This window comes from Sciurus vulgaris (genome assembly GCF_902686455.1).
Source record: "Sciurus vulgaris genome assembly, chromosome: 6".
NCBI lineage: Eukaryota > Metazoa > Chordata > Mammalia > Rodentia > Sciuridae > Sciurus > Sciurus vulgaris.
In genome coordinates, this window is record NC_136466.1 from 153,995,607 (window position 1) to 154,067,695 (window position 72,089).

The 72,089-nt window shown below is 36.2% G+C and overlaps 1 long non-coding RNA gene across 1 annotated transcript; it reads left to right on the top strand.

The window, feature by feature from the left end:
- The first annotated feature begins 40,652 nt into the window (after positions 1 to 40,652).
- LOC306664046 lies at positions 40,653 to 46,532 on the top strand. The gene is made up of 2 exons (XR_013764619.1): positions 40,653 to 40,723; positions 46,357 to 46,532. It is a non-coding gene; the product is annotated as an uncharacterized lncRNA (long non-coding RNA).
- Positions 46,533 to 72,089: the final 25,557 nt, after the last annotated feature.

Genomic DNA, 72,089 nt, shown 5'->3' on the forward strand with positions numbered 1-72,089 from the left:
GGCATACATAAAGACTGACTTTGGATAATTTAGATTAAATCTTATCCAATCAAAATCATTAATTTTAGATCAGCAGAGTAGATGAAATTCAAGGCACTGATAAATTGCAATACTTGATCATTTTTTCATTGGATTTTCAAAGATATTGCATTCTTTGTGAACACAAATTTTAACATTTAATTTGCAATTTAATTTACATTATGCTGCAGAAAATGCCTATTTATTTGGTTTATGTAGAGGTCTATGAACTAAACATGAAAATGCTAATTATGAAATTTTTTTGTAATAAGGTCTTTGTTTTAATCAGGTTTCTTTTCTTTTTTTCTTTTTTCCTTTTCCTTTTCTTTTTCTTTCTTTTTTTTTTTTTTTTTTTTTTTTTTTTTTTTTTTTTTTTTTTTTTGCTACTGTGACCAAAAGACCTGACAAGAAAAATTTAGAGAAGGAAAATCTTACTTGGGGGCGCATAGTTTCAGAGACCACCATACATTGATAGCTGACTCCATTGCTCTGGGTGCAATGTTCATGGGAGAAGAGTGTGCCAGAAGAAAGTGCCTCAGGCTATGGCCACCAGGAAGCAGAAAGAAGGCTCTGCTGGCCAAGAACAAAATATATACCACAAAGTCACACCCCCCATGACCTGCCTTCTTCAGCTACACCCTACCTGCCCATAGTACCACACCCCATTTATTCCTATTAAGAGACTATTATACCGATTAAGTTAAAACTCTTATAACACATCAGGTCACCTCTAAAACTCCTTGCATTTTCTCACACATGAACTTTTGGGGAGTACCTAATCTATAAACCATAACAGTCCTGTGGAGTTAATACAAGATATTTGTAAAGGTTAAATTGAATTGAGGATGAATGCATTTATTACATGTTTCAATGTAATAAAACACTGTTCCACTTATTTGGCATTTCAGTAAGTACTTTGATTTTCAAAGAAACTTCTGTCTTAAAAGTCCAAACCAAGGTGGGTAAAATTTCAAATACAGTAATCTACATAAGGGCAAGATACCATGGAAGCCAGAAAAGTACTGTCTAAGCCTACTGGGGTCAACGTAAAGGGTTAGGACCGCGATCCTAACAGAGGATACATGTGAAGTTAGATTAAGTAGTATATTAGAATCAACCCAGGAAGAGATACAGAAATGTTGTAACGAAAATAACACTGCAATGAGACAACAAAAAATCTCAATTTGGGGGGATTAATTATCAGTTGAAAGAAAATCATTGAAGGATGACTCCATCTATGAAAGGTAACACTGTTCTTTAAAATTGGTAGAGGGGTATGTGAGTGTATGTATGTGCTTGTGTGTGTGAAAAGAGAAAGAGAAACAGAGAGAGAGAGAGAATAGAAGTGTAGATACGTGTTAATAATACGTCATAGTATTGTTATTTCTTGAATGTAAGGTATTTCCAAAAACTTTGTGCATTAGAATTATCCCCAATACAGACAGATTTAGAGGTAGAGCTTTTAGGCATGATTAGGGTTATGAAATTGTCAGTGAACTAATGCAGTTGTTGGATTGATCCATTGATTGCTGAACTGACTGCTAGGAAGTAACCATAGGCAGATGGGGCTTGGATAGATAAAGTATGTCACTGGAAATATGGCCTTGGACTATATATTTTTCCTGGCCCCATCCTATCTTTCTCTCTGCTTTCTGTTTGTTATGAGCTGAGCAGCTTTCTTCTGCTATGTCCTTCCATCTGATTCTCCTTAACTTTAGGCCCAGATATTGGATGACCATGGAATGAAAAACACGAGCCCCAAATAAACTTTTCCTCCTCAAACTTGTTGTTGTGAGGTAATTTGATCATATTAATGAAAAACAGACTTGCAAAGTCATTGTAAAGACATAATTTGATATCATTAGGTGTTTAGAGTATATGAGATGAGCTAGAAAATGGACACAAGTAGCTTCAAACATGAAACTTTAACAAATTCAGAATTAAAGAAAAATTAGCATATTTTAAATTTGTAGAAATATATGATATGCCATTATAACATAATTAAAGTAACTGAATTTTATTGACCATAATAAAAATTGGAAAAAACTCTCAGAACATTAATAAGTTCTTAAAACTATTTTAGACAGAATTAACACTTAATATCTGAAGTTGAATAGAAGCACTACATTTGAAAAGAGATGAGGGTCTGTTAATATTATTCAATGAGTCAAATTTTAATTAAATTAATTAGAATGAATGTAAATTTCCAATAGATATATCTAATATGGGATATATCTAATATATACATAAGGTGAAGTAGCTTATATATAACATCATGGGATCTTCAGGGGGCAGATCAAAAGTTTTTTAAAAAGACCTGTTAAAGCTGGGTGAGGCGGCACACACCTATAATCCCAGTGGCTCAGGAGGCTGAGGCAGAAGGATAGCAAGTTCAAAGCCAGCCTCAGCAAAAGTTAGGCACTAAGTAATCCAGTGAGATCCTGCCTCTAAATAAAAATACAAAATGGGGCTGGGGATGTGGCTCAGTGGTAGAATGCCCCTGAGTTTAATACTCCGTACCAAAACAAAACAAAACAAAAGACCTGTTAAGTTTGACTGAACTGCATTAATAGAATGATGCATTTTTCTATCAAACTTTGTTCAACATCCAAAGAATAAGATAAATTCTAAATACTTGATAAACATTCCAAGTTAGAGATGCTTCATTCTTTCAGCAGTATAAAAGAGAGGGGAGATTTTTTTGCAGTTGGCAATTTTATATTTTCACACCCAATTCAGGTGAAAAAGGAAGTTTGAAATGCTTAAATCTCTACTAAGTCAGATTCAGCACAGTTTGTAAAATGTTTTAACTTACAGTTATAAAACTTCTGTGTTGATCTAGAAAACTACAGTTTTAACTTTAAAATGCTGAGGAATTTTTGTAACTCCTTTTCCCTATAGACTATCTTCTTAATTAAAAGATCATAATTTTAACTCAATATAGTTTTTATTTTGCAAGTTCTTATATACAAATCTTAAAAATTTTGTTTGTGTCTAAGCACCACTTTTAAACAATATAGTTCATATGATTTAATATGCTCTACTAATTGCTGCTGCAAACCACTCAGCATTGACCCTGCACTGATGATACTCACTAGAGCCATCCTGGTCTGTTGAAATCACTGCTCAAATTAATAATATTGAGACAGTTAATATTTGCAATGAATACAGAAGAAGTGGAAGTTTTAAATAAAATCATTAATGCATTGGAATGGGAGATTAACCTCAGGAAATGATCATATTGAAGTTAGACACCCAAAGCAGTATCTCATTTTAATGACTCCAGAAGGTAGCTATTTTATCAAATCCCCTTCCATCTAGGTTAAGTAGTTTAATTTTATTGCTCTAATATTGGTACATGGATTCTCTACAAAGCAAACCCTGAGGCAGAGGACTTTTGAACTAATAATGTATTAGAGAGGACAATTTCAGTTTGCAAGATTGAGAAATAAGAGCAGTGAATCAAAAGAATGGTAAAGGCAATGTGATGATATATTATTTAAATTAAGCATTACTAGATCTTAGAGATTGTATTTCATGATCACTTATAATGAAAAGAAAGTAAAAAGTTTTCTTTAGTTCACGTTTCCCTAAGGTCTGAAATACTTCTGTATGTGGCATTAACTGCTCACTTGAGAAAGTGAAATACTGCATTTATGGAGTCAGTGGAGATTCAATATGTTGGAACCCCGGCCTTGACAGAAGGAAGATGCTATCAAGTTTTGGCTTCCTCAAGTTGCTCATGCCGTAAGGAGACACAGCAAGCCATGAAATACATGATGAATAATGAGATTTTGATTCAGAGAAACAACGTAATTATGAATCATTAAGACATTAAGAGATTGTGACATATTTACTTTTTTATTTTAAATAGTGCATAAAGAATAAACATACCATGGCTAAATACAATTGAAGGGAAACTATGATCATTTCTCTACCTCAAAATAGTGATCTCATGAGTGCTAATGATCAGGAAAATGTATCAGTGAATCACTCAGAGTCCATAAACAAAAGAATATCCAAGGCAGTTTATGGAGAACTCACAGGGAGCCTTAATCAAACCTGGGGTTGTGTAGGGAAAACTGAAGAAAATCACATTGAGATCACAAGACACTTCCAGGCATGGGTTTTCAGACTGCTTCCTCTATCACAAAGGAGGGACTTCATCTTTGGATTCAGAACAATCAAGACCCTGTGGGAGGAACCTGACTTTCAAGGTAACTGGTCAAAACTTTCTAGTGATACTTTTATATCTTATGTGAAAGTAATTTCATATAACTGGCTAACTAAGAAATAAACTGTCAATTAAAACGTATAGGAAATCCGTATGACTTGACATAAAACCTAAAACAATACATTATGTGGATCAGCTAGTCCATTTTGGCCTTTTCTTATGTAAGTGTTCATATAAGTTATCAAAATTTGACCAAAGAAAACTCATTATCTATCTATCTATCATCTATCATCTATCTATCTTTTGTATACACACATATGCATACTAAAGCACCCAATGACTTCTTGAGATACATAGTCTTTTAGAGGATTAAACAGTACTATTTTGCCACATAATATAAAAATAGATACATCTGAGTAAAATAAAATAAGGGGCAAAGGAACCTCTCCTATAGATGAAAATAAAATACTTGGGGAGACATGAGAAGTGTAGAATTTTATGCATATGTAAAGTTGCCTGAAGTGTACTTTATTCATCTGGCATTTTCTCCAAGGAATTTATACTGATTTTATTAGAACATACTCTTTGCCAAATAAATATTTATTAAATGACTAAATAGGTGTCTTTTGTTGAAGTTTGTTATTGAAAAATAGTGATAGAATTTCTCTTTTTAGAACCCCCAAGGTAACAACCAAGGAAAAGTAAAAATGAGGAAAAGGTTACATCACAGAAAAATAATGAAGAATGCCATTAATGTGCCATACAATTTAAATATTTTGTAACAGAGATAATTAAAACTGAACTAAAATAAAATAGAACAGTTTTATTCTCTATGGAAAGAAGGTTTGAGGAGAACATTTTTCTTATTTACAATAGTGTGATATATCTCATTTACAGAGCTGCATATGTTCAACCACCTTTGCATCCCGAGGATAAATTCCACTCATTGTTGTGTATGGTTCTTTTAAACAACTGTTGAATGTGAATTGCTAGTATTTTATTGGGGATTTTTATATCTACCATCCTTACGAATACTGGTCTCTGGTTTCCTTTACATGTAATGTCCTCGTCTGGATTGGGTATGAGGGTAATGCTGCCTCATTAGGAGATTGAAAGTATTCTTTCATTTTGGTTTTTAAAAGGAATTTGAGAAGGATATAAACTTGTGTTTCTTTATAACTTTGGTAGAATTCAGCAGTGAATTCATCAGGTCTTACTTTTTTTTTTTTTTTTGGTGGGAGATTTTTTTGTTACTGATTCAAACTCTTTATTCATTATTGGTCTGTTAAGAATTTTCATTTTTTCAAGGTTCAGTCTTTTTAGGTTAATGTGTCTGGGAATTTAGTCACTTTTATAATAAATAAATGAAGGAATTTATTATAATATAATTTCTTATAACAACTTTTGTGATTCTTTGTATTCCTGTGGAATCAGTTATAATGTCTCTTCTATTTCTTATTTTACATATGAATCTTCTCCCTGTTTTCTAAGTTACTCTAAAGGTTTGTCAGTTTCTTTTAATCATCAAAAAATCCATCCCCTGGCTCTGTTGATGATTTCTATTATTTTTTCAAGTCTTTATTTCATTTACTTCTGCTGCATACTTTATTTCCTCTCTTCTAAATTAAGCCTAGGTTAATTTTGTTTTCCAGTTATTTTAAGTGTAATGTTTGGTTATTTATTTGGGATCTTTCTCTTTCTGATATAAACATTTATTGCTCTACACATTCCTCAGAGTACTTTCAGTACTTTGCATTTAACATTTGTTGCATCCCATAGGTTTTGCTATGTTGTCTTTACTTTTGTTCATCTCAAGATTTTTTTTAAATTTTCATTTTAAATTTTTCTTTGACCCTCTCTTTTGTAAGAAAATGTTGTCACATTCCCTCATATTTGTGATTTTTTTTCCCAAAAAGTTTCAAATTACTAATATCTAGTTTCAAACCATCATTTTTTTGAAAGTATACTTGATATGATTTTAATCATCTTAAATTGTTTTCTGACCTAAGGTATAATTTATACTTGAGAAAGTTGTGTGTATTTAAGAAGAATGTGTATTCTGTTGCTGTTGGATGGAATTTCTGTATACATTAGGTCCATTTGATCTACAGTATAGTTCAAGTTTTTCTAAAGAAGGGTTACAAATAACCAGGAGGTGTATAAAAAAATTGTCAATGTCACTTTATCATTAAGGGAACGTGAATTAAAATCAAAATGAGATATCACCTCTCCACTTAGAGTGACTATGGTTGAAATGGTGAAAGAATAGCTGAAAAATGTGGAGGAAGGGGAAAATTTGTTGGTGGAAACAAATTAATATGGTTACTATGGATAATCATTTGAAATTCCTCAAAAAATTAAGAATGAAATCATAATGTGATCTAGGAATGTCACTTTTGTATACATAGACACACACACATATATATGTATGTATATATATATATATATATATATTCACATACACACATTGAAAATGAAATCAGCATGCTGAAGAAATATTCACATGCTTATGTTTCTTGCAGCATTATTTATAATAGCCAAGTCATGGAATTAGTTTAAGTTTTCATCAACGAATGAATGAATAAGGAAAAGTAATACATGTATATGTAATTCTGTCACTTGGGACAATATGGATAAACCTGGAGGGCATTATGCTAAGTGAAATTAGTCAAACACAGGAAGAAAAACACCTCATGTTCTTATCTACATGTGCAGACTAAAACAATCAAGCTCATAGGTGTAGGGAGTAGACTCATAGTTACCATAGTCTGGAGGTGAGGAATTAGGGAAAAGTTGATGGATATATACCAAGTTTTAATTAGAATGAAGGAATAAATTATACTATTTGAAAATAAAATATACTATGTGGGTAAACTATTATGTAAAATATGTTGAAAGGAACAAAGATATATATAAAGAAAATCATCAACTAATGCATCTATATTGCAAAGGTTAATGCTAACATAGAGATAAAATGTATTTTCTATCCCTGCCTTTGCTACTTCATTTTATACAAGCTGCCATGTTACTAAGTTGTTATTAAAAATTCATATATAGTCTAATATTTGAAGTGCTCTAGATAAAGTATGAATTTCTCCGAAGATGATCTCCATGCTCTTTTTTAAAAAAATTCTAGTCCCAGTCAGACTCCATGCTGAAATTTTGATGAAAAGTTTTTAAAATGTGAAACTTACAAAAGGGAAGGGGGTATTTGAGAAAGAAATGGAGACTTCTGTGGTCTGGATGTTGGTGATTGAGTTCTTAATGTGCCATTGTTAGGGTGGTAGAATGTTGAGAGGGTGGAGTCCATGGAATGTACTTGGTCATTGGAATCAAGAGTAATTCAAATAGTTCTTGAGAGACCAGAGAGTTCTTCTATTCAGAGGGATTTGCAAACAAAAAATAAGCTTGGCTATTCCCCAGTTTCTTTAGCATCTGTCTAATGATATGGACTCCCAATGTGGTGATTCCTTCTAAATCAAAATTCTACTCAAATCCCAAGTCAAAACTGCAACTGTGATGGTGAACAACCAGAACTATAAGCAAAATAAACCCCTTTTCTTTATAAGTACCCAGACTCACACATTTTATTATTGTAACAGAAAACAGAAAAATAGAGATGTTTTTGAAAGAAGATGTTCTAGAGTTAACAAATTCATATTTAAGAGTTGATGCAAATACTCATAAAATTTTAGAAATCAATTATTGACTGGAGGAGTAAAAGAATGTGTTCCTGGATCAATGAAATAGCATAAAAGGGCAACTATGTAAGATGAAACTATACTTCTAAGTGATTCAAAACAAGGTAGTGAAATTTTTGAAAAGCCTCCAAAGTAATTGCTTGAAAATTAAATTAGAAAAGTAAATTATTTTGAAAGTGATTGAATGGTACGCCTGAGGGCTGAAGAGGGGATACCTAATATTGCTTAAGGAATCAAAATAGTTGGGACAAACATATTTATAAAAATGCAACAGAATATTGTTGGAGCTGAAGATAAAATGTGAATGTACTGAATTTCTGTCTAGCCTCAAATAATTACATCATTTTAGAGAGAGTTCAATTCTTACAAATACCTAGGACCCAAATACTGATAGGAAAACCACAACCTTTCAACTTCAAAGAATACAAAGCACAAAAGATTTTGATTATTTGTGATACATATATAGTAAACATATAGATAAGTGCATAATAAATAAATGTTTGCCAGAAAAAAACAAAAAGCATTTTCAAAACTACATGTATGAAATCAACACCCAGGTCTTGAGATAAACATTTTCAGAACCCAGTAGCCCCATACATCCCTTCATGATTACATTTCCTGCTTACATTAAATGTTATCCCTGTATTGTTATGCTGTCTTGATATATGTAATAGTGAACATGAAAACTTATTTTGCTTATCTTTGATATATATTGAAGTTAATATGTCTCTCTTAACCAAGGATATCATGTACTAGTCATTGCTCTCTTGGATTTAGTGATTTTTTTATCTCAATCTGTTACACAATATTCAACATTTGAAAATAACCATGATTTATAATGTCCACTCCTTAATAACATTTACAACTTTACCAGGGTCAGGGAGTGTAGCAAAAGACAGAAACATGCAGTGAATATTTGTGTAAGTTGAAATTTTTTATGTAGGGCATGTGCCTAAGAGTTCCAATCCTGGGAACTATGGCATATGTATAACAAAATTTGTCACTTAGGGCTACCCTGTTTCCCAGATGGGTTTTACAAATTTACACTACTACAACAGTGTTTGAAAGTTCCAGTAGCTGTTCACCTGCACCCACTGTTGAGCGTTTTTTGTTTGTTTTCTTTTTGGTATTGGGGATTGAACGTAGTGACGTTTTCCACTGAGCCACATCCCTAACTCCCCACCTTTATTTTTTCAATTTTGAAACAGGATCTTGCTGAGTTGATTAGGGACTTGCCAAGCTTCTGAGATTGTCTTTGAACTGGGAATCCTCCTGCCTCAGCCTACTGAGTTGCTGGGGTTTTGGACATGTGAGATGTGTGCTGCTTCACCCAGCCCAACACTTACTTTTGTGGAATTTTTGCATCTTTGCTATTGTAGTGGTGGCATAGTGAAGTGGCAAAAAATAAGCAGAGCACCATTAAAGTGGGACTTCATTCAAAGTGCTTTCATATGCCTGGTCCAGGGATCCACACCTGTAATTCCAACTACTCAGAAGGCTGAGGAAGGAGGATGGAAAGTTCCAGGCTAATCTGGAAAACTCAGAGATAGAGTGTCTCATAAATAAACCAAATAAATAATGAATAACTACTGACTGAGGTTGTACCCTGTCATAGAACATTGCCTCGGGTGAGCTCTTTTCCTTGTGAATTCAAAGAATAAGACCTGTTGGGAGCTGTGAATGAATCTTGAGCCTGTCTGAGCCATCTCTAAGTGGAGATGTGCCCCTGAGAGAACTCTCCATGTCATCTCACTGATCTGAGACCACTTCGTTGCCTTGGCAATGTCCTGTTCAAACAGAATTCTTTGATACTGCAGAATTTATTGATTCAGACAGCCCCAAGTTCAAATGCAACTCCTGGGAGGTGGAAAGAGATACCAGTGAGCCCAGGTAGCCTTGAGGCGTTAGCGGTCTGGAGGAGGAAGAATGACTGTGCAAGTGATAAGTCTCCAATCAGACCAATTTCCTGCAGCCTCTCACTTGTTTATCTTGAAAAACTTTTTCTCACAGTAAATGCCCCTTTGATTTATTTCACTATAAATAGAGAATTTGTGGGCTTTTTCCCTTTGTTAGGGTCAGAACCATCAGGTCTTTTCCACCCATAAAACCCCTGCTTAAACTCTCTCCTTTGTGTCCTTTGTCTTTATTTCTTAATACTATTTCTTTCAGACTTTTATTTCCAGCCAGCCCATACCTCTGTATGATTTGCTGACTCCCTCCCTGCATAGGTAGCAGTGGGAGAGATCCACACTTAAGAGAAAGGTAGAGCAGCAAGATTTATTTGAAGAAGAAAAATGTTCCCACAGTGCAGGTGGGTCCCAAGGAAGGGTATCACTAGCTCTTCTTTATCTGGGGAGTTTGAAGATAATTCTGATGGCCCAGTGCAGACAATCAGTGGAGACTTTGTAAAAGCAGATGCTACCAGGGACCCTTCAAGTTCTGAGTTTACAAGGCCAATTAGAGGTGCACAAGTTTAATCCCTTATTTGCATAATTGAGAGTCTGGTCCAAGCCTTGGGACTGCACATTTGTTGCTGAGAGGAAGTTCTTGGGTAGAGACAGATTTTGTGGTTGGTGATTGCTAACAGTAGCTAAGGAAGAATTCTTGTGGTTCAAACTATCTGGGGCAGCAAGAGGATGTTTCCAAGGCCTGGTGACTCCTTTTAGGATGGAGTGGTCTCCTTTCCTTTTGTTCTTTGAGGCCCTTACTCCCATCTGCCTGTAGATGGTTTATCTTTCTGTCTTAGTAACTTGTCAGTAGCATCCTAGGCTAACCTCCAGTACCACCATAAGCAAAACCAAAGTGCACATAAGGTGCTGACACATGAGAAAGAGTTTGAAATAGAGTTTTGCCTTGGAGGAGAGGGTGAGGTTAAAATAGAGCCTTAATAAGTGGGGTACCCCTAAATCCTTCTAGTTTAGGAATAATTGGATATAAACTGTACTTCTTGGAGAAATTATATAGCCACTTAGCATCCACTATGTAGAGACTACACAATGTTGGGTAGGGAGGAAAAACTAAGATTAATAAAGTCAGTGGAAAATTGTTTGTTCTTTAAAGTCACTATTTAAATAGGTTTCTTTGAGACACATCTATTTAAGTCTTTGTCCTTGATGCAGATTTGGCAGGCATTTCTTTCATTATACGTGTTTAAATACTTGCTAAAAATTCTCAATATATGTTGTATGGTGGCATTTGGAACCATCCAGAGACATTGCTTTATGCCTTAGGAACAGCTTAGTTGTATTTACTATACAACCTAATACATCCTTTTCTATGTAATTAGTTTTTTATAATTTATGAAGAAATATTTCCCTTACCAAAATCCCATGAATATTTTTGCATATTAGTATTATTTTAAAAAACTTATTCTGCCTTTCAGTATACTTGAAGCAATTTGTGTATTTATTTGTATAAATTAGGTAAGGTAAATGTAAGTTTCTTTTAATTGCATAAAAATAGAAAGTTATCAAAAATGACATATGTAAGCAAAACATAATTTTGTTCTAGTGTGAAATGCCATCTTCATTATTTGTTCAGACGTGGCAGCATTATGGGTGCATCCTTTTCTAGACTATATCATTGCATTGGTGTGTGTATCTTCCCTTGAGACAGTACTATGTTGTTTTCAGTTCCATAATGTTAAAATAAACTAAAGATCTGGTAAAAAAGAAAAGACTTTCTTATTTTCTATTTCTGTTCTTTTTTTATTGATTTCTTCTTTTTCATTTTCATGTCACTACACATAATTACAATTGGCAATTATTCATGTATTTAGTTTTTTATATATTTCTTCATGATTAAAGTTTATGATATGTTTGTAAAACAAAAGGAAATGAAATTAGACCAAAAAACGTTATTTTCAGCAGAAATGATATAACTTTAAGAGAAAAAAAAAACAGAAACATTACTGATGTTAAGTCAATCAATACTACATCACATGATGAATAACAGGAGAGTAATCAACATTTCCTATAATGCATGTGTAAGTATGCATAAACATACTCTTAACAGAATAGGGAAGAAATATTCATGGGAATTACAATCTTAATTTCTCCAACTTGTCACGTGGCCATAGTTGGTGTTTAGGACTACCTTCTTCTCTTACCCATTCTGTATTCCCTCTACCTACAGCAAGCACCTCAGCAGGTCTTGGTTCTTCACCAGGAGGTGTGACCCACACCTTCCTTTGTGAAGGGTCTGAGACATTTGTTGTTGTGCTGAATTTTGTTGTTGTAGTTTTCCATTGACCTTTATAACAGGACAGGGTAATAGCAAGAGATGCCCCAAGGGATCTTCTCCTGCACTCTAGGAGTACACTTTCTTACCTCCATTGTGGAGTAACAGTCCAGTGTCCCCTTGGTAATCTGGGTCAATCACCCCTACAAGCACCATAACTCCCTTCGTAGCCTGTTGACTCAGAGGCACGGAACCCAAAATGGCCAGAGGGAAGTCTTAACATCCAGTTTAATGAAATCATGGTTGTATCTCCTGACTGAAGCATTCCTACTTCTGGAACTAAGACTTCTTGGCCTGCAGAGTGTAAGGTTGCAGGGACAGGAAGCGAAAACTTTCCTAGTGGGTTACTAGGGGTAGGGTGAGTGGCACCATTCCTTTTTCCACCACTTGATTTCTGGACTCATGAATTCTAGCAATAGGAGAGACAGTACCATATAGTGGATTGCTGATTCGGAATACAGTCAGCCTTCTGAAGAACCTTACCCCAGCCCTGCAAGGTATTGCCACCTAGCTGGCACTGTAACTGCATCTTCAAGAGTCCTTTCCATCATTCTATCAAACCAGTTGCTTCATGATGGTGGGTAGCATGGTAAGACCAGTGAATCCCATGATCATGACACCATTGTCTTGCTTCTTTCAGTACGAAGTGAGTTCCTTGGTCCAAAGCTATAGGGAACATTCCTCAAGCTTATTTGACAGCAATCTCTGACACCTTAGTCTAAATAAATCAATCAGGTTGGACGGAGAAACTGAGGAAATTGTAAAGACTTGCCATAGATCGTAGGCCATTGCAGTTAATGAGGCTTGTCAGGGTCTTAAGCCCCCTTGCTTTTCTCGACCAGAGACAAGGGAAGGGGACACTCCCCAACAAGGTCAGACTGGGATAAGTAGGGCTGGCTGATGGCGGCTCCCAGCCCTCGGGCGGAGGACAATCAGACACATCAGGAGACCAGTCATAGCAGGAACTCATTTATTGAGGAAGTCACACAGCTTTTATGTAGTGTGGAGGCTAGGCGGGAACCAATCAGCTTAAAGGTCAGCAAGGCATGGGTGTTCATACAGGCAAGAGTCCCATAGGACTATATGGCAAGCACGAGCTGATCACGTTCGTGGAACTGCTGTTAACCAATCCCTGAAGGTGGTCAGATTTATCGTCATTAACTATTGAAACCGCCTTTGAGGCCTTGATCTTGCTCACTCGCCAGGGAGTAAGGAGTCAACCTGAGTTAGTTAACCTGTCATTAGTCCCAACAAGGCTGAGCTAGAGCTGAGGGAAAGCCTCGCTCAACAGGCATCACAGCAGGCTGTGATGTGAGTTCTTTGATGTGAGTGCTGCTTCGCCTCATGCTGGGTGCTGGAGTTTGCCCTTCCCCCAGTCCTTTGTCTCAGACTTGTTGTTGGACAGAATCACTCAGGGATTCTTGGTTTGTTTACATTAGTATGAGGTATAGCTTACCTATAGGTTGGTTCTGCAATGTTTTAACAAGTGTCTTAACCTGATTGGATAATGTGCCTATATATGTCTTTTGTACAATCCTAAGTAAAATTAGATCTGTGTCTTCTGAGCCTGGTCTCCAATGTCTGTTTACTGGGAGGCATCGTTCGTCACTCATTCTCAGCGGGACCCCCGCTCCCGGTCTCCAATAACAACACAAAGCAATGCTGTGCAGAGTACCATGACAATAGACAAGGCATTCTGTAAGTCCACAGATGGTCATTTTGACTGAAGCACTACTTGCAGGGAAGGCAAATCCATACCCAGCAAAAGTGTATATACCAGTGAAGACAAACCACTAGCCTTTCCATAATGGAAGTGGTCCAATATAATCAACCTGCCACCAGGTTGCTGACTGATCTCCCCAGGAATGATGCCACATTGGGGGCTTAGTGTTGGTCTCTGTTGCTGGCAAATTGGTCACTCATCAGTGGCTGTAGCCAAATCAGCCTTGGTGAGTGGAAGTCCATGCTACTAAGTGCTACATAACTGCCATCCCTGCCACCAAGACTGCTTTGTTCTGAGCCCATTGGGGTGACAGGGGTGGCTGGGGAAAGAGGCTGACTGCTATCCACAGATTGGGTCATCCTACCTGTTTATTAAAATCCTCCTCTGCTGAGGTCATCCTTGGTGGACTTTTACATGAGACACAATATCTTCACATTCTTTGCTCAGTCAGAGAGGTCTATCCACATACACATCTTCCTCAAATGTCCTTGTCACCAATTTTCAAATGATGTTCTTTCCAGTTCCCTGACCAGCTAGCCAGACCATTGACTATGGTCCATGAGTGGTGTACAGTAGTACATCTGGCCATTTTTCCTTGCAGGCAAAATGCAAAACCAGATGCACTACCTGAAGTTCTGCCCATTGTGAAGATTTCCCTTTACCACTGTCCTTCAGGGTTGTTCCAGGATGGGACAGCAGTGCTGTAGCTGTCCAATTCCACGCTGTACCTGGGTATCAATGAAGAATCATCTGAGAACCAGGTCCTAGTCTTCTCTTACTGTGTTAATTGATCACAAGGTACATCCCATTAAGCCATAAGTTCATGCTGAAGGACAGAAGATATTGCAGCTGGAGTAGGAACCATGGGCATTTGGGCAACTTCTTCATGCAACCTACTTGTACCTTTGGGTCCTATCCATGCCTGATCACATGTGTGACACTTTTGCTTGATGATGGAGCAGTGCTGTGCATATCCAACTTTATGGCTTGGTGGGTCAGATAACACTCAGTTCCTGATGGGTAGCTCAGGTTGCCTAGCAGACTGGTGGCACATGGTCAAGTGTTCAGTTTCTACTAAGACATAGCAGCAGACCAAGAGCAGTTTTTCAAAGGGAGAGTAGTTGTCTGAAGATCATGGCAGGGCCTTGCTCCAAAATCCAAATGGCCTCCTCTGTGATCACCTGTGGGGGCCTGCCGAAGGCTCCAGACAGCATCTCCATCTGGAACTGATACTTGGGTCTGCCAGGTCATATGACCCAATTGGCAGAGCAGCCTGCACAGCAGCCTAGACCTGTTGCAGAGCCTTCTCCTATTCTAGACCCCACTCAAAACAAGAAGCTTTTCTAGTTACTGGGTAGATGGGCTGAAGTAATACACCTAAGTGAGGAATGTGTTGCCTCCAAAATCCAAATAGGCCCATCAGGTGTTGTGCTTCTTTCTTATTTGTAGGAGGGGCCAGTTGCAACAACTTATTCTTCACCTTAGAAAGAATATTTTGGCAGGCATCACACCACTAAACTCCTAGAAACTTATCTGAAGTCGAAATCTCCTGAATTTTAGTGGGATTTATTTCTCATCCTCTGATATGTAAATGCTCCACCAGCAAGTTCAAAGTGGTTGCTACCTCCTGCTTGGTTCATCAAATCAACAGAATGTCATCAGTATAATGGACCAGTGTAATACCTTGTAGGAGAGAAAGATGATCAAGATCTCTGCACACTAAGCTGTGACACAGTGCTAGAGAGTTGACATAGCCCTGAGTAAGGACAGTGAAGGTATATTTCTGGCCTTGCCAGCTGAAAGCAAATTGTTTCTGGTGATCCTTATGCACTAGGATGGAGAAAAAAAGCATTTGCCAAATCAATAACTGCATATCAGGTACCAGGAGATGTATTAATCTGTTCAAGCAAAGGGACCACATTTGGTGCAGCAGCTGTGATTAGAGTCACCACCTGATTAAGCTTATGATAATCAACTATCATTCTCCAAGACCCATCTGTCTTCTGCACAGGCCAAATAGGAGAGTTGAATGGGGATGTCATGGGAATCACCAACCCTGCATCCTTCAAGTCCTTGATGATGGCACTGATCTCTGCAATCCCTCCGGGAATGCAGGATTCCTTTTGATTCACTCTTTTCCCAGGTATAGGCAACTCCAGAGGCTTCCATTTGGCCTTTCCCACCATAATAGCCCTCATCCATAAGTTAGGGAACTGATGTGGAAGTTTTGCCAAGTGTTCAGTATATCTATACCAATTATACATTCTGTAACTGAGGAAATCACCACAAGATGAGTTCGGGGGCCCACCGGACCCACTGTAAGTTAGACCTTGGCCAGAGCTCTATTGATCACCTGACCTCCATAAGCCCCTACTTTTAGCAAAGGGCCACAATGACGTTTTGGGTTTCCTGGAATCAATGTCAATTCAGAGCCTGTAGTCCCTGAAATGTCTGATCATTGCTCTTCCCTAGTGTACAGTTACCCTGGTGAAAGGCCACAGGTTCCTTTGGGGAATGGGAGAAAGATTAAAAGTGAAGACTTTACCAGGTCCTTCCTCAAGGGGACCTGGCCTCCCCTCCAATCAAGGTGTTCTGGATCAAATACAGAAAATGGTTGAGGGGCCATGATTTTCTGCTCTTATGATCTAGGACAGACTTTTGTACATTTGCCCTGGAATTTTTCTGCTTATGTAAGTCAAGTAAGAATTTGATGGGTTTACCATCTTTTTGACTTCCAGAAACACCACAATTAATTAGCCAACACCAGAGATCTACAAGAATCAGAACATTTCTTCCCCTTTGCTGTGCATTATAGCAACTATGACCACCCTGTTTTTGGCAGTTGAGGACTGCCACTTGGCCCCTTCCTTCCCAAAATCCAATCATTCCCATTGCTTTAAGTCTTCCAGTTGATTGACTACAGCTCCCACAGTAAGGTCTGGCATACAAAGAAGAACAGCGACAGAGCTCTTCAAGGATGCTGGTACTCCCCTCACAAATTTATTTCTTACAGTGTTGGTGAAGCTCACATCTTCTGGACCCCCCCAAGTATGGAGGAGAAGGTCGTACATGACAGATCCAATCTCTCTGAGTCTCTAAATTCCCTCATCAACAGTAAAACAAGGGATGTCAGGTATTTCCAAATCATTTATGGTAGGCAATCTTTGTACCCATACTTCAGCTAACCAGTCAAACAATTAGCACTTTTTTTTTTTTTTTTTTTTTTTTTTAACACTGGGAACTATTACAGTAAATCTAGAATCTCTGCTTATGGGCCAATATAAATAAATTCAGCCTGATCTCAGTTTATGTTTCTTCTACCATTATCCCACACCCTTAAAATTCATTCCCGCACATGTTCCCCAGACCTCTGCTTGTATGAATTAGAAAACTCAAGAAGTTCCTTTGGAGTGTAGCACACCACCTCTTGGGTCACACTGTGTACCTCACCTATAGGAACCTGCCTAGATTTGGATCTAGGTATAGGCCAGGAGGCAAAAGTGGGTGGTGAGAATGGATTCTGAGTAGTATCAACATCTTCATGCTGAGTAAGTGAATCACAGAAGGTTTTCACTGTTTCCATAAACAAAGGAGGATTAGTTGCCTCCAGGAAGGCAATGCCACAGAGGGTGGGGGTAGGGATGCCTCAGTTGTGGCTAAGGGTGTGGACTCAACAACTTCTGGCAAAACTCACTCATCGGAATATGGGAGTTCAACATCCCTATCTCCTGGCTCTTCCCATACATTGCCATCCCAATTTGCAGGATCCCATTCTTTTCAAATCAGTGCTCTCACTTGAACTATAGACACTTTCTGAGACTGAGAGTTAAACTTTCATCTTAATTCAGCCAATTGAAAGATGAGGGTTTTAGTTTGGTTGTCAGAAACCTCAGGCTTATGACTATAAGAGAGAAGAGTCTCCCTCAGAACACACTTAGCACCTTTCAGATAAGTTATGTGCATCTGCAGCTGAGAAACTGCATTCTCCTTTGTTACTTTGTCTAGTGAAGCTAGAAGCAACCAACTAACATCACATATTTCTTAGTTTTCCAGAACTGTTCACATGTATCATATATACAGTCACTAAACGCCTTTTTTTTTTTTTTTTTTTTTTTTTTTTTTTTTATAAGCTGCAATTTGGGAGAGTCAGATGCATTTACTTTAAGGATCTCTTTAAACAGTTCACACCACGGATTATCAGGGCTCTCCATAGTACTGGTAGGAGAGACTTTAGTACCTTTGGGTCTAATGAATTTAGATAGCCAACCACAAAACCCACAAAACCAACTAAGGAAATTCATCCTTACAATCCTGTTTCTCCAGAGCCACTCCTGGTACCAATTTCTGTATTAGTCATGGGTCACTAGAGGAACAGAATCAACAGGAAGTATGATTATATAAAAGGGATTGATTAGATGGGCTTACATGACCAGAAACTAAATAGTCCACAATGGCCATCTGTAGCTGGAGAGCTGGAAAAGCCAGCAGCTGTGCAGTCCAAGAAGTGAAATCCCAAGAACAAGAAAGATCAACAGTGTTACCCTAGTCCAAGACTAAGGCTTCTGGAAACTACCTGGATAATCACTGGCAGAGTCCGCTTTGGAAAAGTGAAGAAGCAGGAGTTCAATATCCTCAGAGGATTGAAGCATCAATTAAGAACCCATTTAAGAAGAGCTGAGCTTGCATCTGCATCTGCTTCCTTGTTCTTTCAACTTTTATTCCATCCAAGTCACCATCCTACTGGGCAGTGCTACCCACTCTTAGGGAGGGACTCCACTTCAGTTCACTATCTCATATTGCAAGCATTCTTAGACATGCCCTCATTGACACATCCAGAAGTCTCTTAATCATTGGCATCTCTTCATCCAATCAAGTTGACAATTCAGATTAACTATTACATGGTACAAGTCTGTGATCCCAGTGTCTGGAAAGGCCAACTGCAAGTGAAAATCAGCTTCAGCAATTTAGAGAGACTCAGTCTCAAAATAAAACAAATAAAATTCTTTTTAAGAATTCAGAAATGTAGTTGAGTAGTAAAGTGCCTGTAGATTCCATTACTAGTACCACAAAAATAGAAAATAGGAGGGAAAGAAAAAACAGAGAAACAAAGAAGAAAGAAAGAAAGAAAGAAAAAAAAAGAAAGAAAGAAAGAAAGAAAGAAAGAATTTTCATTAGGACCCAAGATCTTGAGAGTTCAGATGTACAATTTTTACATTGTAAATAAATATATATATGTGTGTATATATAAATTTATAATTACATTCTATATAAATTTATTTAATTTATTTATCACATATTACAGAAAAAGTGAAATGCTTTTCATTTCATTTAATAAACTTAAATAACTACATGTAAAAATTCCGTGAAATTAATTGCAAATGGATACTCACTCTAGCTTAACTTTCATTAAGGGATATAGATGCAATGATTCAAAATAAAAATTGTTTTTTTAAATATTCCCATTAATTTAAAGAATGCAAATAATTAATTTATCTATTTTAAGAAATGTAGAATCTCTTCTATTTCATCATGACGTTATAACTTTGTGATTAAAATTTAGGACAGTATTAGGTTTGGATAGAAGTTATTGCCCAAAAGCTCCTGTGTTAATTCAGGAATATTCATAAGTGGAATAAATAGACTTTAAGAGCTGTAACCTAATTTATTCATCCTAGTTTGCATGGCCTAACTGGATGACAACTGTGGGCAAGGGGGATGGGGTTGGCGGAGGTGGATCACTGGGAGTATGCCAAGGAAGTGTTCATCTACCCTTTTCTCTTTCTGCACACTGGATCCCTAGAGCAGAGCAAAGTTCCTCCACCATTCCCTTTAGCCATGATGCTCTGCTCACTTTAGGACCAGAGCAATGGAGTTGGCAAACCATGCACTGAAACTCCGAAATTGTGAGCAAAAATAAACTTTTCCTCCTCTAAGTTTTTCTTCTCAGGAATATTCATCAAAGCAATAAGAAGCTGATTAACCCAGAAAAAAATGGAAATTACCAAAACCATTAAAGAAGGGTAGAGTCCATCAACTATCCTGCATGTCCTCTTCACGTACTAATAATAGCAAGGATTAAATAAGATTTCAGTTTGTGCATGCATCTTAAGTGAATAAATGAATGAGTGAAATAATAAGACAATCGATGATGTCACTGGCATGAGAGAAAAATGTTTCTTTGAAATTAAATTGTTCTTCAAACAAAAGTATATTAAGTATTACTTATCTCAATTAAATTTTACAATCAGTTTTACTTCATCCTACAGTAGTTTTTCCCATACACAGGTATAGCCATTATCTTGGTTAAATATCTTTGTTAAACATTGGATATCAAGATATACAATCTTTATTATAATGCCCTTTATTCCATCTCCATCTGCAAAGTAACTATTTGTAGTTTTAATGTGAATATCAATTTTTATAAATGCATTTGTATTTCTATGCAATCAACCTTAAAATATATAGCATTGTCGCTCCATACTTTTTTAAATAAAAGTAGCATCTTCTTTTCAATACAATTCTAAGGAAATAGATATATTTTTAAGCATAAATTCAGCCACTGGTATTAATTTCATTCAATTGTTTTTCTCAGGATGTTCCTTCTCAGAAGAATGAGATACTTCATTCTTTGTGGTAACTCTTACTTTTAAAAGAACCCTCTGTACTACTCCATCAAGTTTTCCAATGTTTTCTGCTGCTATGGATGCATAGATTTTATCAAATAGAAACAATTTATGTGGTTTTACTATATTATGAATCCAAAATCATACTTATAGTGCTTGTTTTTAAAGAAAACAACATTTAGTTTTGAGTAATTTATTTTTGTTTTCAAATGATCATTATCGATTGACATCTTGCTACACACATTATGAAATGTATGTGGTATGAAGGATTTCATTGGTTAATTTACAGTGAGCCTGAGAAATAAAAAGACACTTCTCCCTCAGTATTACAAAGGAGGAAGCTGAAGCTTAGAGATGTTTCTGGTCTTGCCCATCCTCAATGATCTCTGCTGCAGAGGAGGGCTTTAAGTTCAACCTTCCTGACCTCAAGATTCCTTTGCTTAAATATTGCATGATATTGCCTCAACTTTTGCAAAACTCACTTTTTTCCTGAACAACATGGTAAAAGTTTTATTTTTATATCACCATTTTATCTCAATAAAAGCATCAACCTTTCTTGACTCATGTGCTTGTGCAATTCTGAGCTTCCAGAACATCATTACTCAACATTCCCTTAGTCCTAAGTGGAACATCATTTCAGTAGATTTTATGTATTATCTGTTATTGAAATCTCAAGCCATCCCCCAGACATTTGATTTATATCTTCTGATATATTATACTAACTAGAATTCATTGAAAGCTTACAGCGATATTTTTGTAGTAGTAACTGAATTATACTGTCACAGAGAGGGAAATCAGAAGAGCAAAATGCAAGGCAGCATATGGTCATCACTAACGTTTAGTAAGCACTTAATGCTCAAAGGAAGAAGTTTTATATTTAATCATCATTTGAACTGACTAATATGTATGATATTAGGATAAGAGGTAGTTTTCAACTTGGAGAATTTTGAAATAAATGGCTCACTTATGCCAAAAGGCATTCCACTTATCTATGATGAGTAGAACTGGTTTGCACTACAAAGAGCAAAGATTCAGAGTTTTACTAAATTCTTAAAATATGACAATTTCTAGCAACATAGCAATATACTGAGAGCACTTTGAGGATTAACTCAATTTATTTATTTTTCCAAGAATAATTGACAACTGTGAAATATATCTTGAAACAGATTATTACCACATACACATTGATAGTATTTCCAGCATTTTGTTATGAAAGCTTAAAAAGTAGAAAAAAATTTGACAGAATTAACAGTTAAAATTCATATGTCATATGAATACTAGCATTAGCTTTGTACAACATTTGCTGTATCTGTCCATCTTTGCACCTCTTTATGAATCATCATCTTTTAATTTTGATGATATAAGTAAATTGTTGGTGCCTCGATGTACTTCCTCCTAAATAGTACAGCAATAGTACAGACTTCTATACCAAAATTTAGAAAATGCTATTTTGTATATTTCTTTATCTTTGGAGATTTAGAACTTAAAAAAATAAAAAGTTTGGCTACTTATTTCAGTCAACTTTTTTCTGCTGTGACCAAAGAACTGACAAGAATATTTGGAGGAGGAAAAGTGTATCTGCGGGCTTACAGTTTTAGAGGTCTCATTCCATAGAAGGCCGGTTCCATTCCTTGGGGTTTGAAGTAAGGCAGAACATCGTGGAAGAAGAGTGTGGCCGAGGAAAACAGTTGAGGACATCAGAAATCAGAGGAGAGCTCCACTCAACAAGGACAAAATATTCACCCCAGAGGCCAGCCCACAGTGACCTACCTCCTCCAGCCACATCCTACAGTTAGCATATAGTTAATCCCAACCAGTGCGATTTAGGTTCTCATAATCTAATCATTTTACTTCTAGGCCTCCATTATTGTCTCACACATAAGCTTTTGGGGGGCTTCTCACATCTAAATGATAAGAGTACTGTTATCTATTCATCCCTTCAAATTAATGCTGCTGTAGTGCTGTCATGATTTATAAGTAATAAGCCATGTAAAAAGGAAATGGCTGTTGTTGTTTCTGGCCATGCATAACATGTCTAAATTAAAAGCATGGTTGTAAACTGGAGATTCTGTCACCTTTGCTGCAGCTCAGCAGGCAAATTTAATTCATAAATCCTTCAGCAGCGCCGTCTCAGACCTCTGCTCTAAGCACGGCATGCTCATCATAGACTCCTTTTAATTACCTTCAACTGCGAGTGAGATGTTTATGGCAACAGACAGAACTATATGGTTGAGGTCTGCAAGGTCACTGTGTGACCTGTGAGGCAGCAGCACAGCAGATAAAACTGCTGAGGATCTCAAACACTTCAGGTTTTGATCAAATGAACTCTACTGGAGGTAGTTAAATAAAACATTACTGAACATGTTAAATTGAAATTATTTCTGCCTAAAAGAGTCTTCAGTTGAATTAATAAGTTCATGCTTTCTTGGGGAATTCCTGAGGTTTCATTCATTTGAGGAAAACTGATTTTGGTTGTTTGGGTTTCTCATTGTCCCATGTAATCAGGATTCCAAGATTATGAATATAGTTTCAATTTAAACTGGCATTTAGCATTTTCATTCAGCAATTTTTACTGATGCATAAGAAAATGCTGTGACCAACTTATTCAATTGTCAAAATATTACCAGCCTCTTATTTGTATAAATCAACTATAATAGTCTCTGTGGAGACAAAATTCTGCCCTTTTGGAGTTTATAGTTTTAAAAATAAACACATAATCATTAGTGTATAAAATCTTCAGTTGAAATGTACTTTGCAGTGAGTTGCCATTAGGAGGTATAAGTGTAGTGCCTGCCTATAGATAAGGATGAGATTTTCATAAAATTCCAGTATATGTATTTTAACATGCTAGTGCTTAATAACTGAGCTACATTCCCATCCCTTTTTATTTTTTATTTTGAGATTGGGTTTCACTAGTTTGCTTACAACCTCACTAAGTTGCTGATGCTGCTTCAAACCCACAATTTTTCTGCCTCAGGCTCTCGAGATGCTGAGAATACAAGCATATGCCACCATGCCTGGCTGTAATGAATTTTTTTAACCTGTTTTTTGTAGTGACAATGAAAATTGTATCCATGATTTCGGTATGATATCATACCTTTGATTAAGGAGGACGATGTATGTACTAGAGATCCTGAACATTAATTTGACTGGATTTTCTGATTGTTTGTGAAAAATGCAAAAAGGTTAGGGACCTGATTCCCAACATTCATAATACAAAAACCTGCTTTGGCATCAGATAACATGTAATTGCTTCAATTGCATTAAAAAAAAAAAAAGAAACAATTTCTCATGAAAATAAAATGATAAAATTAGTAAATAATAGGTCAACAACATGAGATATGTAAATGTAGGCATCATAAAACTTAAAAATCCCTCAAAGTCAGCACATGACTAAACTAATTCTATTTTAATAAAAACAATTTGATGATGTACTAATTACTGTTTGAGGTTGATAATTTTCCGATTATCTCAATTAACCAAAGTACATATTTTTAACTACTATTAAAATAAAAAATGATATTTTAAAGAAATTCCATGTAATTTAAATTCAGTCTTAGGATACATTTAGCTCCTTATCACTGTGAAGTTACATTCATAAAATTGTCAGCCTATAAATCAAAGGAGAATAAAATATTATTTAAATATCTTGATGAAAATTGAAACAAATACAATTGGTAACACTTACTCTTACTTTTTAAAATCTCCTTTCCTTCCAGGTACATAGTGTACTAAATTATTTTAGAAATGCATTGTATCTATTCCTCCCAATTTTGTCACCTGCCTTACCTCCCTCCTACATATCATAGAACATCAGCAGCCATATCAACTGCAAGAATTTCTGATTTCTTGACCCACCTGACTTGGGGTTAAAGTACAAATGATTGATTCATTTCTGCAACAAACTGTAACTATGATAATGCTCTCTATCACAGACATTCTCTTACCTACACAGTTTACTTGTACCTGAAAATCTGTATAATTGAAAGCTCCATAGGAAGATTTATTTCCAAGAAAATCTAGTCTTACTTTAATGCACAGACCAGTCTTGGCGTATTTCCAACATCTGAGGGAACGGCTGCCATTTGCTGAATAACATTTTTCTCCTCTTGGATAATAAAGTACCATATTCCTCTGAATTATTCTTCCCAGGGTTAGGTCCCAGTTATCTAAGAAAATAGTTAATGTTTGCTGGTTTCTGGAAAGGAGAGCTGCTGTGGTCACTGAAGGAAGTGACCACGCATGACCTGCACTCTATCCACATAGCTACCTTGCAGGACTTATACTAATGAATGCAGACATGGGAACCTAGTTGAAAAGAAACAATCAAAATGAAAACTCTTGTTAATAGGAAAGGTCAATGAAAATGTAGTTCAATATACATTTCCAATTTGAGAAGTTGTTAGAGACCAGACTTCCTAATTTATTGAGCTCATCTAAAACCACAAAGTTCTGATTCTTCATTTAAAACATAGCTATAAAGTGCACGGTATTTCCCCAAATGCAGTTTATTCAATGTATCATGATAATATCACACTGACTTTATCTTTGATTGTAAAATTCCAATAGCCCAGGTGTAATTGTCCCTCACTTTTTTTAGAATTTGAATACACTAATTAGGCTAATAGGGTGAAAATCTACTCCCCTCTCATCTCAATGATGATTGTTTTTATCATAGATATAATGGGACATTTATAAGGTGCACATTAGAATCACAATCTTAGAGGGTAGAAACAAAATAATTTCTTCCTTAGTTTATTTTATTTTGGATCATTGAAATTATACATAATAGCAGGAATCTTTATGCCTCATTCATACATGCACATAGTATAATTTTTTTATTTTCATTTCTCATTACTTCCCTTTTCCTCCCTTTTTCCCTGTCCTTGATCACTTGCTTTACTCTACTAATTCTTCTTTTATTTTAAATATTATTATTTTAATTAGTGCATTATAATTATACATAAAAACTGTATTCCTTGTACTATATTTGTAATGCATGTAGTATAATTTGGTGGATTTTGTTCCTCAGTACTTCTGATCTACTTCTTTTACTCTCTTGGTTTCCCTTTCATTTATTATTTAGATTTCTGGCCTTGGGAACCATCAGTAAATAAACTTCTGCCGTTTCAACCACTCTGGGTGTTCTATTAGGGCATCTCAAGCAAACTAATACAACTCTTGATCTATGTAGTATTTGCATCCCTTCAAAGACCTTAACATTGGACTATACAAATTTTAATATGATATTTGCAAAGAAATATCAGTCTTTCTATCAAAAACATTAAAATATAAGCCTTAAACAATGGCATTAAAATCTCAAAAATTTTTTTTTTCTTCCTTTACTATAATATTGTAATAGAATTTGTCCATCTTCCACCATAATTTAGTACTTTGATTCTCAGGTGAACCACAAGAGACAAGTAATTTGTGTGAGTTGGTCACATGGCCCCATTCAGCCACAAGGTATAAGAAAGCGTTCTTCCTTTGTATGGTCAGGAGAGGAGAATAAGAGCTAAGGAAGCAACTGAAGCCCTTTTCTAATTCAATTGATCAAATGTGCATTTCCTTTTCCACATGAATGAGCACAGTGAAACTCTGCAGATTAAACAACAGTTACTTGAAACTGGATGTGTCCAATGATTGCCCTCTAAGCACTTTTCATCTGGACTACAAAAAATGTGTGGGAAGTCATCCTTATCTATCAGAATTAGGTGAGGTCAAGTCTCATGACACAGAGGCCTAACTCCACCCTATCCTGTTCATCACAGAAGAAGCCCCTCCTGTTTTGGATCCCTTTACCTATGTGACTATAAATGAGATTGGGCTACTCCATGTTCTTAGAGGCCAGAGTTGGTAGATCCAGACCCATCATGCCTCCTCCTCTCATTTAAAAGGAGTATTGGCTCTTGTGTTTATTGATTAGATAAGTTTATGGGTAATTGATTGATTTACAGCCAACATCATGCTCTGGGAGTTAACCCTTTTCTCATCCATGTTGGACATGGCTGAGAGACCCCCACAAAAATTGATAGTGTAAAGACATCTGGATTCATATTAAAGACTGTATGTAAATCTATATTTTTAAGTTTGGACACAACTTATTCTACTGTACCCTGTTACTGTTAAATAATGTCATGAATCCATAAACAATCAGAGGGAAGTGTTTCTACCTGTGCCAATAGAGAGATTACCTAGAGAATAATTGGGTTGGAAACAGGTAACTATTTTTACATGCCTTTTTCTCAATTAGAAACAGGCACTCATTTGCTGACTGCCACTGCATAGTGTGGCAGGGAATTTCTGATCGCTACAATGCCTTTTCTCCATAAGAACATTGTTTTTGAGAATTTTACTAACTGAATCCACTACTTCTACGTTCTCCTGTGCAAAATTCAAATCAATATCAGCATTTTTGGTAGATGTAATTAGTTCTGTGTATTTGATAGACTAGTATGGTAGAGTTGTCTAGGTTGACCTACACCTTGTATGTGATTACACTAAATGTATGGTAAGCACAGGTATTTTTTTTTTCCTCAGTACTGAAGATTGAACCCAGAAGCCCTCTACCACTGAATCACACACCTAGCCCTTTTTATTTAATTTTCAGACAGGGTCCCACTAAGTTGCCCAAGCTCACCTTGAGCTTGCCATCCTCCTGCCTCAGCCCCTACAATAGCTGGAAATACAGTCATGTGCCACCATGTCAAATTAAGATAGATGTTCTTAAAACAATTGATTGAAGTGATTTTCTTGAACAGATCTATTCTAAATATACAATAGAAAAGTGGAGTTTGAACTTGTTAGCAAATGCATAATAAGCAAGTCTTCAAAACATTGTCTTTATATGCATAGTCTTTTGCTTGTGGAAAATAATCATGTAACTTGTTAGCAAATGCATAATAAGCAAGTCTTCAAAACATTGTCTTTATATGCATAGTCTTTATATGCATTGTCTTTATATGCATAATCATGTTTCTTTCTGAACATAGAACACACAAAAATTAGGTAAGGGTGCATGTACCTATAAATTTAACCCTCATGTAGTGCCCAAGCTAAATATTTGAATAAACTGCTACCTTTTGACATTCTCTGGTGTTCACTTGTCTCCCACTGGTCTCTTAGCTCTTCCCTCTGTCTGGAATGTGGAATTTCAACTTGTCAAGTTCTTTTACCTCCATGAAGTCTTTGTTCTAACCTTACCTTGTAAATATAACCAGACTTCTATGTATTCAGTATTGCCATCTTATTCTCACACTCCTTATCTCCTTACTCCACTCCCTATTTTCTCTTCTTTTTCAAAGCACATATGATTTCTTAGTGTTCTTAAACATGTAACCTTGATGAGAATTTAGATCCTTGTCTATTTTCTGTTGCTGATTTATTTTCTGTTTCTGGTATAAACCTAGAAGAGAGGTTTTGTAGAATAAATGCTAACATCCACTGAACATTCTCATTCTGAAACATTGACTCTCAATGTGATTTTATTGGGAGGCAGGGGTATTCAGGATGTAATTAGGATTAGATAAGGACATAAGGGTAGATCCCTCATGGATGAGATTATTATTCTTATAAAAATTCTAAGACAGCTTCCTTTTCTTTTCCACCATCTAAGTTCATAAAGAGAAGGTACCACCTATTAACTGGAATGAAGCTCTTCACCAGAGTCCATACCTACCGGCACCTTCACCTTGGATGTTCTTGTCTCCCAAGTTACATGATGTACGTGTGTGCTATTTAAGCCACCTAAATTTTGCTCATATGTTATAGCAGTGTAAGCCAAGACAAGCATGTATTGGCTATTCCATAGTTATCCACTGAAGAGATGGTGGAAAACTGCACTTGCTGAACAGTTATACTCCATAAGGGATCATAAGAAACCTTCATGATGTGGGATTTTTGCAGTTCCACAGAGGCATATGCCTCCAAGCTCCCATGGCAATTCAGTGCTCCATCCATCCACAGCAAATTCAATTCACAAAATGCTTTCCTGATTCTTCTCTAGTCAGACTGATAATGAGTTGAACATTATCTTTTTTTTTTTTTTTTTTTTACCAGAATTTGGGCTTCAAAGTGAGCTGTCACTTAGACCTGATACCCATGAATCAATAAATAAGATTATACTTATCTTTAAGTATTATATTGTCTGTGTAATGATTTTTATTATTTATACATAAGTGCTATATTATCTGTATTTTTTCACCTTAATTGAAAGAATTTTCAAATTCCTCCCTATGCTTTGTGCTTCTTCTATTATTGCAGTTTTATGTCATACTATTATTTACTTACTTTAGATTCCAAAGCTAGAATCAGTGTTCTTTGAAGTTTTGTCTTTTAATATTTTGGTATTCCCTACACCAAGTGGGAAGACTTACACAAGTAAAATATTCTTTAACTATTTATAAAAAGTGCAAATGCTGCATTCATATGAACTCTTTAGACCTCTGCTATGTTAATATCTAACAATCTTAAAATACAACTTGCAGATAATCAGTGTAACCCATTCCAGTTCAGGATCTTTATCAGTCTATTTAGCTGACTTGTGTAACTCAAAATGTCATGCCAAGTAAGGACTGCACTGTTTTTTATTTCCTGTAAATAAAATTATAATCCTTATGAAACTTTTTTAAGAAGGTAGAAATGTACTATTATTTCAGCAATGAATCATGAATTGTGGCAGAATAGGAATGATCTTCTTAAGGAGGATAGTCAAGAATCAGAAGGACTGAACAAAGAGGAGAGATTTTAGAAGTTACACTTTTAAAATGATTATTTGCAAATTACCTACACATTCAACATAATGAGAGTTTGTGAAAATCTTTGATAATCCCTAAGTTTTTAATCAAAATTTAGATCACAGTGGTATAGACAATCATCACGTATAGTTTATAATGCATTCAATATAAAATAGATTTTCCTTAATGCCTATTTGATGAAAATATTTAAAACTAAAACTATAAAATATAATAGATTAATTGGCAAAATATTAACAACCTGATCATGTATTTAATAAAATTTTTATTTATGTGGTTAACTAAAGTTCTACTTCTTAAGATTTTAAGATTTGTATTAAGAACATACATTCAAAAATGTTTTTAACTAAATTAAAACCAAGTGGAATTGTAGATTAGCATTTAATGGATATCTTTATATGACTATCTTAGAAGGCATTTCACTTCTACTTTTTCCTTTTAATAATATGATAAATGTTATTGCAGAAAATTTATAAACAAAATATGTATTTATATGTGAACTTGACAAAATGATTTTGAATGAATACATGAATTTTATAAGATATTGTTTACAACAGATTCCAGTGTTAGCCTAACATAGTAGTATTAGCACTCAGAGAACCAATCAATTTATAGTAATCAGTTTGATCCATGTTCTTTAATTTATATGCTAAATAGATGAACTGAATGGATTGTTATTACCAAACAAATGGCTCCTTGTTATTAAAGTTCTCCTGGATTTCAGATGGTTGTTCATGACACCTAATCCATTGTTCTTAACTAGGCAAATTGTACTTTTAAATATGCAGTATAAAAATCTAATGAAAAACATACCATATATCACTAATATTTGTGAAATGATCACATCAGAATATTATTATATTAGATTTAGTTCTTTTTAATATTTACTGTAGAAAGTGGTTATGAACTCTAAAATAAATAGCATGCATTATGTAAGAACATAAACTAGAAGGATAACTTAGTGTTGATTTTTATAGTATAATTTTTAGAGTATAATAACATTATTTCAAGTGGAGTTTTTGGTGTAGTTTACTCCGTTTATTTGAACCTATGCTAAGAGAGAAATATCAGTTAGAAATATCTATTGATGCAAAAGAAAACAAGGAACCAACATACACACAGCAGTTTCTTGTGTCTGGCTTTCAAAGTTCCTTGAATGATTAAGTGTGGTTATGAAGATTGCCAGTAAAATAATGTTTAGATACAGTAAATGTAGTTTTAAATATAGGTAGTAATTGCACGTGAAAGTAACACATGGAATTGCTGATAGAGGTCATTGATAGCTTTCCATTTCTTGGCGTCTTTTCCATTGCCATTATTGTGAAGGTGAGGATGTGAAAGAGCAACAAACCCCTAGCAGTTGTGCTAGATTGATGAATTTAAGTGTTATCTGCATTGTGTTACAGCAATAAGTATTTAGCAGAAGCTTCAATTATTTTGAAATAGAAAGTTACACTTACCATTTAGATGCTAAATTATAATTAGTGATCATTATTCTACATAATTGAAGTAGTTTGAGATCCTGAAGTCTGCCAGACAGTATGGTTCCATAATGATGCAGTTCTGAACAGTGATATTGATTATGTAAAAATGGGATAGTTATGCATCTTGTCCCTTCTTAGCAGGATTTCTTCAGACACTACTTGGAAAATACATTCTTTCTAAATACAAAAATAAAGGCCCCTGGTATGCAGAAGTAACCATGATTTTTGGTGGATATTGATTTACATACTGGATGAGTAATCAAAGATTTAATTAAATTCTTATTGAGTTGTAGCCTTGTGATTTTTATAAAAAATCACCAGCGATATGTCTGTTTAGTTCTATGTGCAATTTTCTTCCATCGATTTTCCACTTTCATTTTATTCAATATGGAAAATAAACATTTAATTTGACTAAGTGGGCTACTGAATAACACAGAATTTGGAGCCATATACTAAATATTTGAGAAGCTTTGATTCTCTGATATGCACTATCTGCAGGGAATACATCCCATGATCCCAGTGGAAGTCTGAAACTGCAGATATTACTGACACCTTAACATAATACATTTTTTTCACAACACATGCTTACCTTTAAATAAAGTTTAATTCATATATTTAGCAATGACAGGCATTGTGACATGGAGTTAGGAAAAATTCACCTCTTGAGTGGGATGGCATAAGATTATACCATACTAAGAATGATGCAGAATTAAAACTTGTGAATGGTTTCTGAAAATTTAATGCAATGTTTTTAGATTCCTGTTGATCAGAGATAAATGAAACCAGGGAAATCAAAATTGATTTTGTGTGGCAAAATCAGCTGAATCATCCCTAAACATAGGCTTTCCTGTTCATACACTATCATTATTGCCTACTTTGTTCATCTAGACTCCACAAGCACTCATATAAGCTCCCTAACCCCATTGGTGGCAAAATGTGTGTTTTTTCCCCCCATAAACCATTGTGAGCTGCTTTTGTCTTACATTGAATATAGATGATAAAAAGTAGGCTAAGAGGTTATATGGCATGGAAACAAGGAATAATCTTCTCTTTTGTGCTAGATTTATCAAAGAAAATAAAAATGTAACCTGAAATCATCCCAAGAACTGAGTTTAATGTGAAATTGTTATTTTGTGATCAATGAGTTAATAAATAAATCATTCTGACATACACTCCTTTTTATACACCCAACTGCATATTGATATTTCCATTTATCCACTTTTGTCTTAAACTTATTCCATGATCTCTTTTTTTCTTCTTATATCAGTGAATGGATGCAACATTATTTCAGTTACTGTATCCAAAATATTAATCTTTAATTCATTTTCTTTCATACCCTGTTCCTGGTACACACAGAAGAACTTATATTACATACTGAATGTTGTTATAAATGGATGAATAAATATAACATTAATTTAGTTTTAAAATAAAGAACAGAATGAAAAGAATTTTTTAGAAATTATATTTATTTTTTAAAACATGTAATTGTTCATATATTTACTGTAATTTCTGTGATTTATCATAAAAATGCATGATGTGAATTTATTTATGATTTATAAACTGATGAGAGTTGATTATTTTCCCCGTTTGATACTTGTCTCATAATAAATTTTACAAATAGAGTCAAACATTTAAGAAATTGTTGGAAACATTTAAAAAATTTTAAATAATCACATCAAGATTGTTTATAATTATAAATTGGAGATAAAATGAAAAGTTTTCCAGGCATTTTATCATTTAGTATTGGAAATATGACATGCATTTCTGATATTTGAATTGCAGAAGCCAACATACAAATTAAATGGTCATATAAACTACTGCAGAATAAATGTTTATCTACTTTTGTATCAATAATCACAGATTTCAATAGAAAAAGTGCTTGATAATTACTATCAGGTGTATAGTTGATGATAAGGCTATAATTATAAGGTATGTTTGTGTGAATTTTGATTTTTTGCCATGCACAAAAATGAACAAGGCTATAGATAATATCATTTTTTTATGTATGGGAAAGCCCATCTGGTCCAGACAAAAGTTAAAAACAAGAATGTTTCACTGAGTTGTACTCCATCAATGAAAGGCAGCCATGAATCATAAGGCTGATTTTAGGGACACCCAGGTGTATTTTGTGGCCACAGACCCGTTATGCAGAGTGTATGTTACCTTTCTTCACCTCCAAAATGCACTGAGAACATGGAATCTAGTCAAGGAGATATATGGGCATTCTAAAAGAGATGAATAAGTGGATTTAGAAATGAAAGCATAGGATATATGTGACATGATTACAGATGGAGTTAGTACTCTGAATGACAAGAAAAGGAATGAGCTAGCTATCAAAGAATAAAACCATGTTCATTAGAAATATAAACTTTGCTTGATGTCAAATTGCATTAATGACTCCTTGCAATCTAGACTGTTTATCCAACTAGGAGTATAACATTTGCTTAGATATTAAACCTTATGTTTAATACATGATAATCATGGGTAATAAATTTTTCACAAATTATGTTTCACTTGACAGCGAGGATGATTTAGTAGGTTTTTGAATCCATTTAAAATTCAATACCTTTGGGTGCTGCATCACTGAACTTAATAAGCCAGATTCTCCCACAGTGTAAGCTGCTTTTCAGGTTACCAGGGTCCTATTAAATTAAGTTCTTCAGTATATTAAATGCTCCCCTAGAGTTTTAAAGAGTCAATACATCCTGCATGGGGAAGTACCATATGAGCAATAACAATAAAAATAAAAAAATTAACAATGTGCCATTCTTTTATTCAAATAGTCCTTTTATTTGCGTGTAGTCTCCTTTCCTAAGGTTTATGGTCTTCTGTGACAGTAGACATAGTGATATTTTCAGGCAAGTAAAATGGAGGACTTGATTTTTTTCCTATCATTCATAGAAAAACATTTTGACAAACTTTATTCCCTTTTTCTAAATCTATCCTTGCTATTGTCAGGGTAACTTTGCCTTTAGCAGTTGTAGATTCATGCGAATGCAAAACTAGGTTCTACTGCATTTGTTTCCTGGGAATTTATGGTAAGTTGTGTCATAATGCCCATTTTCTGTTTGTTTACTACTTTATCAATTGCTGGGGGCTGATGGATACTTGCAAATAATCTTATTTTTTGTTTGTTTTCATGTGATTTTGCACATTTAGAAAATGGAAGCAATAGAAATTAGCATTTCTGTGTCTTAAATTTTATAATGTTTAACTGTGTTATACAAATAAAGAAAAAAATGGCATATTAGGTCCAGCTAATATATTTTAGGTAAGAAATAATTGACACCGTCGTTAACCATAGATAAATAATTTAGAAAATAAACAGTGAAGAAATAAACAAGTTTTCCAATTTATAACATATTCACACAAGCAGGAATATACACACACAAATATCTGTTTGAATAGTTAAATGCATATTGTGCCATACTTATGGCCACTAGGGAGGAAATAGAAACATAACATGAAATAATTTACTGTAAGAATAGAACTGGGGCTGGGGATATAGCTCAGTTGGTAGAGTGCAAAAAAAAAAAAAATAGAACTGTTATACTATCTTGCAAAGGTATTATATTATTGGATATTAGTGATATAAGATTAATGAATTTATTCTAAATAAATTCTGAATTATGAGTAATATATATTTTAGATCATACTCTTCTGAACCTCTGTTTTAATTGGATTTGTTTCTCACATATATTTGTTTATGGAAAGGATATTTTCTAGTTTTGGTATCCATTTTTAATAGAAAATGTAAAGTATCATTTTTATTTCCACCAAGCTCCTTATCTCCTTAGCCTGGATCTTCATAGTTTATAATTGAGTTTAAAGTTTATTTTCCTAAGGAGGTCTTTCTATGCTCCTAATGTAATTAGGTGTTTCTTCTATGATCCCCTGAAGCCAGGCAACTTTAACACTCATCATATTTCATAGCAATTGTGTTTAGTAATATTTTTCTGCTCCATGACCCACATGAAAAGCAGATGTTAACCAATAATTACTATTTCTTATTAATATGTAAAGGGATAATATAAATTTTATGAAATGCCATATCTTAGAAATAACAGAATTTTACAATATCAAACAGCATGATTAGTGAATTGTCCAGTATTTAAAAGGTTAATTCAAAAGATAACAAATTGATTTTATTCAAATTCCTTTTGACTCCTTATCCATATCAGAATTTGACAAGCACTGTAGTTCTCTGGCTAATGTTCAGTAAATAATTATAAACCTCCTTATAAGTCACTTTACTATATGTAGAAGATAAGTTTTCCCATTAGATAAGTGGGAAAAAAAGTCAAATTTTAATCCTTTTAATGTAACTTTTTTGTCTGCAAACTAGGAAATATGTATTTATGTGTTACCATGTACACACGTGTCATTGTTTAGTTACTGGGGATGGTTTCCAATTTAAAGTGGTTCTATATGGATTTTTAAACTTTATAATGGTGTAAAAGTTCTAGGCATTTAGTAGAAATCTTATTTTAAATTTTGAAAATTAATGTTTTCCCAGGATAGAGACATATGGTGTGCTAAGATTGCATCTCTTGTGATATGGGCAATGGCAGGAGCTACGACTCCTAGTCAACCACACAATCATGAGAGCAAATAACCCATAATCTATAACACACCATGTGGCTGAGCTGTAATGCTCAGTAGGTCTATTAAATTTAATTTTAACTCAGTGTGTTTTCAATTTCTGTTAGGTTAACCAGTACCTAACCCCACTTAAAATAAAAAATCACCAGCATTGTACAACCTGCGTTTGTCATTATTTGTCATTTTCCATGCCTCTGTTCCCCCCACATTATTGTTTCATTTATACTTTTAATATCTGAGTGAATTTCATTATTAGTAGGTATTTAAGAAATACTTTCATTAAGCAGTTCTATATGAATTTTTAACTTGAAATAGTACAGCAATTACGGACTTTAAAGTGACTGCTAATGTGCCCCATATTTCTTTAAGTACAATTGGATAGAGCCAGAGATCAGTCTTCTATTGCACATCTTCTGTATTCTAGATTTAACCTTTTATAATTCTATTTAAATATAATCCTTTTTAACCTTTGAAATACAGAATTTGCCTTTTCAGAGGAAGTTGACATTCCATTATAAAAGAAGACAAAATGGCCTTGACATAATTATTATCTACAGTAGCAGGATTTCATTTGTGCATTATGTGTTGCATATAATAAAGATGTAGATTCAGCCTAATATGTTTTATCCATAAAAGATGCAAGACTTAAGGGGGAAGCATGCTTTGCTTCCAGTTTAATAAGCAAAACACACAGTATGAAAAATGCTTCATCCATTCCTACAAATAATGTTACATAATGAAAATTTACAAAAGTGATAGCACAGATCTTCCTAGTCAAAAGAAAGTTAATGGTTAAAATATGTTGTATGAAAAGTTAAATAGAACAATATTCACATTATGCTTCAATTATTTATTTGAAGGTCAATTTCCTAATAGACTGACAGTCGTTGCCTAGAATTTTACATTCATAGGCAATGAATAGAGATGGTGTGTGATGTGCAGGAGTACTTAATTAAAAATTGGAAAAATAATGGAATGAGTAGAAAATGGAAAGAGAGTGGACAGAGGGAAGGAGGAAGACAATGGCAAAACTTATAGAAGAAACTGAAGAAGTTTGCATTGTTGTTATAATCTCTATTTTGTTTTAAACTCTGAATCAACATAGAAAGTTTTCCAGATGGCTTTCAATAGAAGTTCATATTTTATACTTTTGAATTAAAATCTTAAGCTTCATTACTTGTCCATTTTAATTGTATTGCATTGTGGAGAAAATTTTTACTCTGATAACAATGGAAGGTTAAAATTTTATTTTTACAATATTAACAGTTTTATAAAAATAATAGAATGATTCCTTTATATTAGTTTACATGGTGCTGGGAGATGTAAATGAAGATTGTAATTACTAACCTGAGTTTAAATTTTTTTAAATAAACTGTCAAGTGAAAGAATGGAAAAAGAAAATAGTTCTATTGTATAACCTAAAATACTGCAAATTTTAAAAAAATGTGAAAACTTGTTTGGTGCTTGATGAATTGTCTATTTTTAAAAAATAACATTTTCTTGCATACTTTGCTTAGTAATTAAAAACAACTGAACCAGTCAACTTTTTATTTGATGTTTCCCTTAATTCTACCTATAAAATAATATTAAATATTAAATTTAAACATGAATTTCTCTGAAAATATTGAAAGCTTTGATGCCACATCAAGGTTTAGAAAAGGATTAACCTTAGGTTTAAATTTCTTTTATCACCAAATATATTCTCCCTAAATTTACATATTATGACTTACAGTAGAAGAAACTTGAAACACAGACCCTGAAATAGGTGAGGGTTTCAGTTAAGTGTTGCTGTTCAGTGAAAGACCAGAAATTCATGATCAGGAAAAAAGAGTTTAGGGATAAAATGAAATTAAGATTGATTTATTCATAAATATAATTATATTATATTATAAATATAATTCTCCATGTCCTGTACCTATCTAACTCACTTTATCACATCATACTTTTTTTATGCCTTTCTGTGCCACACAAGTATGATTTATATTATACAGTCAAAAATTTAGTGTTAAACTTTTGACCATTTTGAGCAATGTCAACATTTTATAAACAAGGTTTTACATATTTTCGACTTTGACGCTCTCTTTCTAATCCTCCTTGTATAGTTTTTCTTTAGATACTATCATTATTTTCAGGAAGATAGTATTTTTGGCAGTCTTTTTCTAGATCAGCTATGTGACCTAATAAATTTTTTTCCCATAAAAATTTCTGTGATATGAGAAATTCCCTTATTTTGATTTTTCACTCATGAGCAGTCTTGGTTCCCATTAGGGGTAAAGCTATTTGAGTTTCACTGTGCAGAATTGTTTGCAGCATTGAAGCCTCCTCCTTTAGGCAACACTCTCAGAACCACAGGTAGTTTCCAGCTTCTAGTTGACACTAAAATAAATATGGACTCAGAAATAGGGGATTGAGTGGGAAAAAAATTCTAAGGTATCTCTGTCAATTAATGTCCTGCTAACTTTATTTACTTGTAACTAAATGTTTAAAGTTTGGTCCATGGGCTGGGAAGGTAGCTCAGTTGGTAGAGTGCTTGCCTTGCACTCCCTCACCTCAAATAGATAGATAGATAGATAGATAGATAGATAGATAAGATAGATAGATAGATAGATAGATAGATAGATACATAGATAGATAGATAGATAGATAGATAAAATAATGTTTGGTCCAGGTTTGAGATGTCAAATATACCTAAATTTGGCAGACCTCAAATAAACATAAAAGGATTAATTCTATCAAGATGTTTGAGTGCAATCAGATTAAGAACTTCTGATCGAAATACAGAGTAACTTCAAGAAACAGTAAAATCAGGAAAATCACAATTACATAGAAAAAAAATTAAGAATTAGGAACCTCTTTGAAACACACACACACACACACACACACACACACACACACACACACACACACGGGATTTGGGAGGACTTCCATCCCCAGTTCAGCTGTGGCATTCATTATCTTAGGGTATCTTGTATAATGGAGCAAGGCCATCAGTCACATTTTTCAATCAAGGTCTTTACTTAGAATTAAAGTTTGGCATTGAGTTCCTCCTAGTAAAAGGAGCAGTGAGTGGAAGATAATTGCTAAGGGAACAAAAAAGTGAATTAAGAACCATAGTCAATAAGTTTCTTATGTATACATAAAGAATTGAGTTGTACCACCAAGTACTGATTCAGTAAATTTATTTCTAACAATACCAAGGGGGAAGAACTTTGAAATATGTGCTCTGATGTTATAATCTACTCAGCTTGGGACATTTTATCATGGGTAAACTTCAAATAATTGAAAAAATAATGATAAAAATAGACTGAAAAGAAAACACACACACACACACACACACACACACACTGTCCCACTCCAAATGAGCCTGCACTGCAAATTCTTCCACGTGAAAATATGCTCTTCAAAATGATAACTACCAAAATCAACAAGAGGATTGTGGTTTTATACAAGTTGAACTTATTTTAAGAAATGGTATGATATTTAGCATCATGCATATTTGAAATGTTAAAGGAAAAGATATACACTCATTACTGTTAAGACAAAAATATGAAATGTAAGCCCCTATGACATAAGAAAGCATAAAAATTTAAATTTAACTATAGAGAGAAATTTAAGGACTATAATTCTTTAGTACATTAGACATATTCTTTCTTTTATGCAATAAATACCAAATGAATTAGTGAAAAGACAGAAATACAAAGAACAAAATATCTCCAAAAGCAAACAGAATTAAAAGATACAGATTTAAGAATGAGGAAATTCTGATACATCTGTTATTCAACTTTTCATTCAACAGCTGACGAAAACAACTTAGAAGAGGAAAAGTTTATTTTGGTTCACAGCTTCAGAGGTCTCAGTCCCTGGTCAGCAAGCTCTATTGCTCTGAGCATGAAGTGAGGCAAGATACAAGTGCAGAAAGGCATGTGGAGGAAATCTTTTCAGTTCATGGCAGCCAGGAAGAAGCGGGAGGATGAGAGGGAGAAACAGAGAACGGCAGAAAGAAAATGAGAGAGAAAAAGAGAGAAAAGGGGCAGGGAGAAGATAACTATTCTATGACACACCCCCAATGACATACTTCCTCCATCAAGTTCCCAGAATGCACTAGTTTATCCAGCTATCAATGGAGCCCCATGATCCAATCACTGCCAACAAGCCCTACCTCTGAACCTTGCTGCATTGGGGACCATGCTTTCAGCACATGAGTTTTGGGTGGACATCCCAGATCCAAGCCATAACAATATGTCCGACAGAAACTTCAGAAGAAAAGAATAAAGAATTTCATTCCTGGGAGACAATTCTCTTTGGCATTTTCTGGTGTTTTGAATCAGTAGTTGTTCCAGAAAACCTTCTGAAGAATGTATAGAAAATTCAGTCTCTTTCTTGGGAGGTGGACACATTTCCTTTCTGATAGGATAGTAAAGATAATGATGGTTCTGGGACAAAAATTGGCCAGATTCGCCAAGCACAGCACTGCTCAGCCGTGATACAAACCCATTGTGTTCACAGTATCAACCGGGCTGTCTGCTTTGCCACCATGAGGTTTGGTGGGGGCGGGGGGAGCAAGGAGAACAAATCATGATACTAAGATTACCTGTTATTGGGCAAGTAATAAAGTTTCTTAGATACTGTCACAAAGATTTTATGTTTCTGCCAGCATCTATAAAACTATTGCAGGTTAACTTTTTAATCTTGAAAGTTGGTTAACCTCAGACTTTGCTGTTCTTTTGTTAGTGTAAAAAACAATATTTGAGTAAAAGATGGTCCCGAATATGAGTATATTAGGGTTCTCCAGAGAAACGGGACCAGTAGGCTACTGGAGGTATCTGAAGAGATTTGTTGTGGGGATCAGCTCACACTGGGACCCAGAGCTGTAGAGAAAACACAGTGTCAGATGATGTAAGGTATAAAGCCACCTTTCTCTCCGTTACAGGAATTTCCCACCTCTCAACCACCTGTCAGTCTGCGTTCTTCCCACTTCTCCCGTTACAGGAATTTCCGGCTTACACCGCCGTAATCTTCCTGCCTCCCACGTTACGTTCTAATATGTCATTGGTCCATCAGTCAGTCTGTAAGAATTCTCCTCTGCGATTGGTTCCTCTCAGCCCGCGAAATTCCTATGTTTGAGAGAAACCTTGCGCCCTGCTCTTTTCTTTTTCCCTTTCCCCCCAGACGTGAATCCTCTGCATAAAATAAAAGTTCCTTGTGTGAGACCTGTGTCTGCGGAGCGTTTTCTGGGAGCTAACCACAAACCATAACTTCTCCTAACATCTGGTGCCAAAGACTCGGAGATGGGTTTTTCTGCTGACTAAGCAAGTGGAATCCCATCCAATAGCGGGCGGATCCAGGCTCACCTTCCATTTACCTGGATGCCCAGTTTTCTGCATACAACAACGGACTCCAGAATTGGTGAGTTCCCCTTAGGCAGGCCCCTGACCACTTAAACACATCTCAGCCACCCCCGGCTCCCGCTGTGGTGCCCCCCCATCTGAGAAGCGGCCATTCCGGTGGTTCCCTCCGCAGAGGCTCGTGGCTCTCGCCCGCCCGCCTGCCCGCAGCTTCCTCCTGCTGCCCCGTGGCTTCCCGCTCACGGTTTTTGCTGCCCGCCTGTGGCTTCCTACCGCCACCCCGCAGCTTCCTGCTCACGGCTTCCGCCGCCTAACTGCCGAGGTGTGGGGGTACCTCCTTGGTCCCCACAGCTGGTCCTAGTTGCTGGGTGGACTCCTGATTTTTATGGTGCTGAGATTCTTTCTCAGGGTTTGAAGTTCTTTTATTTCCCGCTGCATCTCGCAGGAAATCCTGATCAGGTCTTCAAACTCTGGACTAATGCCTGGTTAAACACTGTTTTTATTGGTGATGACCAAACCTCTGTTCTAACCTCTCGTTGCCTGGCACCGTGGTTCTTGGGACGCCAAAAATCACTAGCCAGATGGGTCTCAGTTTACCATGGGATTCAGGACATCCAGCCCAGCAAACTCGCCCCTGAGATGCTTATTAAATCATCTCAAACCCCTTCACCTATTCCCTGAATCAGAGCTAAATTGTCCTTTAGATAGTAAGTCAGAATGGCCTATTTATGACACCCTAAATTCTAGCTTTGTACTAGGTATAATTATATGCCTAATTGTACTAGTTATAAATAAGTACATATGTGGGCAACCTGGTGAATGGAAAGGAACTTTTCCTTTTCGTGTTTTTCCTTTCTTTCAGGCTAAACCTAATCTCTGCTCTCCTCAAAAACCTGAACCCATTCTCTTGTCTTCTCCCCCACCTTTTAACCCTTCTTTCCTTCCGAGTTCGATCCAGCTGATGAGTCATCTCCTTACAAGCCTCCACTGCAGAAGCCCCTGTCCATTCCTCTTCTTTGCCTCATTCTGTTTCTCCTTCGCTCCTCCATTCAGTCCCCCCACCACGCGGTCCCATGCACATGTCTTAGCCCCTTTAAGGGAGGTGGCTGGCACAGAGGGAGTAATCAGAGTTCATGTCCCCTTTTCACTGTCTGATCTGTCTCAAATAGAGAAATGGCTAGGTTCCGTCACCTCCAACCCTGCAACCTTCATTAAGGAATTTCAGTACCTTACTCAGTCTTATAACCTTACCTGGCATGACATTTACATAATCATGTCCAACACCCTAACCCCTGAGGAACGCAGGAGAGTCTGGGAACAGGCGTGCAATTATGCAGATGAGATTCATCAATCGATGCTCAACCCATCCCATTGGGGCTGAAGCGCTACCAAATAGGGAGCCCCTATGGAACTATAATACTGAGGCTGGGTGTCTACAGCGAGATAGGTTTCCAACCTGCATCCTTGCAGGTTTACGAAAGGCTACTATTAAACCCATTAACTATGATACACTTCAGGAAGTAATACAGGACAGAGATGAAAACCCATCAGCATTTCTAAGCTGCCTTACAGAGGCCATGCTCAGGTACACTAACCAAGATCCCGAAACCCCAGAGGGATGGCAGCTACTTATGACATTACTTTTCCCAAAGTTACCCTGACATGAAGGTCAAATTGAGGCAGTTGGATAGGGGGCCCCTTACCCCACAGCCACAGGTTCTAGCAGTGGCATTCAAGGTTTATAACGGAAGGGAAGGAAAAAAACAAAAATTAAAATACCAAATGCTGGCCAAAGCCTTTCAGCCAGCTAGACTTGCCCAACTGTCCACTGCTAGGGGACCTCCAAGCTCATGCCTGAAGTGCAGGCAAGAGGGCCACTGGGCATGAACCTGCCCCAACCCCCAGCAGCCCCCAAGTCCTTGTCCAAGATGCCACCAACTGGGACATTGGGCAGTGGATTGCCCTGGTGCTCAGAGAAGTGCCAGGTCATCCTTGGCCCCTCCCTCCAGCAATTTGCTGGCATTGGCAATGGATGAATGAAGGGGCCCGGGACTTCTGCACCTGACAACTATCATGACTCAGGAGCCCTGGGTAATCCTTACGGTGGCAGGCAGGCAGGTCTCTTTCCTTATAGACACTGGAGCCACCTTCTCAGTGCTGCAGGAGTTTTGGGGACCCACTTCCCCTGCCAAATTCTCTATTGTTGGGGTAGAGGGAAAACCATATAACCCCTTACAAACCCCTCCAATAAGCTGACATATAGGACAAATTGGCTTTACTCATTCCTTTTTAATAATTCCTTCATGTCCCATTCCCCTCTGGGAAAGGACATCCTAACCAAATTGGGTGCCTCTATTTCCTTCTCACCCACCATGCGCCTTAGCCAGGACTCCTCTGCTATTCCTCTCCTTATGACTCTACAGGAATATACAGCTCAAACAGAGTCCTCATATCCCCTTCCTCCCTCCCTGGTTGACCCCAAGGTCTGGGACACTCATACACCCTCTGTAGCTAAATGCTCACCTGTACTCATTCATCTAAAGGACCCAACATCCTACCCAGCCCAGGCCCAATATCCCCTTCCCCAAAGGAGCCTTATAGGACTTCAACCAGTCATCCAGGATTTAAGGCAGAAAGGCTTTCTGCGCCTTGCCAGTTCACCTTATAACACTCCCATCCTGGCTGTTAGGAAACCTAATGGACCTTACCGTCTAGTGCAAGACCTCCGCATCATTAATTCAGCAGTGGTCCCCATCTTTCCCATTGTATCCAATCCTTACTCCCTGCTTTCTTCTATCCCTTCTTCCACCACATACTTTTCAGTGCTAGATTTGAAGGATGCATTTTTTACTGTACCACTTCACCCAGATTCACAGGATCTTTTTGCTTTTACTTGGACTGACCCTTTCACTCGAGTTTCTTCTCAGCTGACCTGGACAGTTCTCCCACAGGGTTTCTGAGACAGTCCCCATCTCTTTGGCCAAACGTTATCTCAGAATCTTGCCTCTCTCACATTCATTTCCTCCTTTCTCTTACAGTATGTTGATGATCTTCTTCTATGTAGTCCCTGTCTTGAGGACTCCCAAGGGGACACAATTAAGCTTTTAAACTTTCTGGCTGACAGGGGTTATAGGGTTTCTCCAGCAAAAGTGCAACTTTCCCAGCCTCAGGTTGTTTACTTAGGTGTCAGCCTCTCACCTGGATTTAAAGCCATCACTGTAGAGAGAAAAGCATTAATACAGGACATGCCCACTCCATCCACCAAGGAAGAATCCTTTCCTTTTTGGGATTATCAGGATATTTACGATCCTGGGTCCCCAATTTTTCCATCCTGGCAGCTCCCCTATATGAGGCTTCAAAGGTTACTTCCACTGAACCTCTCCTTGACACAGCGAAAGCCCCTTTCCAGATCTTAAAGAAAGCCCTTCTTCAAGCCCCAGCCCTACACCTCCCTGACTTAACCAAACTATTCTACCTGTTTGTCTCCGAAAAAAGTGGGTTTACCCTGGGGGGTCTTAGGACACATGTTTGTTCCCACTTTTGGACCAATAGCATACCTGTCAAAGAGGTTAGACCCCACTATAAGGGGCTGGGTACCATGTCTTAGAGTATTAGCAGCAGCATTTGTCTTAATTCAGGAATCAAAAAAAACTCTCTTTTGGGGCTCCCACTGAAGTGCTCTCACCTCATCATCTGTCCAAGCTTCTTACTTATAAAGGTCTGCAAATGCTACCACACTGTCGGGTGTTAGCCTTACAAACCGCTCTTATCGAGGACTCTTCCATTTCCTTTAAAACATGCTCTCCTTTAAATCCAGCCACCCTCTTACCCCTACCTTCCAATATACATGCTTCTGCAACCCACAGCTGCCTTGAGACCCTGGAGGAGTTACTTCCCTACCCCTCTAACGTCCAGGAAAGAGCTCTACCCAACCCTACTTTAATATGGTTCACTGATGGAAGCTCATTTCTCCATAAAGGGATCTGTCGAGCTGGATATGCCATTGTCTCTCTTAAAAAGGTAATAGAGTCAGAACCACTACCCAACAACACTACCAACCAACAGGCAGAACTAATTGCCCTTACCTGCACATTCACCCTCGCAAAGGAGCAATCCCTCACAGTCTACACCGACTCCAAATATGCTTTTCACATTATCCTCTCTCATGCTGCTATCTGGAAAGAAAGAGGCCTTCTTACTACTAAAGGAAACTCCATCACCAACTCTAGTTACATTCTAAACCTCCTTGAGGCTCTTCACCTCCCAGCAACTACAGGCCTTGTACATGGCAGAGCCCATCAAACACATCAATCATTCATCTCTTCAGGTAATAACAAGGCAGATGAGGAGGCTAAAAGGGCTGCCCTCTCGTCCCTGCCAGCCCCTATTATGGCTCTCCATGATCCTTTGCCTCCACCACCCCCAACAGAGAAATACTTTCCTATCTTCATGGTCTGTTTCACCCCAACTTTTCTTCACTCTTACAATTTGCTAAAACTCATCTGCAACTGTCCTCCTCTGATATCTCATTTCTGAAGGAACTCTCTTCCTCATGTGAAGTCTGCCTGCAAACAAATCCTACAGCTGTCAGGGCCCCCATTTTTCCGACTCACCAAGCCCGGGGCACCATTCCAGGGGTAGACTGGCAACTTGATTTCACCCCATGCCCACAGTAAGAAAATCTAAATACCTATTGATTATGATAGACACCTTCTCCGGATGGATTGAAGCCATCCCCACCTCCAACAAAAGGGCAATAACTGTCTCTACCTTCATCCTTCATGAAATCATTCCTTGCTTTGGAGTACCTACTTCCTTCCAGTCAGATAATGGACCTGAATTCATTTTCCAAGTCACCCAACAACTTGCCAAGGCTCTCGAGGTCCCTTGGCATTTCCACATTCCTTTTCACCCAAAGTCATCAAGCAAAGTAGAAAGAGCAAACCGAACTCTTAAAAATGTTTTAACCAAGCTCTCTTTAGAACTTCACCTCGACTGGGTTAAACTCCTGCCCCTTGCTCTTCTGCATCTTCGCTCACTCCCAAAGAAACCAACTAATATTTCCCCTTTTGAGTTAATGTATGGTCGTCCCATCCTGCCCCCTGGGATAGTGCCTTTCTTCCCTTCTTCCTTCTCAAATATCCATTCCTCTCCTAAATCACATTCGAGCATTTCTATGGGGTTATGTTGACTCCACCCTACCCAAACCTTTATCTGGCCTCCTTACCCAACCTCTTCAAATAGGAGACCAAGTTCTTATTTCTCCTCCTCAGGAAGCTACAATCCCTCTATCTCCCAAGTGGCAGGGACCCCATACAGTGATCCTGACCACACCAACAGCTGTCAAAGTACAAAATCTACCAGGATGGCTGCACATTTCTCGGGTGAAGCTCTATTCTTGATCCACTAACCCTTCTCCAGCTCCTAATCCACAGGCTTCTTCCAACCAATACTCAGCCACTCCTATGGGACCCCTTCATCTCAGACTGAAGATCATGAAGCCCTCCACCCTTCCTCCCATTCCAGAAATCGGGAGCCAGATGATTGAAATACCAGACAACCATGCCCAGCCATGAGGACCGGATTTCTGTTTGTAATTTTCCTAACCACTGAATTTTTTCCAATAGAATGCCAGCCGAAAAGGGGAGCCCCCTGTCTTTTACTTCCATATCAACTAATCAACTTGTATTGCAGAAATATCAGGATCTCACAAAAAATCGGAGCCTGGCTGCAGATGTGCCTCCAGAGAAACTATCAAGTCTCCAGCTCTTCCTGCCACAATGGTACCAGCTCTACGTCCACACCCAGCAGGAAGTAATTACAGAAGACTGACCTTCATCCATGTACCCCCCCAAAAAAAAATATATATATATATTTATAAAAAAGGAAATGGGGGAATGTAAGGTATAAAGCCACCTTTCTCTCCCGTTACAGGAATTTCCCACCTCCCAACCACCTGTCAATCTGCGTTCCGCCCGCCTCTCCTGTTACAGGAATTTCCTTACACTGCCGTAATCTTCCTGCCTCCCACGTTACGTTCTAATATGTCATTGGTCCATCAGTCAGTCTGTAAGAATTCTCCTCTGCGATTGGTTCCTCTCAGCCCGTGAAATTCCTATGTCTGAGAGAAACCTTGCCCATGCTCTTTCTCTTTTCCCTTTCCCCCAAGTGGACGTGAATCGTCTGCATAAAATAAAAGTTCCTTGTGTGAGACCTGTGTCTGCGGAGCCGTTTTCTGGGAGCTAATGACGAACCATAACTGCTCCTAACAGATGACTTAGCTGCAGGGCTTACAGGATAGGCCTGTGAAACAGCTACTTTGATGTGTCACCTGGCCTGGGCTGGGGGGAGCTGCAGGTGCTGGGGAAACAGTATTTCACAGTATGCAAAGTAAGTGACCTCCTGCTGTGTGGGTGGGCCATGCCTAACCCTCTGAGGTCTGACCAGAACAGAAAGGGAAAGGGTGAATTTCCCCTCCCTTCACTGGGGCTGAGCCCTGTCTCCTCCTCCCTTCAGTTCCTGCTCCTGGCTTTCAGTCTTTTGGACACAGATTGGGTTTGTACGGTCACCCGACCCCAGCCCCAAGCCTTCTGACTCAGATGGAATTAACTTGATGGTCACTGGTTCTCCAGGCTCCGGACAGCCTGTGCAGATGGATCTGTTCAGCCTTCACAACCATGGGAGTCTGTCCCCCAGAGTTCTGGAGGAGACCTGGGCGTCAAGTATTGTATTGTGTTCTCTTGCGATTCTAGCTTTTCATGGCTCAAGAGTGTTAGTAGTATAAACATGATGGGTTTGTTTCTGAAATTGATTATCACAAAGTGACCCAGAGCTTTCTCTTGGGAAATATCAATAAGAAATCTAAGAGTAGACCATTCAACATTCACTCAATGAAAACTAAAGCCCATTTGGTCTTCAATTATTCCCACAAGTATCAATTTTTTTTTTTTTTTTGGTACCAGGGATCGAACCCAACGGCACTTAACCGCTGAGCCACATCCCCAGTCCTTTTTTTGTATTTTATTTAGAGACAGGGTCTTGCTGAGCTGTTTAGGGCCTCACTAAGTTGCTGAGGTTAGCTTTGAACTCGAGATCCTCCTGCCTCAGCCTCCTGAGCGGCTGGGATTACAGGCATGTGCCACTGCACCTGGCTATACAATTCATTTGAATATCAGAAATATAAAGAACATTAAAATTAATTCATAACAGGAAAATTTTTAAATAATGGCTTACGTTGTTAAGCAAAAGACGAATTATCAGAACGTTAGGTGCAAGACATTATTTGTAATAACCGAAACAATGAAAACAACAACAGAAAAGAGAAAATCACGTTTCCCTTCCACTTGAAGTTCTTGATGGGGTTCATGGGACAGTAGCGCTGGGAATAGTAGATGTGACTTTGTTTCTTTATCTGTTTTGAATTCTAAAGATCAGCAACCTATGAGGAAGTCCTGATCTTCAAATGCCAATCTAGCATATTTCACTGAAGAATTTTTTCATGAAGGGAAAGGTGTAAGCTATGTGTATTCCTAGGTTGCTGTAAAGAGCACTTGGATATCGTACTCTTTTGATCAAAATTGATTTTTGTGTGCAAAATAAAATGCAATAAATCCCTTTCAATTCTCTGCGACTGAACGAATTTGGATACTGCATTTATAATCAGAGTTTTCAAGAGAAACAAAAGCAACAGAATGTGTATATATGTACATATATGGGAAGATTTATTATAAGAAATTAGTCTAACACAATTATGGAGCCTGGCAAGTCCAAAATCTATAGGATAGGCCAACAGTCTGGAGACTCCGGGAAGATTTAATGTGGCAAGCCAACTCCAGAGGGAATATGCTGGGAAAATTCCTTCTTGTCTGGGATAGGTCAGTCTTTTTCCTTAAGACCTTCAACTGATTGGATGAGGCCCACCCACATGGTAGAGAATAAACTGCTTTTCTCAGTCTACTGATTCCAATGTTAATCTCACCTAAGAAATACCTTCACAGTAACCTCCAGATATATTTGACCAACCATCTGGATACTGTGACCTTGCCAAACTGGCACCTAAAATTAACTATCACAGGTATTCTGAATGGGTTTCAAAATATAATTGAAACTGTAGTAAAGTCTTCCAGGAAACACTTCCAGCAAGAAAAAAAAAAAAAAAAAAAAAAAAAACTGACATGAAACCTAATAGGATTAATTCTATAGTATACCAAAAAAAATCAGTTTGGGTTTTTCTGTGTTTTTGTGCGTTTTTTGTCTTTTTTTTGCAAATAAAACCTTTTTGAATACTGTAAATCAAATAAAGCATGCTAAAGTTATGAAATTTTGTATTAAAAAATAATATTTGGGTGGAATGAAATTTGTATTTTTTCAGCAAAAGAAAAATGATAATATCTGAATATAAAGAAATATATAGGAAATATTGTGCAGTGAGATGGTGGCAAAAATACTATAAGCAGGTCTCAGGCATTGTCTTTAATTGGAGAAAGAATGTCTTTCCTCACCCATTTTCCTTTTCTTGTTCTAAGGATGGTTTTAAGCAAATAATGTAGCCAATTTGAAGTATCAATTTATATTATCAAATAGAAGTGATATTTTTAGATGTTTTGTCTAATTTACAAGTCTTATATAATTTTAAAAAATTATACAACAGGAACAACCTCATTCTCTGATGATGGGGACTCTCATTAAAGTACTTATTACTTTCAGATTTTCTTTGTATATTGGTTTCTCTCTTGGTTAAGCTAGTGTTATTAGTTTTTATGTTTTATCTGTAACAGACTATAAGGAATAGTGATGTATTTCTTAAACACTACCAGAATAGAGATATAGATTACCAAAATTGAATGACATTAAGAATATCAATAAATATCAGGAAAAAAACACAAAAAAATGGAGTAATGATTTCCAAAGAGATTGTGATGATTCAATAAATAAAGCTAAAACAGCCAAACTATAATTGAAGAGAATAATGAAGATATTCTGTCAGAAAATTAAGACATAAAAGTCTTCTCCATATGAATTTATTAGGTAATTCAAACATAGAAAAAATAAGAAAATCATGTGAAAAAAGAAGCAACAAGGATTGGAAAATAGCAATGAAATATTTTGGTGATTCTCAAAATCACCCTAAAAGTAAGATATTCTACGTGTTATAATTTTTAGATTATGTATAAGGGAAATTCTAGACAATTTGAACAGATTGGGTGCTGTAAGAGATCTTGTTGAGAAGAATAACTTAGATTTTTAAAGAAAATTACATAATATCATATGAAAATTTAAAAAGTGAATGAAAAGATGAATATGAATTTTTAGAGATTATACAACTGGAAAAAAATTTCAGGTAAATTAAATGTGGACATGTGAAAAGTTGAACTTTATAAGCATTTTAATGAGAGCAGAATGTCTTTCCAATTGATTAGAATATATTTCTTTAAAACTACTCAAGAAAGAACTAACAAGAAGGTTTAGATAATTTAACATTATCATGAAAATCTTTCACCCACAAACCATTTCAAATTGCTAAAAAATAAAAGATTGATCCCAGTACCAAAAAATACATGAATAAATGAATAAATAAATAAGTCATAGCAAGTGACAGGGGGGAAACATTTTTAATTGGTTGTTACATTTTCTTTTTCTGTTCTATTTAGTAAAAACTTCCATTTTTCCTGCCAGACACATAATAGGTTGGACTTTCTTTTTCTATCTTAAAATTGTAAGATGCTCAACGTGCTTTGATCAATGAATTGTGAATCAAAATGACATATGCCAGAATGTCATTTCTGGGTCAGAGTTTTAAAAGCCACTCCTCTGCATACTCCCTCCTGTCCCTTCCCCTGCAGACTTCCTGTGTCCTAAAGCAGAGAGCAGTTTCTGGAGCACTTGGGTCTCTAAGTGCAGAGACTGGAAAGCATAGGTCCAGCTGCCTCACAGTGAATGTGCATCACAAATCAGACAGGAACCTGTTAATTTATTTCTCTCTTTTTTTTCATCACAGCATGATTAATCAATTCTGAGACTAACTAGAATCTATACTATTATATAACAATCATCTGAAACCCTAGAAAAATCACTGAAAGATGAGAACTAGTATAAACAAGCAATTTTTTTTAGATGAGGAATCTCAAGGGTTTTATAAATATTTGAAACTGAGAGCAATCTTTCATGTTTTCCTGGTAGATATTTCCTGGTTTTAAGCCCCAGTATCAAAATTCCTATATGTGTCTTAACAAGATATTTCAGGCAATTTGTGTTTTAAATACTTATATCATCCATAAACAATAAAATTTACAAATTATAACTCTTATTTACAATTTACTGAGAATATTTCATGTAAGTTTCTGTGAGCAAATTAAATGCACCTGTATAAAATAATTTGCATTGGGGAACACAATTTGATAGAACACTATTATAATCTAAATTTATAATTATCATTATTAATTTCTGAACATTTTATCAACCTTGAACTGAAGCAGTATGCCTCCTTTTTCTTTTCGTTTCCAGTAGTCTCTATTTTATGGAAGTTGTTGTTTTACTCTCAGGTGCACAAATAAAATAGTTATTACATTTTCACTCTTGTTTTTATGTGGTACTGGGGATGAACCTAGGGCCTTGCAATGCTACACACATATTTTACCACAGAGCTACGTCCTCTGTCCTTACATTACCATAGTTTGTAGATTTTACATTGCACATTTTCTTACATATCTAGCTTACTGATTTTTGTTTCAAATTTATTTTATGAGATATTAAGCAGTAGACAGCTGATCCCAACACTTTCCCTAGCACAGTGACATTAGGGGTTTGTGGCAGCACATTTCTCTCTCCACACTTTCATCTGAAATTTCCTTTCTCCATTGTCCCTTTATCTCCAGCAGTTTGTCCCCTGTGATAGGGTTTTTTTAAAATGGATGTTAATATTGTTTAAGAAATTTATAGCAATCAGACCATTCTAGCTCTTTTACATTTTATCAGTTTCCTTAAAATTGCATCGGAATCGAAGTGTGAATAAAACCTTCTCAGTTTTAGCTTTTGTTCCTTAGATTGTCTTGAGTTCATCAGATGATAAGAGGCTTCTGCCACAGAACATGGGATATACGCAAATATAGGAAAAATTCATCATATGCCCACAAAAGACAACTTTGTCACAGATGCTACATTCAAAGAAACCTCTAGGTAACCAGTGCACATGTTTGTAATGTCTTAGATTCCAGAGGGTGCTGAGTTCAATGTGTGGTCCATTAGGGATGTGACTAGGGTTGTCACTATGACAAAGACTTACAATTTTCCCCTTTTGAAGTAATGAGAGGTAGGATACTAACTGGAAATTTTGAGGGAAATTTAAACTTATTAATTACCAATAATATCTTAGAGAACAGTGCAAAGAATATCAGCTTAGAAAAAACTAGTCTAATATCACCAATCATTAGTGGAAGTATGTATGTATGGAAATATTAACCACTTGTTTTGGGGATTTTATTTTGGAGAGTACCTTGGAAATTAATTTCAAGATACATGAAGTTGTGTTCCATAATTTCCACCAGTAACCCAATAAATTATATACTATCCTGGACATTTGCCATAGAAAAAGATTTCGAGAGTTTTATGGGGGCATATACTCTAACAATGAAAATGGAAAGGAACTCTTGCTCCTCTGTACTTAAAAATAATGCACAAAGAAATTACGGTGTTGTGTAGAGTTTTTTGAGTTCTTTATATATTCTGGAAATTAGTGCTCTATCTGAAGTATGAGTGGCAAAGATTTTCTCCCACTCTGTAGGTTCTCTCTTCACATTGCTGATAGTTTCCTTTGCTGAGAGAAAGCTATTTAATTTGAATCTATCCCAGTTATTGATTTTTGCTTTTATTTCTTGTGCTATGGGAGTCCTGTTAAGGAAGTCTGATCCTAAGCCAACATGTTGAAGATTTGGACCTACTTTTTCTTCTATAAGATGCAGGGTCTCTGATCTGATTCCAAGGTCCTTGATCCATTTTGAGTTGATTTTTGTGCAGAGCTAGAGATAGGGGTTTAGTTTCATTCTGTCTGTTGCATATGGATTTCCAGTTTTCCCAGTAATTGATGAATGGATAAAGAAACTGTGGTATATATGTATATATATATATATATATATATATATATATATATATATATACAATGGAATATTACTCAGCCATAAAAAATAATAAAATTATGGCATTTGCAGGCAAATGAATGAAATTGGAGAATATAATGCTAATTGAGATGTCAATCTCAAAAAACCAAAGGACGAATGATCTCGCTGATAAGAGGATGATGACACATAATGGGGGGTGGGAGGGGGGCAAGAATGGAGGAAGGAGGGACTGTATATAGGGAAAAGAGGTGTGGGAGGGCTGGGGGGAGAAAAAATATAACAGAATGAATCAAAAACTATTACCCAAGGTAAATGTATGATTACACAAATGGTATGCCTCTACTTCATGTACAAAGAGAGAAACAAGATGTATCCCATTTGTTTACAATAAAAAATCTAAAAAAAAATAAATTATGGTGTTGTTATGGTTTGAATGTGAGGTGTACCCCAAAAGCTCACATGTGAGAAAATGCAAGAAAGTTCAGAGAAAAAATATTTGGGTTGCCAGAATTTTAACCTAATCAGTGAATTAATCCCTGATGGGATTAACTGAGTGGTAACTGGAGCCAATTTGGGGTGTGACAGGAGAAAGTGGTTAATTGGAGGTGTAGCTATGGGGTATACATTTTATGTCTGGAGCGTGGAGTCTCTCTATCTGCTTCCTGATGCAAGCAGCTTCCCTCTGCCACACTCTCTCACCCCGATGTTCAGTCTCACCTGAAACCCTGAGGAATAGAGCCACCTTTCGGTGGACTAACCCTGAACACTCAAATAAACTTTTCCTCCTTTAAAATTGCTGTGGTCAGATCTTTTAGTCACAGTAGCAAAAAAGCTGACTAAAACAGATGGGCTCTAATACAATAAAACAGTTAAAAGTGATCATATAGAGCTACATGTATCAATCAAAATAAACCTAAAAAAGAGACAATATTAAGTAAAACAAATAAATTTAGTGTAGAACATATATCTAATATGATCTATTTTATTTTATAACAAATTACTCTCAAATTTACTATCTTAAAATAACATTCTGCTTTGATTATTTCTCATAGTTTCTGTAGGTCAGAAACACATGAGAGTGTCTTAGCTGTGTTCATAGCTAAAACCTGGTTCTGGGTCTGAATAAGATTGCAGTCAGGTATTGCTTAAGGTACTATGATCTACTGAATTTAAAAGATGGAACTTCTGTCAAGGTGGCTCACTCACAGGCTAGCAACATGGTACTTTTTGTTGATGGAGGCCTCAGTTCCTCCTCCTGTGATCCAAATGGCTATTTCTGTGTCATCAGAGCGTAACAGCTGGCTCATCAAAAGGGAAAGATCAGGACACAAAGGTACAAACTTCAGTGCCTTTATAACCAGGGAAGTCACACACAGTTTTATGTCTACTGATTATGTGGCCCTGCTCTGATTCAGTAATGGAAGATACCATTCAAGAGCAAAAGTGTGAGCAGGCAAGAATCATTGGGGTTCCTCTTTGAGGGAGCATACTTAAAAATCTATTCTATAAAGGTCAAGAAAATTAAAAGAAATGATATCTATTTTTAGATATAATAATATATGGCCAAAAGGGACATTATGGAGATGGTAAACAACATGTTTAGAGAGCAGTTACCTTACCTGGGAAGAGATGAGGATAGAATTGGAGAATGCTATGGGGGACCACTAATGGTGTCCATTCAATTTAATTGATAGGCTATCAAAATTAATTATGGAAGAGCATGAGGATTCGCTCTGGAAATTAAGAGCTTATGATTCAGTTTTCTGTAAATTCCTATAGATTGAAATCACTTCATATTTAATTGATAAATACACATGAGCAGGCTTTAAAAATTCCATGAATGATAAATGAATCTGCTTTCTACATTCATTCAGTAAAAAGGTCCCTCTGACAGATATTGGCAAGCATTGACTGCCTAGTAAGAGTGATAACTTGATGCCTGAGGTCTGGCCTTTCTTCATCCAGTTTTCCTCATTAAAACCCCGCCTTCAACAAAGGGCTCAGTTGACATGAATGAATCTCTGAAATTGAAGATGTGGTTCTGGACATCCAGATGAGTGTCAATAATAAATGTAAAGAGGAATATTCTACACGTAATGGGTTATACATATACTGGGGATTGAAACCAGGGGTGCTTTACCATTGAATTACATTCCCAGACCTTTTTATTTATTTATTATTGAGACAGGGTCTTTTTTTTTTTTTTTTTTTTTTGAGACAGGGTCTTGCTGAGTTTCTTAGAATCTCACTAAGTTGCTGAGGCTGGCTTAAATTTGCCATCTTCCTCCTTCAGCCTCCATAGTCACTGAAATTATAAGTATGTGTCACAGTCCTCTATCAAAATGGTCTGTGGTTTGCTAGAGCACTTTATCCTCCTTCATAACAACACTCGATATCCTCTACCTTAGAATCTACCTCTGAATCTCAAATCCATATTAATAGTCAACATTTCCACAGTGTTTATACTGTGCCAGTCACAGGCTAAGGACTTTAAATATATTATGTCATTTATTCTTAAATAAAAACAATCTTCTGAAATGCCCTATAAACAGGGGACAAGCAAAGCTAAATAACTTGTTATATAGCAAAGCTATGGCAAAGGTTAGGAAACTTAGGTGCTGTGCTATGCTATTTCCTTGTTGGCAATAATTGTCACTGGTTTTCCCATTAGCACCGTTAACTTCACCTTTTAAGGAGACTTCAAAGATAAGTGTATCCTGCTTTCAACTTTATATATGGCAATGCTAATGCTATAATCTTTTCAATGAGAACTCAAAAGTCTGTGTCTTTGAACTCGTCTAACATCTAAAAATGGTCAACAGTACCAACTTGAGTTCCTGGAGGCTCAATGTGCCAGAGACATACGGAGGTCACCAACAGCCTCTTCTGATTGGGTGCATGTAAAAGTTCAGGTAGATGAAACAGATTTTGCAGTGCACTCTATCTAGAAATTGGATATTTCTGAGAATGCTCCAATCCTGAAATTTTATTGGTGGAGTATTCCATCGGTACTGCCTATCCATCTCAGGTGGCACTTCAGGAAACATTGCTTACCTTTGCCAGCTTTTCCACCAGGTCATTATCCTGCAATTCCTCCAAGGACTCTCAGAATCCACCCCTCAAGAATTGTAGTCATGGATCCAAGGATAATGTCACTTTGTTCATGACACAGCACAGGACTTATATTGGACCTAAAACAGTCATCAGCCCTGAGTTTCAGTAATTTTTTGTTCTTAGTAACTTAATGCCCATAACTCTGGGAACTGTTCAAACCACTCTTTTTTGTTAAGACATGTAACCTCAAGGACTAAAGTTTTCTCAAGATTATTAGATGATATGACACCTAATGTATTAAATAATTTACTTTAAGTACACATCAAAAGTTGATATAATATACATTCCATGTAAGAGGAAGCATTAGAAATTTATTATTAAACAACATTAGATAAGAAGATAACCCTACACTTCTCTTCTGAAGGCTTTGGTTTATTACAGAGTTTGAATCCCCTGGGCTTTATCCCATTGCTAGATCTTGGCCTGTGCTCTACAAATTGGGATATAATTTCATAAAAGAAAGCCCCTGGCTCTTTTGCTTTGTTGTTTAGTAGTTTAGGAGATCTAAAGCACCCAGAACAAGGGCTTTGCAGCTGCTAAGTTTTTCTTTGTTAGAAAGAATCTTGTAGACATTTTCCCTCTTTGGGCTTTTTATTGTGTTTAAATGTCTTCTCAGATGGTCCAAATGATATGAATCACAGGGCCTCAGATAAACAATGCCAGTGGTTCAATGTGGATTTTTATCATAAAAATGTCCTCTCCCAGCATGCTATGAAAACATGGGAATGGTAAACGCTGTACAAGTTTCACTTTCCCCTATTTCTTAGGTAATGAGTTATGAGTATTGTCCAATGTCAGGAAAAAAGAGTGAATTGATGGGTGAAAGTATGTTTTAAACTCTCAATTTATGAAGAAAAAGTAAATTCAACTTAGCTTGTCTTCTAGACTGTGCAAGATTTCCTCCATAGGTTTCCAGGAGTCACATAACATATTATGACAACTGACATATTGTCTCAAGGTCATTGTGTTCTTTTTGTGATCTCTGTATGTAAATCTCCACAAGTATTTTAAGAAACCTACTTAATATTTAGAAAATATCAACTTGCATATTGCTCATATGCAGTATGTTTTCAAAGGACAAGTTTGTTTTATGTTAATTTTACTGTCAGCAAACACATGACACTAACGTTTTTGAAGTTCAGCTATGTGCATTTTGTGTGCATTATTAACTGTTTCATCCTTTAAGTTGGATTCAGTTATTTCCCATATTAAATATATATGGAAATTAATGCTTATCATTAAAGGAACTTGTCAAGATTAAGGGGTGACTAAGTCATGAAAGGGTGTAAGAAGTTTAAATGCAGAGACCCAACAGGAAACCACTTTCCAATTTCCCAGTAGATCCATGTGGGAGAAGATGTTGAATGTACACATTCTTGATTATGCTCCTAGAATATTTGATTGCAGAATCTAATAATCTACGGTTAAGTTTCTCATGTGATTCTGCTGAGTGCAAGATATTAAACCTCTGATTTATGGAGATTTAAACTTTTCAGTGGTGGTTCTCTGATGAGTGTGAGTTTCTAAGTTATTGAAAGCTCAGTCACATTAGAATTTATTATTTTTTACCATTCTCATTCATCATATTTTAATATTATAAATCTATTTTAGATATTGCATGAAAACAATCCCTGTTCCCAAGCTTTGACAAAGACAATTCTTTTAAAAGCTAGTAAAATATTTGTGTTAGTGACACATTCATCATCCAAAGGTCACAGCTCCGAAGTAGGGGAAAGTTAATCTGGGAAGCTTTGGCTGAAATACTGCTTTCTAGTTAATATATGCAGGGCTGTTACCAGGAGGACAGTGAAAGGTCTCTGCTATTCCATGGCTCTGGTGGTGGATGCAGATGCCAAAATGAACTTTTGCTCACAAATTGAAACACTTTTTCAAAAATAAATAAATACAAATATAAAATTTTATTTGACCTTTAGAATCTAGTATAAATACACAAATAAAGAAGATTTAAAATATGACCTTGAGAAAGCCAATCTAATTTCATACAAACATAATCACTAAGCCATCTTTAAGGGTGTTGGGGGTGATTACTGTGTTAAATCCTGAACTTAACATGAGGTTAATGAGAATGATCAGTTTTCTGAATCAAGATAATGTGGCTTGATGACAAACTTATTTTTTCAAGTTTCTGAATTTGTATGGCGGAGAAGCATAATAAATACAAAAATTTCATTATTTTCCTTCATTTTATATTTAATTTTATATTTAAGCATGTTTTGAGGGAAATGATAACTGATTTGAGGGCTAGATGTTTCAAATATCAGGAAACTCTAGGAGATGACTTTAAAAAGAGAAGAAAAAAGATATCACCGCCTATAGTTTGATGAGTAACTAAATTTTATATACTCCAGAGAGATACATTGTAGGAATGGAAAATGTTCTAGAAATAACTGATCCATAAACCCTGTGTACAAGGACTGTCTGGTGTAAATGGTAATTTTTCCCTTTAACCAGCTCCACTCCCCTCATTCACTTTCTGATTCTCTCCAACACTTTAATCTGAATACATTTCCTTACATGACACTTTGTAGACAGGTGGAACTCCAGATTGCATGATTTGATCCTAGGAGTCTTTACTTTTATTTGTTGGTTTTTATCAAAACTCTTCAGTAATGTTTCTGCCACTCTGATGTTAGGCGATGAATCTCTGTAACCTGTCTTTTAAAAAGTTATTTTAATAGGAAGTTCATCTACACTGAGGACCTCAAAGTGTTTCTTTCCCTGCTGTGTCATATGCGGCTCTACGTTGTCCACCTGAAAGATGAAATTTAAAATATTTGTTCTTCAGCTTTTGCACCTCACTGAGGGATTCTTGTGGTGGTGAAAACTTCCCTGTATTTAAGCTATGGTAGAATTGAGTGGAATGGTCTCCAGGGGTGAGACAGGAGGCCTGCAGCTGAGAGCCCAAAGATGTCTAAGAAGGTGCAAAGGTTTTCTTGTGTAGCGAATCTTACTTTGCTCACAGCACACTGCTAAGAAGTGCCTCTCTATGAAAGGCCATTGCTTAATCCACTTTGGCAGCTACATGAGCCAGTGAGGATGGGCTTGATAGACAAAATGAACTTCTGAGGAAACTTTCATACTTTTTCTGTAACGGATGTGATATAATTTGTATTCCCACCCCAGGGAATACAAAGAACCCCAGGGGTTCTTCACATTCTCGCCAATACGTTCTCTCTTGTCTTGACACATTCGCCTATCTAATAGGTATATGGTAGTTTCGATTAGCATTTCCATGTTGATATGAGATACTGAGCATTAACCCCAAATTCCAGTTAGACAGGACGAATAATTTCAAGAAGTCTAAAGTACATCATAGTGATTACAGTTAATAATAATATATTGTATACTTGTAAATTTCTAAGAGAGTAGATGTTCTCATCATAAATGATAAAGTATGTGAAGTAATGCAGACGTTGAATAGCTTGATTTGTTCGTTCATTGTATACAATAACATATGTAATTTTTACTTATCAACTAAAATAAAATAATAAAGAAAAATGTAACTTTCAGAAAATTGTTTTATTTAATGGGTAAAGATTTTGAAAGTTTTCTGAAAAACGTATATTAAAATAAAATTTGTTGTTGATTCTGTCTCTTTGAAATACATGTAAGCTTTTACAAAGACTAAATAAGACACTTACCAATTTTATACCTCTTGGAAACCATCTCTTTAGGATAGAAATATCCAGGGAGATAAGACTCTTATTTCCCAGTTTCTTTGGGAGGAGAGGATCTTGATCTTCTGCCTTTTTCAAATTGCAAAACTGTTCCCTAAAGTAGAGATGTGAGGTATTCAATTTTTCTTTGGATTAAGTGTATCAAGATAGGTTGGGATATCCCAAATGCCAAGAGGATTTGAGTGAACTGTATGTGATAAGTAGTACTCCCGGTTCCTCTGCTTGAAGATTGGTTATGGCCTGTCTTAAGATGCAGGCAGCTGCTTGCTTAAAAGATAACCTGTTATATATAGTACATTTTCGCTTAAGGTTCATTTAATTTTTTTTTTTTAATCATTCACTTTCATGCAGAGCTTTTGATGGTTGGCAGGAGACATTATTTTTAATTATATTTCTCCAAACATGTATAATCTGCTAGTAAATCAGTATTTATATAATATCCCCAGGGCACTCAAAATCAAAGTCCTCTCACATTGTAGACTGAGAACCACAATAGTAAGAAATATTGGCTAGAGTATAAGCATGTGTGGTTAGATACTGTTAACCTATCTTTGTTTCAGAGAAAGTGGACATGTTGAAAATTGCATACTGGAAAACCTTCAATAGCAAAATAACTTCCTGTTGTTTTGTTCTTTGGTATCTTGAGTCTTTGAGAAATAAGTGTGTTGCTTCAGATTAGTTGATTCTTTTTAATTTGGGGGAGGTATGTTCTTCTTCCCTGTCAATTGTCAAGTGGTGGTGGGGGAGACAGAGTAAAAGTATGTAGTCACTTCCTTAATTTGAAGTATCATATATTAAGCTTAGGTTGGAAATAGAGGCAGATGGATGTGTTTTGGCTTGTTTGGTTTTGGTATTGGGGATCAGCGGCACTCAACCACTGAGCAGCATCCCTGACCTGGAGTCACTGGGATTACTGGCGTGCACCACCGTGCCTGGGAAGAGGATGCTCTTGACAGTCTTTGGAGGCAATACCGCCTTGTGCAGGTGTCAGAGGTGAGAAGAGTTGGAGAAACTGGGTGGTGGGAACACACTCTCATGTTGATAGTCATGGTTAACTCTCCTCAGCCAGCTCTGTGGACCATCACAGGGACAAATCAAGATCTGTCGCCATTTTCTTTGAACTCTCAGATTTAATCCTGGAGTAGAAACAAAATTTGTATTTATTGACCAGCAAATGTCACAGTAAGGGAAAACGGGGAGTTTTTCTTTTATAATTTCTCCAGTGTTTTATATTGATTCTAAAATTTAATCCATTAGCCTCTAACATTTATTTCATTAGCCTCAAAAATAAATGAGGGAAGTACAGACAAATAAAAAAACAGTTAGTTTGAAAAATGCAAGGGAAGTCTTCAGAGCAAAGAGGAAATGTACAATGGGTGAAGAAGAGTTTATGATTTGTGTTGAAATAACGGTTTCCAAGTTATTTACTTACATACATGTCATACTTTGACTTCCACAACACAAATACACCATTTTAAAAAGTGCCAAATCCCCATACCTTTGTAAACTACAATGGAATTATATGATGTTGCTTAGGAGCAAAGAAAGGAAAGGAAAGTAGTTGCTAAAGAAGGCATACTGACCCAATTCTTCCTTAGTGATTGTCTCAATCGTGCTAGCTGGTTACCTATTTTTGACTCACCTGATTGATTTTTATATTCCTGAATACTTCAGTGCCTAAAATATTCTTTTAGTTTCTCTTCCCCCTTTCTTTGTCCTTTACTTGTAACTTTTCCTTTAAAACAAAATTTTTCTACATCAAACTCTCCACGAAAATGCAGATTCCCTTGTTGAAGGGTAGGGTTGCAGTTAGGGTAAAGCAATCTCATAGAAAGTTGGATTTATTTGAAAAGTTAAAGAGCACCTGGCTTCATGAGAAAATAAATATTTTAAAAGGTCTGATCCTGACCATCTCTCTGGTCTAATTTGTAAACTTAAAATACAACTCTGCTAAAATATCATCTTTGTTCTTTGAGAAAGCATTTATTTTCTTGGCACCGAATAGTTTTCTCTCCAACTGTCTAATTACTTCTTGAACAGATGATCCAGATGTTTCTTCTGTTTTTCCTCACATCCCTTTTATAGACCAACCATGTAAATATGCAGTTTTTCTTTCACTGACCAGTATTCATTTCTTCCATATTTTTATTCATATTATATTTTTTTTCTGAGCTATTTAACTTTTATTGCATATCCACACCTGGCTACTCATAAATCTTCACAATTTTCATTGTGTTTCCAGAGGTTATCATTTTAATTTTAGAGCATATCCTTAAACCGACCAAATTATGCGAAGTGCCAAGTGCATCACAGAATGTATCACAATGAATTCCACTTTTCTGTAGCCATAATCCACCACCTAGCAAAATGAATAATTATAATGAAGACCACTGGACAGAGGAAATAGGACAGGGAAAAGGAGGCGGGGAGGAGGGAAAAAGAAAGCCTTGGAGTATAAAATCATGTTATGTGTATGTATTAATATGTCATATTGAATCCCACTCTTATGTATAATTATGATGCACTAATAAAATAAAAACACAAAATAAAATAAAATTAGAACATTTCCTATGCTATGAAACTTGGTCCTGGCATTTTCTTTACATCCTGGGTTGGTTTTCTGACTCATTCAAAGACATCCATGGTTCACTGTGTCTCTGTTTAGGAAATGGGGTTGATGTTCTCTTTCTTTCAATTTTTTAAAATAATTTTATTTCTATCCCATTAATCTATAACCTCTTATGAATAGGCATGCAAAGAAATAACTGATACCCAAAAGTGAAACCTTGAAGAACTGGTGCATTTAACTATGTTCATCCCCTTCTTCTTCCTTTCTGAAATCCAAAGAAAGCTGAGTCAATTCCTCAGTTTCATCTGAGACTTTGCCTCCTGTCTATGGAATTTTACATTCTAGTATTTCTCAGTATTTTGGTCATTCTCAGCATCAACGAGAATGATCCATCCTCGTCTTCTTCTAGGTTCTTTGCAATCTCAGATCTATTGAGCTTCTCCTATGTAAACTTTAGGCTATGGAGTCATCTATTCAGGACAGTTCTCCCAAGTAGCCTTGAACTGACCCAGTCTTCCCAATTTGTTGCTTGTTGTTCTAGAGAATACAATGTGCTGTGCTTGCAATCTCTTAAAATAAGTGGGGAACAGGAGGACACAACTGGACTCTCTTTTCCAGTCCTCGTGAACAACAGGATGTCCTTTGTTGCTTCAGTCCAGTGATTCCTGTGATCCCAAGATACAGACCTTAGTCCAGGTGGTCTTTCAGGGTCCTTCATTTGTGGTGCAAGTAGGGTGTATGTGCTTGAGGCTCAGTCTGTGTTGGGCAGGTTTCTGCATCTGAAGGGCCTGACTCATAATGAATCCTAGGCTTCTGTTGTTCCTTGCTGCCTATGTATAAGTAATAAACATGCTTCATAAATCTTGCTGTGTATGAATGTGTCTCTGGATCCAGATAAGGAGGTAATCACTGCACAGTGAAACTGCTTCACCCCCTTTTCTTTTCAAGGGACTTGTAGGTTAAATTTCCCCTTCTCGTTGCTATAGTCTGTCATTTTAATATGTTATTTTGCTTTTATTCTGCTTTATTCCAACTTCAAAATCACATATACTTCTATTTTTCTCTAAACTGCCTGTCTTTCCCTACCTTTAGTTGCTTATTTATTTCATTTATATATGTGGTCTCTCATTTCAGTAACATTCTTACAAAGTCTCTAAGTTTGTTTTCCTCTACCTCACATCAAACCAAACCGAACCAACCAACAAAAGAAACACTGAATTCTGGGAGAAAAAAGTGGGGCATACTGGAACCTGTTATACCACCTGCAATTCCCCTCAGTGCTTGACAAGGATTCTGCTGAGTAGTAAAGATGTTTGCAAAGTCTCATCTCCTTGGGAATTTGAGTTGTGGATTTTCCTTCCTTGCTTGCTTAATATGTGTAGGTTTACTATTAATATTTTATGTGTTTTCCCTGAAAACAGGGGTCTTAACAGAACCAGGGTTAAAACATAAAAACCAGACTTCTAATGGAACAGTGATTTCAGATTTAGTCATTTGCAATGAAACTCTGAGTAACCAAGAATGTTGTGAGAAAATACAAAAATAGATTCTAGCTGCCAATCCCCTGTTGATTACTCTCAGGTGACCTGAAGCACGTAGGCAAATAACTCCAACCCCATCAGGAAGGATTAACAGGAACAGAAGAAATGAAGGGCTCCTCAATGTTAAGTTCACACAGTATAAGATGATATCATATTATTGTTAGCTTAAACTGTCTAGCATTTATTAACTATAGCAGTAGTCACACGACTTTCATTTACTCAACCCTGCTGAGCTTGCTTTAACCTTTATGATTAGTTAAATATTAATATGCCTTTTTGTTTAGTTATAGGTTATCACAAGTAAACCATTACTAGAATAATTTGAATACTTCATTGTCTAGTATAGTAATGATTATACAAAATATTATTTTTTTCTCCTTGTGACCTTTTCCTGTTCTAAAAAAACATGTGTAACTGTCTACCTTTTAATGTATAAAAAGCTGGCTGGGAAAAATAAAATTTAGAACTTAGCATCCATTCCTTGAGTTTGTGTTGCTTTGTTCTCCACCACGCCGACGCCTACTCCCACTATACCCCCTTCTAGGGCTGGACCCCGGCAGGAACCACCACAATTTTATGCAGGCAGCTTCACAACAGCCAGTAACGTTTTCTGAGAAATTCTTTGCAACTTTGTCACTTCAGCTCTCTTCCTATTTGCCTTGCTTCTGGTAGTGAACCCCAAGCCCTTCTACCTTGTAACTCCTTTGGTATGTGTTGTAATCCTCTCTACCCAAACTCAATTTTTGTACTAACTTCTCAGAAATCCTGAAATCTCTTGCTCCTTCTTTCTCTTAAATGGTTAACCTCTTTCTCTGACACTGCCACTTATCATTTACTTTTAAGTCACTTCATTTGAAAGATAAAACTTTCTGCTGTGTTCCTACATCTCACCTCATGTCAACAACCAAGTGGGTAAAGAGCTCCTTACCCACTGTTCTATTTCCCCTACTCTTCAGATCCTTAATCCATATCTACCTAGTTTCCATGACTATAATATTACCATGGCAAAACTTGTTAATTCTACTAATGTTTCTAAAACAAATGGACATTTGTGTTTGTGTGTGTGTGTGTATGTGTGTGTGTGTGTGTGTGTGTGTGTGTGTGTTTTGTTTTGTTTTTCTGGGGACAGAAAGTCAGTTGATCTCTGGACATCACGTATTCATGTTGAACAAAAACTCCAACAAAAAAGATGGTTTTTCTTCTATGATGTCATCTTTACCTTATGTCTCTCCTACATCTCAGATTCTTCTGTCTTCTCTGTAGATTCAAGGCCTATCTGCAGCCAAGGAAAGCTCAAATTCAATTCTTAGTCCTTTCTCCTTTCCAACCATGTGCTCAAAAGGCAATCTCATTTACATAGAGCACTTCAATATTAATTATAAGACTCTAGATTCAATCTCCACTATAACTCAGGCATCCTTTCTGAACCTCAGAAAAATGTACAAAACTTCTTTTATTAGAGCTCCTGTTGGAAATCTCAAAGTCATTCATTCTATACCCAACATTAGAAAATTGAATCCCCAATGTCCCCTTTCTAACAAGAACTTGTTTGATTCTTCTTAGTTCACCAACTTGCATCATGTCTATCCCACTATGCAAACAAATAGCTTAGGGACTATTTCTGATGTCTGTCCCCTCCACTAGAATTACATATTCTGTCTACTCTCATTGCTTACTGGTTGCTCTTTCTAAATATTATAATAACATGCTCACTGGTCATCTTCTCTAATCAACATTTCAAAGCTGCATTTTTATATGGGTTACTTCATTAGCTTGAAGATATTACATAAATTCTCTGCTGAACCTTTCTGTTCTAAACACCATGCTATAGTTAGGGTAATAATTGTATAATTCATATCTGCCATTCATGTTAAATATTAAAATATTATGATTACCTCTTTTGGTTCCAAGTAAAAGATCACAATTCTTAAGAGCTCATTCCAATACTTCTCAAAGTATTCCATGAAATAGAAGAGGAGGGAACCCTCCCAAACTCATTCTATGAAGCCAATATCACCCTGATACCTAAACCAGACAGAGACACATTGAGGAAAGAAAATTTCAGACCAGTATCCTCAATGAACATCCACACAAAAATTCTCAACAAAATTTTAGCAAATCTCATACAAAAATATATTAACAAGATAGTGCACCACGATCAAGTGGGTTTTATCCCAGGGATACAAGGTTGGTTAAACATCCGGAAATCAATAAATGTAATTCACCATATCAACAGACTTAAAGTCAAGAATCACATGATTATTTCAATAGATGCAGAAAAAGCATTTGATAAAATACAGCATCCCTTCATGCTCAAAACACTAAAAAAAAACAGGGATAGTGGGAAAATTCCTTAACCTATGCTAAGCCCATGGCTAATATCATTCTAAATGGTGAAAAACTGAAAGCATTCCCCCTAAAAACTGGAACAAGGCAGGGATGCCCTCTTTCACCACTTCTATTCAACATTGTCCTTGAAATTCTAGCCAGAGCAAATAGACAGACCAAAGAAATTAAAGGGATACGCATAGGAAAAGAAGAACTCAAACTATTCCTCTTTGCTGATGACATGATTATATATTTAGAAGAACCGAGAAATATAGGCCTATCTTAAACTGGGGTTAAGCTACCTAACTCTTTGATAGAATTTTTATTTATATTCTGCATAGATGTGAGTTTGGGGACACTATGTGATAGTGGGTTCTACCAGCATCCCAAGAGAGAAAGTAAACACTGCCTGCTTATGGTTTTCTTTTCTACCACCATCAATTTTGTCCATAAGGATAGGAAGAAAAGTGATGACTGTGATGTATGACCTTTTACTTATTTTTATACTTGCTTCACTTTCTTTCCTGCAATGCTATTTAATTCCCTCACTTTTCTGCAAGGCACTTACACTATAACAAATATTTCCCCATCTTTATTTGACATTGTCTTCCATCCTCCCCAAAATGAAGATATAAAAAATGTAAAACATTGTTTTAGGACGAAAAATTTAAAAAAATAGAAGCCATATTTTCAGTGTATTCTGTAAACTACTTCAGCCTCCTAGTGTTAGGGATTTTTTGAATACTCATCTATGAATATAATGTCAAATTATTGTAAGCATCTTGTTTGATTCAGATTTCACATAGTGAAATCAACTTAGAGATATGTTGCACTGATTATTGCAACACACAAACATGGGTTTAAGTGACTATTTCATCTGGATATATCACTAGGTTTATAGAAGGAAAATAGAAATCACTTTAGTAGAGATTTTTATGATCAATTAATGCTGCATACTATTTCAGTTGTATTTTCTCTGAATTAAACTTTTATATATGATCATGTATTATTTGATTTTAGGTAAAATATACCATAAAACTTAACAGTGCAAAGTTGCAAACATTTATTACCCAATTTTAGAAGGCCAGAAATATCACCAAGGTAGCATATTCTGATCATGTTCTTTCATGAGTCAAGGTTACAGTCAAGTTGTTGCATCCTCTAAATGTTAGTAGGTATGTCATAGCCCATTTGGAATTCATTAACAGAATACCTTATACTGGATAATTCACAAGTAACCAAAGTTTTTTGCTCAGAGTTCTAGAGTCTGGAAAGACAAAGATCATGGTGTCAGCAAATTTGGTGCCTGGTCAGTTCCTGTTTCATAGATCGCTATTCTCTTGCTTTGTCCTCATGTGGTGGGGAGTTCTTCAGCATTTCTTTGTAAATATACCACTCCCACTCATGAAGATTGACCTAGTCAACTACCCAAGGCCCCACCTCCTGACACCACTGCTTTAAATGTTAGGGTCCCAACAAGTGAAATTAAGCAGAACATGAACATTCCATAGCACATTACTTCTAAGAAGGCTTACTCAGTTAGTTGGCTGTCATCTAGAGTCTCTCTGCTTTTCCACGTAATTTGAATCTTTCAGGGTCCTTGTTCTCCAGGTGACGTTTCTGATAAGGTAATCTGGAAACTTTACCCTAGTGACTAGATTCATAGTAAGGCAGAGATAGTGACAGAAATAGAGAAAGTCAGAGAGACAAGGAGACAGACACATATAGTCAGTGTGCAGCAAGAGTTCACTCAGGGGTAAAGCCCTCCTTTTTATATGAGCTTGTCTTAGAAGTTACATTCAAATTCTGAGACATTTCATTTCTTAGAAAAGAGTCACTCAACCTAGCTCACACTAAAGGGGAAGAACATTAATCTCTATGTCATGATGTGAGAAATACCAAAAATAATTGTGAACCTGTCTTGAATAATGTCATAACTCAGTAACCCATTTAAAACCATTTTAGAAATTTCAAGATTTCTTCTTTGAGTTAAGCAGAATTTTCAATTAAGCATTGTAAATTCTCACCTGTGACACAAACAGTATGATTTGTTGCTGAAATAACATATACATAAACACATATACATGCATGCACACTCATACATAATCAGATAGATAACCTTATTATATAAAGTTTTGTGCAGGAAAAATCCTTGACTTTTCAAATAGGCTCATTCATTAAAAATAAAATTACCTTTGTGCTTATTTTAGCTGTAACCTTTAAGCAATCAATGACTATATACTTGCTGTAATCATTCTTTAAAATTAGAATTATTGAAAAGCTTTATGATCACTGATGAATGAAAGAAAGCAATATTGATTTGTGGCCAAGAGCGATGATCTCAGGCAGTAAACAGGTGCAGTCCTGGAAGAAATCCTTTCATTCTGCCACTTTCATTATTGAAGGGGGCCAATTCTATATAAGTTAATCATATTTTTACTTTAATCACAAATTTTCTTATAGCATGTAAGGTGATATTTTAATTCAGGTAATTCCCGGGTGAAAACAAGAAATATACAATTAAGAATATAAAACAGTGCAATTATAAAATGAAAGTGGTGTACATTTTTCTCTGAAATTTTGTTTTATTTCTTTATTATGTTTTTGTTTGTTTTTCTAATAAAACTAATTTATACAATTTATGTATGTAATTGAGGAAGGTATATCACTTATTTATATAATCAATCTCATCATATAATGGACTCTTCCCTTTCATTGATGTTAGTCATGATCGATAGGAAAGTGGGTTGACATATTCAGGTCTTCAGGTTAATTGTTTCAGTAATTCTAGTAATGTTTAAAGAGTCTTAAGGCATGTGACATTTTGTTGCTTGAATAGTAAGTATATCTCCCAACATAACAGATAATAAAACAATTTGGAAAAGTGATAATCACTACTTTTAAACTTGAAAATAAATAATGAGTCATTGTACGTTGAGCAGATGGATTATCATGTTTAAAGATATTATCCATTTCCTAACTATTCTTATATTTTTGGGGCTAATCATATGCTATTTGTGTAACTTTCCTTCTCACTTTGATTATTCCCTGGGAAGATTTTCATTGTAAAACTACTAATCACAGTCTGGGGATGCAGTTCAGTGGTACAGTGCCTCCTATCATATGCCATGCCCTGGCTTCAATTCCTAGCAACATACACACATGCACACACATGCACACACACACACACACACACACAACCTGCTAAGGTTCAGAAACCAAACCTAAGTAGGTTAGACTATCTCAATACTGTTTTATCCTCTCATCAATATTTTATTCTTCTCTTTATGGCCCATTTTTTTCTAGTTCTTTCACTTCAATGACTTTTTATTCTTATTTTGACCTTTATATAAATATATATTTATATTTATTTTTATATATTTTCAGTGTCCTTTTCCTTATCCTTGTCTTGCTATGTCTGCCAATTAAATTTGAACTTTCTCTGCATTTAATCTTTTTGTTCTACATCATCTCCCTCCTCCTCTTCCTCCTCCTCCTTCTTCTTCTTCTTCCTCTTCTCCCTCCCAAGGCAAATACATACACTTCCATGGCTTTAAAACCCACTTATATTTTAAGCTTAGAAATGTATATTTCCAGGCCAGATCTATACTCCTAACTCCAAACTTTCTTGAAAAAGTCACATCCACATATACTCAAGATAATGTAATGCAGTTCACTATTTGGTTTTCATAAATCTATTTTTTTCTTACTCTGGAAATCTGTTTTTGCATCTACTTCCTGTCATTATCTATATCAAATCTACCTTATAATGTTGAAAATTTATCCTCATTAATATATAATTCCATTCATTTTTCTTCTAATTTTCATAAATATGAGTTTAAAGAGCCATGAATTATTGAAGGATCTTAAATTAGTCCTTTGTTCCACATTGAACATTTCCTTCCTCAGAAATTCCACTCAATTCATTCTCAAAATTGTAATGAACCACATTTTTCAATAATCTTTTAATTACAGAGGTCCCATGCTTAGTGAGATATTCAGCACTATCCTGGCCCACAATTCCTGACTTGCCCTCTGGCTTCATGCCTTACTTGTTTACCCTCAATCTCTGTATTTTGACACAACTTTTCAGTTTATCTGAAAGCTAGACTCTGCGCCACTTAACGATTTTCAGCCATTCCAGTTTCTCTACCTGGAACTGTTTCCTCTATCTTGGATGGTGATCAAAGCATCGTTAATCAGTTCTCAGCTGAATTCTCTCTTCCTCAGGAATGTGATATCAGTACTTAACTCTAAAGCAAATCAGAGGAGCAATATCAAAATCTTTCAACATGTTCCAACTTTTCCTTATATGTATGTAACTATATGGTACAGAATCTTTTAGACCCAATAATTATTATTTATTCATTTGGTTATATTTTATAAGAATATTCTGTATAAACATCTATCTGTCACAGCTACTATAGTGTCTGGTATCCACATAAACCCAATACATATTTTTACAATTAAAAGACAATGAGCAGGTTTGCATTTTATTCTCCATTATTTTTATTTTATAATTTTATTTTTTTATTTTTTGGGGGGTACCAAGGATTGAACTCAGGATCACTCAACCACTGAGCCACATCCCCAGCCCTATTTTGTATTTTATTTAGAGTCAGGGTCTCACTTAGTTGCTTAGCACCTCACCTCACTGTTACTGAGGCTGGCTTTGAACTCACCATTCTCCTGCTTCAATCTCTGAAGTCACTGGGATTATAGGTGTGTGCCACCGCACTGGGTTCATCTTTATTTTTAAATAAAAATGTATAATGTCTGAAATTTTATTACAGCATTAGAAAAAAGAAACAAATTAGAAAAAAACAATTAGAGCATTAGAGGAGATAAACAAGATTTGAGGGCAAATGACGCCATAAATGCAGATACATTTGGACTTTCTAATTATTAATGTTTTTGTCATAGGTAGAAATCATACTTACAAAAAATTGCTTCTGCTTTATCTATACCTTAATCCTCCTAAGCTTTGTACTTTACAGGAGACACACTCTTGATGGGAACATCATTTGGCTTGAGGTTGATTGCTTACACATAAAATCAAAACTGCTTTGTATGAGACATAAAACTTTAGGACTTTGGTCACCACTTTGCAACATTACCACAGTCCTCTTAATAAACGCATCTAACTACTTTGTGTTCCAGACCAACAAAACTCAGACTGTGATTAAAACGTGCGCTCTTCATACTTTAGCACCTCCCCTTTGATGAGGAGGTGGTAGAGATTGTTAACTCATTCTTCCTTCAGCTTTGTTGGCCCAGCGAATTTCTTCAAAAATGATTTTTAAAAGTACTACATTGTCCATTGTTTTGAGAAGGAAGTGGAAATCACGGTGGGCATCTCCAGCAGAAATTGCATTTGATATATATACAATTGTAATAGACAAAACAGCTGAAGTATGTTTGTGGCTGAAGACATGGAGATGTCCTGGGCTATTGAATTCAACATCACACAGCTATTCCTGCATTCCCAAGTCAGGAGGATGCTCCTGCTGCAAAACCTGAAGCTTGTCATATCCACAGAACTGGTGACTACCCACAAGGACACTGAGTCCTTTCTCTTCCACCACCTCTGATACTACTGTCTCCTTGACATTATGTGACAAAATCATCAACAGTGAGATGGGTTTTGACTTACTTCATCCTTCAGTTCTGATCGTGGGCATCCATGGATATGTGGTATAAATTGCATTCAGGACACTGCAGCAAATGAAGCTGCATTGCTTACTTTGTTCTCTTTTAATTTCCCAACTTCTTCAACTTTAAGAAGGGTGGAGGTGTTCAGAAAACTTGTGCACAAGGTCGTCTACACATCTGTCATAAACCCTTCGCAAGCATCTCTAGAAATACAATAGCGATCCTCTCTGGACACTGTGTCACCCCCTTCAGTGTGGCACTTACCCCAGTACTATAACTCTTAAAGGGAATATCGTTCCCACATGCACCCCGAAATCTCCTGAGTGTCATTCATCTCTGCAATATATTCATCCATTATAAGGTTTTTCAATTGTGCTTAATAAATATACTTTTAATTATTGAATACTGAAGG